This window comes from Eretmochelys imbricata, chromosome 1 (assembly GCF_965152235.1).
Source record: "Eretmochelys imbricata isolate rEreImb1 chromosome 1, rEreImb1.hap1, whole genome shotgun sequence".
Classification (NCBI taxonomy): domain Eukaryota; kingdom Metazoa; phylum Chordata; order Testudines; family Cheloniidae; genus Eretmochelys; species Eretmochelys imbricata.
Window position 1 is genome coordinate 87,394,735 of NC_135572.1, and position 72,089 is coordinate 87,466,823.

Below are 72,089 nucleotides of genomic sequence, written 5' to 3' on the forward strand. Positions count from 1 at the left end.
GTGGTTAGAACACTTATCCAGGATGTAGGAGACCCAGGTTCAAATCCCTTCCTTTGCCTGTTGTGGAGCAAGGAGCATGTCTCCCCCCTCCCAGGTGAGTGTACTTATTAGTGGGCAACAACAATATTTCTCTCTATTTTGCCCAATGAAGGGGAGAGAGGGAAGACGTGTTCAAGTCTCTGCTCCACATGAGGCAGAGGAGGGATTTGAACGTAGGTCTTCCACATTATGGGTGAGTGTGCTAACCACTGGGTTAGGATATAAGGGTGGTAACCTTTTCTGGAGAAAGGGCTGACCTGGCATAAGTGCCTAACACCAGGAGAGGGTTCACAGCTGTGAATCCTAAGTGGAGATATGTGCCTCCTGGCAGCGTGGATGGATGGGGCTTCTCAGAATTTTCTACTGTCTGGCTTAGATGAATCCCACTTTTTCGGCACTTAAGTCTCCCTGTGCATGTATGAGAAGCCGTGTGCCAAATTCAAGTTTGTGAATCTCACTAGGCAGCAGGGTACCTAACAGTTAAAAGTCTAAATGATGAGCATTGCAATGCCTAAGTGCCCCTTGTGAATCAAGCCTCAGTCACTTTTATAAATACTACTAGGTGCCTATCTGCATCTTTAGGCATCTAAATGCCTTTTAAAATCTGGCCTCTAGTGACTTTAACTCTTAATTGGCTACTCTGTTACATGGATATCTGGAGGAAGAGCCAGAAATGAGAAGCTATGAAGTGGGTGGTGAGTCATGCAGTTAACAGGGCAAAGCAAGTGAGTGCATATATGAGGAGGTTAGAATACTTTGGTTAAATGACCCAATTCAGGTGAAGAAAAATAATGAGCTTTCTTCTGAAAGCTCTGTGTTCCTTTGCTATTCTATTGAGTCTTTCCTCCTGCTGTCTTTGGGTCCCACTAGATGGGAAGGCATGGGAAACTTCCTCCATAGCTGATAGCAGTTAAAACATTAGCCATGAGGGTACTTGGTGAACGGAGACAACTGTAATCTAATCAGAAATTAAGAATTTAACCTGTGTAACAAGTAATCTCTAAAATTCAGGGGCTTTCTCATCTTATTGCAAATTTGATTGGACCAAAACATTCTGCTCCTAAAGCCTGGGCACCTCAGGTTGTGTATCTCCTTTTTTTTTCCCCCCTCCTCCAGAACAACACATTAAGCAATTCAGTTCAAATTATGTGTCATTTTAATTGGAGCTGGAGAGCAATTAACTTTCAGTGGCAAAATGTCAAGTACTTCCTTTGCCTCATCAAAGCAAATTTGTCTGGAAAAGGCTATAGTTTCATATACATAACAATTGGTACAATTAATTTGGTCTGTTTCAATTAGCTTGTGACATAATTATCCTATGATTGAAATATAACATTAAAGGAAATCCAAGAGGAGGAAAAATGTATTGCCCTGTCCCTCAAATGCATATTGCTTTTCCTTCTCTATAGATATGGATCCATATTCCTGAATAAATCCTGCATGCTTTTTTTGTAAATGCTACAGCCTTACTTTATATTTAGTCTCCTCTTAGACACAACATGAACAGCAAAACTTAGTGCTACCAAGCTGTCAGTAATTAAAGCTAGTTCAAATGACAGAAGACAGATGTTCCACAAACTCATGCAGATTTTTTAAATTAATCCATAGAGCCCTATTCCCAAAGACCTCCTAGCTCTTTTAGAGAAATAAAGAAAATTATAAAGATATATTCATTAAAAAGTCCCAGAAGACAAAATGAAAACAATATAATGCCTCTTCATAACAAAGCTGAAATGAGGTGGGGGAAGGAAACCCTGCAATCATTCTTGAGCCTTACCAAGGTATATTCTGTTATATAAATAGAAAAAGAACAAACGACCCAATAGAATTATACAGTAGGCATATAATTGTCTATTCAATTCTATAGCTGGCTTCTAAAATACTCATAGAAAAGTACAACTTTTTAAACTTCGATAGGAGATTTTCACATAGAACTTTAAATATAATGTATGTTTGGCTCTGCTTGGTACCACTCATAGCAGAGCTTTTGTTATGATCTTAGAATCATAGGATATCAGGGTTGGAAGGGACCTCAGGAGATCATCTAGTCCAACCCCCTACTCAAAGCAGGACCAATCCCCAACTAAATTATCCCAGCCAGGGCTTTGTCAAGTCTGACCTTAAAAACCTCAAAGGAAGGAGATTCTACCATCTCCCTAGGTCAGTGGTCCCCAAGACCATCCCTGGGGGTGCGCGGCAGGAGGAGCACAGGTCCAGATTAAGTTGAAATCACAATGTTGGCTCTTGGTAGTTCATTCCATGCCAGGTATTCATTATTATAAATATCCCATACCTCAGAGTAATAATCACTGGCATCAGGTTTCTGGTTTCTATCAAGCTGGTCTTAAGAGTTTGTATTTTGTTTTATTATTTCTTACTGATTTTCCTTTCAATTTTAGCCAAATTCTCCCAAGATGCAAAAGTTTGATCTTTTTCATTTAAAGATTTTTCTTCCCAAGTGAGTTTCCTCAAGCTCTTATTGCTCTGTCAGCCATATACAAGCTGATTGCTTCAATGATATTTAAGAAAGGTGTGTATATGATTGAAGAATATGCTGTACCATTCTAAGTAAAAATGTTCTCAATAATCCACCATTTTAAATGACAAAAGATGCATTTTCATGTGTGCTCACACAGAGAGAGAATTACAGATGATCAGAATCAGTAATAAAAACCCTTTCCAAATTCAGCTCAAACGTTTAAATCCCATTGTGCAGCGGTTTGTCATAAAGCTGTGCTAGAGCCTCACAGACCCCAGTGTTAGGTGTCTGAGTAATCTCTAACTGAACTTCTGCTTTTACATTCTCTGAACTTGTAACTACTGAACTTGCAAATTCAGTCTGAGCAGCTGCTGCTTCTTTTTTTAAAAGCTACTGTAGCAAAACTTCACAGTTTTGATCATTGACCTGGCTTCCAAGAAAGGTTTGGATTTCTGCTGTGAGTTAATTCCTATCGGGGAAATGAGCAGAGGATGAGAGAAACAAATAGGTTAAAATTCAAGATAATCTTTTCTGTTCCATTTGTATTTACAGCATGCAACAGGGCATCCACAATTGGGGCCAGATTTAAAACAAAACAAAACAAAAAACAGCATGTTGGGAGCTGAGCTCTTTTAAATATGCACATATACATGACACAATAGGAACTCCTAGAATCTAGATGCTGAGCAGTTTCACAGCTCTCTGGAGCTTACTTTGGTGCTGAACTGGGAACTGAGTTCTCTAGAAAAATCTGGACCTGATTGTGGGAGCTGAGGAATTGAAAATCTGTCCCATATTCCCACCAATGTTTTGAACGAGAATGGACAAAACCAGCAAAGCTTCCAGAGAAATAGTAGTGTTTTTAGAATTCCAGCAAAAGAGATCTCCACTTTTCAAGTTGTAAGTTCCAGCCAGAATGCTGCCAAAACAAACTTCCACTCTGTCTTCAGTAGATGTTTTTTTTTTTTAAATCCTATCATTGCCAACAATAATTCATCTACAATAGTGTTAATAGGGAGCCCTCTTGTAGACACCGTCATTTCTTACACTGCATTAATTAGATATATTCTGAGTAGGTTTACATGGTGTGGTATTAAAAACATCAGCAATGTCTTCCTGCCCATCTACTCTATGGGCTTAAAATCTGTCTAACATTAGTGGAGCTGAACCAGTGATAGCCATGTTTGGAAACGTTTAGAAAAAATCCTGACAGCAGGTACTACATTGTGCCCAACTGTTCTGCACAATGTGTGTCTTAACACTATCTTGAGCACACTAAAAGTTCTTTGTAAGAATAGGTGTTTGGAGGCTTTTTTAAAAAAAAATAAATAAAACCTCCCACCCAGCCCCGTAAGGGTGTCATTCAATACCACAGACAAAACTTAATTGTGGGACAAATTTGTGGCCCTCCATGTTTACAGCTTGAATTCAGTTCCTTTCCCAAAAAAGGGCTTGAGTGTGGCCTCCTTATAGTTCATTATGTTCAAAGGTATCTGTCTTCCTCAACAATTAACCCAACCTGATACGAAATGAGACTAATTTTTCCCATGACAAGCCATTTTTGACTAATATCAATCATTTGATTTTTGTTATAGCTGTACCACTTTGTTACACTGATGTACAGTGTCTTCAGTGGCTTTGTTCATTGGCAGGCTATAAAAAGATAATTTATGATGTACTAATATTTATTCTTCACTGCAAAAGTTTAATAAACAGTAATAGACATTCAGTAAAGTAGAGGAAGGCATTTTAGGGGTCACAAGGATCAAGAAGGCTCTAAAATAGTTAATGTAAAACTTTCATGTTCACAGATTTTCACACGTAATTCCCAGATTTATGTGCACAAATAAGATAACTGAACATTTAACTATGACTTGCTCACGCAACTGCACTGTGGATGTGAACACACATTTTACATGTGAAACTCTAAATGTACATTTTGGGGACATAGCAGAAAGGTGTGGGTATATGGTTTACTTTTAATATTTATATTGTGCATCAGTATAGTAATCTGACTGGGTACTATTGGATCATCATTTCAGAATATAATTTTAAAAAAGGCTATTTTCAAAAATGACTGTTCCTTTGGGTTCACTGGTAAAACAGAGCTCAGAGCAGCTGAATCTTTATAATCTAGTAAAAGGCTCTTGAGAGAGCAGAAAATAAGGAATGTGTCCAGAACAGACGTGTGTACAGAGATAGGGTAATACTTGATGGAAGTTCATGCTTAAGAGGAAGACAGAAATAGCAATGTGCTGCAGCAAAAGCCACAGTGAAAAGGGAAACATGATTCAGTTGAATACATATACTTGAGTGAATATACCTATTTGACCTGAAATGCATATATCCAACTCATTGGTGATTTGGGTGATCAATTTAAAACTCTGAATATCAAATACCAACACCGGGAACTTTAGGTAGAATCCACAGACTGCACGCTTTTCTTGAAGAGGGATGATTCATGAGTTTGAGAAAACAGAGAATATTCATTGGGAGTAAATATAGGATATGCGTACATTTTCTTGTGATCTATGGACATAGGCATTGTTTGGGCTCCTTGTTTAATATTTTATTTATACCTGAGTTTGTGAACACAGCACACCTAATAAATTTGAATAAATAAATGTTAGAATTCTGTAGGTAACATGGAACTATTCTGTTTGAGGTTGGGTAATTTTGCTGCTAATGTTAACATATCTGCCTTATTAAGAGCTGTCTGACCACATTTTATTTCTTAAATTTATTTCTCACATGATATGGGCACCTCAGAGAAAAGAGAGATTAACCTCTCAGTATTTTAAATTGCCTCATGCTGAAATCTGGTGTACAACCCAGCGAGCATTTTTTAACAACAAGTGGAATATATATGAGGGATTTAAATCTCTTGAATTGATTTTTCAGTTACATAGCAACAATACTTACATTTACCATGGCTACAGATTTTGTTTGGCAAGATCTAGCTTTAACAAACCTGAAGGCAGTTATTCTTTACTGGGGACTAAGCATCTTTATACTGTAAAAAGGTAAAGCATGTCAGATATTTAACTCCTTAATACTGTATTTCAGTGCAGATTGTTCACTGCATCAGCTATGTTGCTGTGCCTATTAACATTCCATTTAAATCAGTGAATCATTTGCATATATCTGGTTGATTTGATGGCACAACATTTATTCAATTTGTCTGTCCCTACAATATTTATTTTAGTAGAAGTCAAGTGGTTATATAATAAATGAACTTGCACAATCATTGCTGTCCATGTTTTTCAATGGTAGAAGCTCATACTTCATTATTATTAGGCTACTTAATGTCATAACACTGATAATATATATCAGTGTATATATAGTTATACACACATGGAGAGCCAAGAATGGTAACTCTACAATGCAAGAAAATATCTATTTTTCTAATATCCGAGCAAGAGTGCTCATCTTTTACTCCCAGTTAAAAATATAATTTTTAATATAATTTATTTTTATGCAATGAGTAAATATTACCGTGGGTAGAAATGACTATGTAAAAATAGAAAAAATGACTGTGGGAATGATTATAACTTTCACACCACAGCACTTCACTGTTGTGTGTCTTTCAAGTAAGAACTTGAGAGGCACTCTGTGGAACTGTCCAGTGTGCAGGAGGCTTGCACACATTCCTGTATGCCTTTAGGCATGTGGCTGGCCAGTTCTGTTGACCAATGTGAAGAGGGAGGAAGATATGCAGCCATGACTCTGCAGGGGACTCTTTAATTCCCTTCCTATTGCATGGGCCGGTAAGAAACTATTGCTGTGTTCGTTCAGCCATATATTCTTAATTTGGCAAAAATATGAATGTATCTTTCACTCCTACTATAACTGCAGAGCTAATGGGAGACTGAACTAGGTATTTTTCTAGCTTGCATCTCCACAGCAGAGTGGGCATATGAGTACAGCTGGTCATATTGGTTTTGACAAAGATTTTGTTGGGAAGTTTTATGAGAGAGACAGAAAAATCAGAGATTTGAACCTGCATCTCCAGCCAGTGCTCTAACTATGGGAATGGGGACACACACACTCTGAAAATGGACCTTTTGACACAATTCTGTTTTCAAATAGATGTTTAGTTGAGAATGAAAACAAACTGAGAAGTTTATTGTGAAACAAAATGGTCATCCCATCGGCTCTAACAATAATCTGTTGCTAGCTATTATGTCAGTATAATAACTATTGTGTCAGTATAATAGTCTTTATATTGGCTTCAGTAAGGACTTTGTGTGTGTGTGTGTGTGTGTGTGTGTTGAGGGGGCTTCTTTTGTTTTTAATATGGGGATTGTGTGTTCTTAATTGTATTAGCATATAGGTCAATGCCACAGACATTTAAGTCAACTGGTTTTCTTTTAACTTAGATGCTGTGGGCCTGATCCAAGTCCCTTTTAAGTAATGGGTGAGAGGTTTTTCGCAGGAGTGGGTGGGTGAAATTCTGTGGCCTGCATTGTGCAGGAGGTCAGACGAGATGATCATAATGGTCCCTTCTGACCTTAGTATCTATGAATCTATGAATAATTGGGAGTCTGTCCATTGATTTCAATTGGGCATGCTCTATATGAGGAAGAAACCAACAATGACAGAGAATTGTAGCTTTAATCTTTTTGGAACTAAGAGCTAAGAAGTAAGCCGAGATTTGACTTTATATTTGAAGTGACAATTTGAAGGGGAGGTATTCCCTCTCTGAGATTTCCAACTTCTGTTTTGAGGCCCTTAGTCACTAGGGCTGATCAAAACCTTTTTTGATTAAATGACATTTCATCAAAATATATTCCTTTGTCAAAGTTGAAAAACTTTGCTCTGAATGAGGCAGAGGAGGTATTTAACCCTGGGTTTCCTACCTCACAGGCCAATGCCGTAACCACCAGACTATGCATCTGGCGAGGTGTTGATCTCAAGTTGGACATTTCAGTGCTATTCTGCATCTGTGAAAATGTTCTAAAGGTTTTTGTATCATTCGAATATGGAACAGAAACATATTTTAAAAATTTGAAAGCTGCTGTGAAATGGAATTGTTGTCCTCTGGTCAGCTTTAGTCACTCATTTTTCTTAAGTAATGAGGCAGAATGAGGGAGTAGCACAGATTTAGTGTGACTGATGACTTGCTGTACAGAATTTCCCAGGTGAATATGCTGAATTGTTGAGTCATGAACACTATGTTCCATTGTAGAATATGCTTTTACAAATTTGGGGCCTGATGCATTCCTAATAAAGACAATAGCAAAAGCACAGTGATTTGAATGGGATTAACATTAGGTCCTCTTCTATTTGAGATTTACTTTTATGCCTTTACTGTAGTATATTAAAGCAGGATCTATTAAGAAACATTATTTTAAATTTGAATTATTTTCTCTTTTTAAATTAAAATATTCTACAAACTCCCTGATTGTCTATACTATACTTAATATTGTATTAAGTATTAAATGTTTTCAGCCAGAATTGTAAGTTTTACTTTTCCGCTGAATTTCTTTTTTTAGCAGTACTACTTTGTGACAAATGCAAAACCCCTGGAATCTTTCTTCGCTTATAATGGGAAAATTAATTTTGAACACAATTACTGACACTATTAACATTCCTTTTACTGAACAGAGGGGATTTCCATGGCTTTTGCTGTCACAAATGAGACCACCAGAATCTCTATTAAATCCCACCAACAGCTGTGCAGAGATGAAAGAAACCTTTTCCCCTAAACACACACACCTTCAATGTCTTCTTGAAGATTCAGCAATTATGTTAACAAGTTCCAGATTGATTTAAGCTTTAGTTAAGGAAGCACCATACACTCAACCCTTTATTGCTTGGAACACTTATTCACCTACACAACAAATAACAGATAATCTTCACCACTATAGCTGCATTAGATTTTTCATTGTGCAAAAAATGGTTATGATGAATCCTGGCAGGATTCCTAGCACACAAAGTGGGTGGGGGGTCTTTATTTTATCATGTATTGCTAATGAAGAGTGGGGCTTTCTTGTGGCTACTCTAAAATACAAAAAATACAAAATAACGATGCATTAGCTTTCTATAAACCCACTTTCTCTAACAAAAATTTCTCACTCTTTAGGGCTGTCATTGGAAGGGGGCAACAGAATAATGTTCCTTGAGTTTATTCGATTTGCAAGAAAAATATTACTTTAATTTTAGTCTGAAATGTAAAGTTACATGGAAACAATGGGCTGGATCATGCCCTTGTGCAGTCCTCACTTGTGCCAAACAGCAGAAGCACAAGTAAGGACCACACAAGAACAAACTCCTTCCTCCCCACCACCAAAGCAGCAAAAGGGGACTCATGTAGGGGTCCCCTTAAAAAGATACCTGCCCAGGAGCTCTAAGAAGCATTCACTTCCCTTCTTTATCTATAGGATGCAGACAAGGGGAGCCAATTCCTATATTAGGAAAGCAATATGAATAGGCAGTGACTGGTTTTGCTGTTTCCCCCAGCAATTATATACACTTGAGTGTAATGAAGATAATACAAGTACTGGAATATATCTTAATATGTTAAAGATCCCAGCCATAGCTAAAGATGAGAAGATAGCACTGGTCACTGATGTTGCCCCTAAAGAAATTGAGGAAGCCATACATTATTTGAACTGGGGAGAAACTATTGATTTTATTTGATTTGGTGATAGAATGGTTGGCATTAACAAACCTTTTTTTTTTAAAAACTCAGAATCCCCCTTGTATATTAGGCATCCTGCAAATTAATAGTCCACAGTATTAGTCTGATTTTATTTTATTTAGTGGTAGAATAGTTGGCATTAAAAGCCAAATCCTAAAAGCTACTGAGTACTCAAGCTCCCAGTGAAAATCATTGAAAATTTCAGAGGCTCAGCAGTCCCTCTCAGGATTTATCTTATTCTTAGGGTAACCTTGCATGTCTTATAGTGTAGGGAGACAAGAAATGCCAGAGCTCATCTTTGCATTATAGTTATCGAGAATGGATTCTAGTGTGATGTGACTCTTTCTGTGTTGTACCTTGCAGTAGTTTAGATGTGGGATCAATAATTTGCAGATGTTACATATTGCTGTATTAAGGTCCTAATGCTGAGGCATCCCTATTGACTAATGAGTTTTTTTTAACTATTTCTGAGACAAGAGTAGACTGCTTTCTTTCCCTCTTTTTAGACTTTAATCTGAACTCTTTAATATTATAAGGCATGGCCCACATCTAAAACATATTAAAATCATGCAATTTCCATCCCATTTCTCCCCTCAACTTTTTTCATTGCCTAACAATAGGAAAAAAAAGTATTGTACTAGTCTCCTATTTACACTGAATGATCGATTCCATCACATCTACCACTATTATGTCTATCCATACTGTTCACAATAAAATAAGTACAAATAAGGAAGAAAGGGTGGAAACCCTCATGCAAATGCATAAGATGTTAGGTATGGTCAGAACAATAATATAAGAGGTTCCCTGGTTGGGTAAAAGTGGGAAGTCCCCATGGGACAACACTATGGGAACCATCCCTCTATCAATGATTGTCTGAGAGATCTCTCAGACCCTAGAATATCTTTGAGGATGTGAGTGTAAATACAGTCTTAGTCACTGCATGTGTTTTTTGTAGGTTTTCTATATGCATGGGTAATTTTAAATTGACTTATTGGTTTAATAAAACTTGTAGTACAGCTAAGACTTCGTACCTGTGATTGTATCTGTGGTCACAAACCTTGAACTTCATGTGTTCCTAGCATCTCCAAATTTGAGAAAAGCAGTGTTGGGGACACTGGGGCATGGCCACTAGGTAACTCGAGGGGATGGAAGACCACGAGTGTCGATGAAGCCCCCTTGCACTAGGCCCAGGTGTCCTTGGCCCCCCCTCCCGCCTGGAGGCACTCACAGCAGCTCTGCGTACTAGGCCCAAGTGTCCTTGCCCCCCCCGGCCTGGAGGCACACACAGCAGTTATGCTGAGGATCTGCAACAATATGCTGTGGAGTCAGACTGCCTGAAACTAAGCAAGGCCAAACAGGGCAGATATGGAAGAACAATGCTGAATAAAGCAGCTTTATGTATAGTTTAACAAATGATACAGAGAATCAGGGAACTAGCTGGGAACTGGATTGGCTGGCTATATGGATACTTGGGGCAGCTTGCTATTGGATAAGTATGCTGGGGAAAAGGATGTATAAAAGCCTGTGTAACTTCCTGCTCTGTGTGCAGGATTTGAGATTTTATTCTCCCTGTACCTTTTTGCAGCTGCAAATAAACTTTTCTGCTTCTCCACCCCGTTGTGATTATTGGGTGTAGCACACCGGGTAACGAACCAACTCAAGCTGTTGTTCAGCCTCTCGGCACTGGGTGCCGGCAACAGCAGCACAGGTGATTTTCACTCTGTTCAGCTTGAAATTGTGGCAACAGGAACTGAACCCATGGTAATATAATACAGAATTATTAAATTCAATCTAAATAAAAAGAAGGCTATAACATTTTCGTGACAGACATCACCAAGTGGCACTGTTACACATATCTTTGTCAGATGGAAAGTGAGTGTTTTTGATGGTTGGGGAGGGGGCAGTTGGGGCTTTTAGTACTTAGGGAAGTAGAGGAGGTGTTCCAACAATAAAATCTAGAAAGCATTCCATGAGACAACTGGTAGATACTCACCACTGGAGCTAGTCAATGAGGAATTTGTTGATGAAACATTTTTGTTAGAAAACCAAAAGTTTTTGAACAAACATTCCAGGGGCTATAGAGTCAATGTCCCCCTCTCACCCAGTTAATATTTAATTATTTACACAAGTGAAACATCTCTTATAGGAGAAATTGAACCTGGAATAGTTAGTAAGCTGGTGGGTAGGGAACTGAGCTAGGACACTCAGGTGTAAGTCCCCACTATGAATCAGATGTAGCAGGGATTTGAACCTCAGTCTCCTACATCCCTGATGACTGCCTTAATCAATGGGATATTGATTATTGAAGGTAGTGGTGGGTGGCCTTTGTTTCTCTTCCAAAATTGGAAGCGTCTTTTTTTTTTTTTTATCCTGGTACAAAACAAAAAAAAATGAAAAAGAATTCTAAAATTTTTATGGCACAGGCAACTAGTTTCATACCCAGTTCTACTTGCCTACATGAATAAGCAGCCCACAGTTGGAAACAATGAGTATACTGTCTGTGAAGATACTGATTACATAGAAGTCAAATTGCTTGCTAGACAGACATGGGCACAATTAGCACAGAGGTCGTCTTCCTGCTGTATTATTTTGGGGTTTATTTTTGGAGAAGGGACTAGAGATTTACTGTTTACTCCTTCCAACTTTTGCTGTTTAAGAGGAATCTATTCTGTTTCTGAACCAGATACTGGCACAGATTCTTAATAGATTCTACAACACTTCTGCAACAATAAAAATGCTCTGGAAAATATTGTTATGAGGAAGCTGCAGTTGCATCTGTTCCCTTCATTGTTTTTATGGGTCTAGCAGTTGGTTTCAAGGCCTTTAAGTTAACTCCTGTTCATTTGATGGTCCTATTGGCAGCTCATGTTAGGTAAGATAATGTTTTCAGTTCTTTGATTACCTAGGGTATTAGTAGTTTGCAAGCTTGAGGCCAGAACCAACTCTCATTGAAGTTAATGGGAGTCCTTCGACTGACTTCAGTAGGAATTGAACTGTGTCCTTGCTAATTCATGCTCCTTTTTTTTTCGCCCAAGATATTTCTGTTTCCTTGCCCATCGTTCCTTATGAAGATATCTGAAACTTTTCATGCAGCTTTTAAGTTTATTGAAGTCTCCTTTCTACTTGAATAAAAAAATGCCAATGATTTTTAGAGATGGTACGAAGATGTATTTTAAAAATAAAATGACTTTAATTTTTCTTCATACAATAGCTGATTGTTCAGGCATGTTACCCATGCTTTTAAAATGGCTTTTAAAATGATTTTTAAAATAATTATTATCATAACACTGCCCAGTGTCATTTTAATAGTGCTATGAAGCTCTATTAAAAATACAAACAGCAATTTAAACTTATTCAAAGTTTCCTTAAACAGTAGTTTGAATATTTTAAAGAAAATTAGCTGGGTTGGAAGTATTTTCATAACTGGAATTATTTAAATGAGAGCAAACATTTCTAAAATAAAGTAGCCATTAAACAATTCATTCACATTTTCATTGTACTGCTATACAATTGAATTCATTTTTATACAAAATGAGAAGAGGATGAGGAGAAAGTCATTATATTTTATGCAATATTAACTGACCTATATGGGCATCTTGTACATTGAAATATATTTATCAAATATTATGTATAACACATAATAAAATAAGTATAGTTGCAAAACACAACTGACCCCAGAAAGCCATGTCTCCGGAGATGTGGGGAAAAGGGGTCTTAAAACTGAAGCATGAGTTAAGCCGAGGGAGTCTCAGTGGGTATGTCCTCACTACTACTGGAAGTGGGCCTCCCAACCTGGGTAGACAGACGAGCACTAGTGGGGCTTGAACTAGAGCAGTAAAAGTAGGAGTACAGATGCTGTGAGATGAGTGGAAACTTGGCCTAGCCACTCATATCACAACAGCCATGCTGCTAGCATGCATTTGTCTACCCACACTGGGAGGTTCATGTCTAACTGCTGTGTAGGCATACCTAGTAAGGACTTAGATGAAGAAGCTATTAAACCATGTTCCTGAGTTTTTATATGTATGAAGTTTTGTTGTAGCCATGTCTGTCCCAAGATATTAGAAACACAAAATGGGTGAGATAATATATTTTAGTGGACCAAATTCTGTCAGGGAGAGTCAAGTTTTAGAGTTTTCACAGAGCTTTTCTTCCAGTCTGGGAAAGGGACTCAGAATATTACAGCTAAATACAAGATCAAATTGATAGTTTAGCAAAAGTAGTTGATAGATATTTTAAGGGACCATTAAAGGCGAAGTGGCCCATGAACACATCTGCAGTCATAGGATGAAAAGATTTTTGTAATACACCATACATCCAGTGTCTTTATTAAGACTATGAGTTTCAAAGTCTAGCGAAGTTATGAATTTAAGCTCCCAGTCTTGTCTTTTGAAAGTGTGTTGTGCAGGTTCCCTTTGAGAATAAAGACTGATAGATCAAATATATAGTGATTGTTTTGTGAAATGTGTTTGCCACAGGATGTGCTTGTCTTATCATTTTTCTGTGTCAGTTCATTCAAGAGTGTAGTGATTGTCTGGGTTCACCCACATAGTTGTTGTTGGGGTATTAGTGCACAAAATGAGGTATACCATTGTGACAGGCATGTGTAGGACCCATGGATCTTGAAAGATCATAGAATCATAGAATATCAGGGTTGGAAGGGACCTCAGGAGGTCATCTAGTCCAACCCCCTGCTCAAAGCAGGACCAATCCCCAATTAAATCATCCCAGCCAGGGCTTTGTCAAGCCTGACCTTGAAAACTTCTAAGGAAGGAGATTCTACCACCTCCCTAGATAACGCATTCCAGTGTTTCACCATCCTCCTAGTGAAAATGTTTTTCCTAATATCCAACCTAAACCTCCCCCACTGCAACTTGAGACCATTACTCCTTGTCCTGTCCTCTTCTACCACTGAGAATAGTCTAGAACCATCCTCTCTGGAACCACCTCTCAGGTAGTTGAAAGCAGCTATCAAATCCCCCCTCATTCTTCTCTTCTGCAGACTAAACAATCCCAGTTCCCTCAGCCTCTCCTCATAAGTCATGTGTTCCAGACCCCTAATAATTTTTGTTGCCCTTCACTGGACTCTTTCCAATTTATCCACATCCTTCTTGTAGTGTGGTGCCCAAAACTGGACACAGTACTCCAGATGAGGCCTCACCAATGTCAAATAGAGGGGGACGATCACGTCCCTCGATCTGCTCGCTATGCCCCTACTTATACATCCCAAAATGCCATTGGCCTTCTTGGCAACAAGGGCACACTGCTGACTCATATCCAGCTTCTCGTCCACTGTCACCCCTAGGTCCTTTTCCGCAGAACTGCTGCCTAGCCATTCGGTCCCTAGTCTGTAGCTGTGCATTGGGTTCTTCCATCCTAAGTACAGGACCCTACACTTATCCTTATTGAACCTCATCAGATTTCTTTTGGCCCAATCCTCCAATTTGTCTAGGTCCCTCTGTATCCTATCCCTGTCCTCCAGCGTATCTACCACTCCTCCTAGTTTAGTATCATCCACAAATTTGCTGAGTGCAATCCACACCATCCTCCAGATCATTTATGAAGATATTGAACAAAACCGGCCCCAGGACCAACCCCTGGGGCACTCCACTTGACACCGGCTGCCAACTAGACATGGAGCCATTGATCACTACCCATTGAGCCCGACAATCTAGCCAACTTTCTACACACCTTATAGTGCATTCATCCAGCCCATACTTCTTTAACTTGCTGACAAGAATACAGTGGGAGACCGTGTCAAAAGCTTTGCTAAAGTCAAGAAACAATACATCCACTGCTTTCCCTTCATCCACAGAACCAGTAATCTCATCATAGAAGGCGATTAGATTAGTCAGGCATGACCTTCCCTTGGTGAATCCATGCTGACTGTTCCTAATCACTTTCCTCTCATGTAAGTACTTCAGGATAGATTCTTTGAGGACCTGCTCCATGATTTTTCCGGGGACTGAGGTGAGGCTGACTGGCCTGTAGTTCCCGGGATCCTCCTTCTTCCCTTTTTTAAAGATTGGCACTACATTAGCCTTTTTCCAGTCATCCGGGACTTCCCCCGTTTGCCACGAGTTTTCAAAGATAATGGCCAATGGCTCTGCAATCACAGCTGCCAATTCCTTTAGCACTCTTGGATGCAACTCGTCCGGCCCCATGGACTTGTGCACGTCCAGCTTTTCTAAATAGTCCCTAACCACCTCTTTCTCCACAGAGGGCTGGCCATCTATTCCCCATGTTGTGATGCCCAGTGCAGCAGTCTGTGAGCTGACCTTGTTAGTGAAGACAGAGGCAAAAAAAGCATTGAGTACATTAGCTTTTTCCACATCCTCTGTCACTAGGTTGCCTCCCTCATTCAGTAAGGGGCCCACACTTTCCTTGGCTTTCTTCTTGTTGCCAACATACCTGAAGAAACCCTTCTTGTTACTCTTGACATCTCTCGCTAGCTGCAGCTCCAGGTGCGATTTGGCCCTCCTGATTTCATTCCTACATGCCTGAGCAATATCTTTATACTCTTCCCTGGTCATATGTCCAACCTTCCACTTCTTGTAAGCTTCTTTTTTATGTTTAAGATCCGCTAGGATTTCACTGTTAAGCCAAGCTGGTCACCTGCCATATTTACTATTCTTTCGACACATCGGGATGGTTTGTCCCTGTAACCTTAACAGGGATTCCTTGAAATACAGCCAGCTCTCCTGGACTCCTTTTCCCTTCATGTTAGTCCCCCAGGGGATCCTACCCATCCGTTCCCTGAGGGAGTCGAAGTCTGCTTTCCTGAAGTCCAGGGTCCGTATCCTGCTGCTTACCTTTCTTCCCTGTGTCAGGATCCTGAACTCGACCAACTGATTGTCACTGCCTCCCAGATTCCCATCCACTTTTGCTTCCCCTACTAATTCTTCCCGGTTTGTGAGCAGTAGGTCAAGAAAAGCTCCCCCCCAGTTGGCTCCTCTAGCACTTGCACCAGGAAATTGTCCCCTGTGCTTTCCAAAAACTTCCTGGATTGTCTATTCACCGCTGTATTGCTCTCCCAGCAGATATCAGGAAAATTAAAGTCACCCATGAGAACCAGGTCGTGCGATCTAGTGGCTTCTGCGAGCTGCCAGAAGAAAGCCTCGTCCACTTCATCGCCCCGGTCCGGTGGTCTATAGCAGACTCCCACCACTACATGACTCTTGTTGCTCACACTTCTAAACTTAATCCAGAGATACTCAGGTGTCACAACACTCAAGATGTGTTGTGGTGGTGTTGATCATTGTAGCAAAGGAGATATGCCTGCAGGTTTTTCATCCATTGTTCCGGCAGGGTCTGGTGCCTCTTTCAGTTGGTGTGTCCTGTTCTGTGCAGAGCTTGCTTCTGATAATGAGCTTGGAGAGATTGGAGGTTTGCTATCTTTTAAGGTGTGATCCCATTGAGTAAGGGATGTAGTTGTTTAATGATAACCTCTTTGGGTTCCAGTGTGGGGTGGTAGATAACAACGAGGGGTGTCTGATTAGAAGGTGTTTTGTTTTTCTTCTGTATTGAAGCGGGTTCTCTTTAGGTATTTATGTGGCTATTCCACAATATAATTTATTTATCTGATGTGCCCTTGTTTGCTAAAAGCAGTGTTATGTGTGTTTAAAGGTGTGTACCTCGGGCTTTCTCCTGGGAACATATTCTGTGGTATCTGAGTGCCTGGCTGTAGATAACAAGATTTCTTGTTGAGTTTGGGGTGGCTACAGGTGATCCATGCATTTCTTGTATATAGCTGTTTATAGTGTTCCATTATTGAAGCTATCCTGGTGTCCAGGAAGTTGATGCTAGTGTGAGAATGTTTCAGAGAAGTTTTAATGGACGGGTAGTGGTTATGGAAGTTGTGGTGGAAATCTATAAGGGAGTTTAAGTTGTCTGTCCAGAAGATGTATTACCATTGATGTAACTTGGGTATACAATTGGTTTTGTGGTGCATTTTTCCCACTAACCCTCCTTTTTTGTTTTATGATTGCAAGGGTATTAATGGGCCACTTTACCTTGAATGGTCCCTTGGAATATGTGCTAACTACTTACGCTAAACTATCTATTTGATCTTGTATTTAGCTGTGATGCTCTGAGTACCTTTTCTGGACCTGAAGAAGAGCTCTATGAAAGCTCAAAAACTTGTATCTCTCACCAACAGAATTTGGTCCAATAAAAAATATTACCTCACCCACCTTGTCTTCCTGAGTTTTTAAGCACCTGAAGAGTCTCATCATGTGACTGCTTGTATAATTTAAATTAGGCCCATACCGAAGGGCCTTCCACAGCCATTTAGCTGTCTATTGTTATACTCCAACCTGATCCTGGAATCCTTCTCATTTATTCATTAGACTTAAAATAATTAGTGAAAAGAACATTTGGATCAGAGCATATGCAGTATATTTACTAATTCAGACTGATGCCAATCTGGGACATTATCACAACATCTATTTTACGCAGAAATTATTATTATATTAATGGGAAGTTCTGTTTCAAAAAATGGTGTTGGAATAAGGTTTTTTTTGTATATTGTTCTTCTTTGGGCTTTAGCACCCCTCATTTTGTGATGAACAGCCTCTCCAACTTTTTGGTCTTACTGAAAATATATAGGGCACTTGGGTTTGGGAATAAGTTCCATTGGAAATTACTGGCATAGATAATATAAATCTGTTCATTAGTGTCTCGTGATGTTGTACCAACTGAGATGTTTGAGTGCTTTTTTTCCCCTGCTTCTCCGCAGTGATATTTTCAAGCTATTTCTAATGAACTAGCAAGTCACATACAATTGTTTTTTGTGCTCTTCCTATATTAATTTGAAGTTTATTTAAATAAATGATTTGATTTATCAACATGTTACTTTTTAGGGTCATGCATCATTTCACAAATGTCTGTTTGCAGTAACTGAGACACAGAATTTCTGCCCTGAAATAAAGCTATATGGGGGACAGAAGGGCATTGTATTTGCTCACTGAAAGTAGTTTAAAAATATATGCCTGCATTTCTGTGACAGTTGAGATGACCCAGACTGGAAATGTGATTTTCATATACTATTATGATGACATTAACATCTCAACAGCTATTGAAGTTGGAATACTATAACATGGCTACAAGGACATACTGATGAGAAGTAGAACCGTAATCTGAGGTGTACAGACATTACATTTCTTATTCTGAAGCCAAGAGTGGCTTATTGAATCCAATGGAAATGTCAATTACAGGTAGCATCTTTTTCAACCTCTGTATTTATACTTGGTGGGAGGGGGGGATCAGCATCATAGGACACTTGGCAAGTGTAACTCACAAATGGGGGAGTAACCCCGGGAGAGGTAGTTGGTTTTTATTCATCTGTTCTTCTTATTTATCCATAGATGGAACACTTGAAAGCTCTCTAGGACACAGATACTGTTTTGATCAGTTCGTATATGATTAATGGAGAGACAAAGGGGATAGGATATGGTACAACAAAACTACCTGTACATATCTGTGGAGAGTCCCTATAAGGTCTTATTTACTTATTTTCCCAAATACCTGATGGTATCCATTGCAACACTTCTGTAAGCAATAAAACTACTAATATTGGTAATGTCCATCTTTGTCAGCCCAAGGGCTGAACATGCTATATAAGAAAGGTGAAAGTGCTACAATAAATACTTTTGGACAAAGGAGGCAGCAGCTCTGTTCTGCATCCTTTGTCCTACTCATGCAGTACAAAGGGAGTGGACTTGAAAGCTACCTACAAGCTCCCTGTTGAAGACTGTTCAGTGGATGTAGATTCAGCATAGCCAAATGCTTGCACCTGCCTCACCACAGTCCCTGCCACATGGAGCGGGGTAGTAGATGGAGCACACTGTGCTCAGCTGTCTCTGAGATAGTGTACTGTCCCTTGAGGGCCATAGCGAGATCTGGTAGTTAGAGCAACCCACGTTGTGCCCACCTCCACTAGGGCTGGGAGAAGTTAAGGAGCCTTTGCTGGTTGGTGGTCATTTGTCAGCTTCTCCCTTCCACCCCTGTCTCGGATGTTTCGCTGATTACACTGTGTGGGGAGGAGACCCAACTTTTGCTAGGCACTACTCTAAGCTCAGGCACAGCCAGTTGTGTTCCTGCCCTGCTCTCTGTGAGATTCCCAAATCCCAACACCCTAATCGGATAATGCCTCCACTGTGATGCAGTGAGGATCCAGAGGGGGTGCTGATGAACAGCTGCAGCAGAAGAGGGACTGAAATTGCTCAGAGTGCTCCCAGCTCACATCAAAGATAAGTTGGATCAGAACATATGGGGAAAATGTACATAGACCTCCAATCAAGACCTTTGTGTTTGCTTTGATATTAAAATATCTTTATCTGTTGCCCCCCAGATTTTCAGCTCTTGAAACACTTCAGAATGTATACTGAAAATGCATAACTGCAATTTGTTGTGAGGAAGCCAGAGACTTTGGCAGCTGAGTAGGCAGCAATTGCCACCTGGGAAGATGTTGAAGGAGGGCTAGTTTTTGGCACCCAGGAGATAGCTGACATTTTAGGGAGAGGATACATACCCACTTACTGGTTTTGAGCTGGGTCAGAAGCAACTTTAATTTATTAGGAAGGGAGGGGCTTGAAATCTTAGTTTCCTACCTCAGAACTCCCTTACAGCAACTAGCAGCCCTACTATCACCATTGCATCCAGTCAGGATGGATCACATACTTCTGATTTAAATGATCAGCCATGAAATTATCTAACGGTAAAGTTTCTATTGATTTCATAAATTTCAGAGTAGGGCTGTTAATCCATGTATTTAACTCAACTGATTAACTCAAAACAAATTAACTCGATTAAAAATAATCATGATTAATCAGTTTTAATCACACATTTAACTAGAATAGAATACCAATTTAAATTTACTATAAATATTTTTGATGTTTTTCTACATTTTCAAATAAATTGATTTCAATTACAACACAGAATACAAAGTGTGCAGTGATCACTTTATATTTTTTTATTACAAATTTTTGCACTGTAAAAAGATAAAAGAAATAGTATTTTTCAATTCGCTTCATACAAGTACTATAATGCAATCTCTTTATCATGAAAGTGCAACTTACAAATTTAGATATTTTTGTTACATATGTGCAGTCAAAAACAAAATAATGTAAAATTTTAGAGCTGGCAAGTCTACTCAGTCCTACTTCTTGTTCAGGCCAATCTCTAAGACAAACACATTTGTTTACATTTAAGGGCAATAATGCCGTCTGCGTCTTATTTACAATGTCACCTGAAAGTAAGAATAGGTGTTCATGTGGTGCTGTTGTAGCCAGCGTTGCAAGGTATTTACATGCCAGATATGCTAAACATTTGTATGCTCCTTCATGCTTCAACTGTCATTACAGAGGACATGCTTCCATGCTGATAACAGGTTCTGCTCAATAACATCTAAAACAATGCAGACCGATGCACATTCATTTCCATCATCTCAATCAGATGCCACCAACAGAAGGTTGATTTTTTGGTGGTTTGGGTTCTGTAGTTTCTGTATCAGAGTGTTGCTCTTTTAAAACTTTTGACAACATGTTCCACACCTTGTCTTAAATCGAACAACATATGGTGGGTTGTCATCCAAGATTGCCATAACACAAAATTTATGGCAGAATAAAGGTAAAACCATGCAGCAAGAGACATATAATTTTCCCCAAGTGTCATCAGCATGGAAACATCCTCTGGAATAGTGGACGAAGCATGAAGGGGCATACAAATGTTTAGCCCATCTGGCACGTAAATACTTTGCAATGCTGGCTACACAAGTTTGAAATATTTGAAATTGTAGAAAACAGAAAACATCCAAAATATTTAAATAAAAAATATTCTATTATTGTTTAACAGTGTGATTAAAACTGCGATTAGTCACAAATATTTTTTTTATAATTTTGAGATTAATCACAATTAATTTTTTTGATAATTTCACACCCTTTTTTCAGAGTCAACTGCCATTTATCTCAATGCTGTGTTAAAACCTGTGTCTGATTAATTGTTTCAGGCTACCTGAACATTTCGGTAAGCATCATGACTACATTATTTTATATTCAGTTCATGTTTGGAAGGTTACTGTTACAACCATAAGATCTAGAAAAAATAATTATGAAAACTGAAAGTTCACTGCATGACAGAGCAACAGGGGGCTAAACTTTGCAGCTGTTTATAGGATCATATGATACAAAAGATCCCAGGAACATTTTTCATTGAAACTTGAATATACATACATAAATCAAATCACCTGTAATCTTCTGTTAATAATAAAAATACTTTAGTTCAACTCTTGTTTCATTGAAGGATCTCAAAGCATTCTAAACACATTATTGAATTAAGACCCAAATTTTGAGTATAGTATTATATTCATACCCATTTTACAGATGATCAAATGAGAGAGAGGATGGAATCTAAGGCTCATTGAAGTCCATTAAAGGACTCTCTTTAAAATCAGTGGGCTATGGATCAGGCATATAAAGAGGTGGAATGAGTGACTGTCCAATAAGATCACATAATAGATCATTTAGTAGATCATTAACAGAGTTCTGGATCATAGGCTCTGCTCTAATCACTAGATCAGTGGTGTCCAAACTTTTACTGTCAGCTCCCCTACCCCCATCCCCCTGTAGTAGTAGGATTTTATTTGTATTTTCTATGATTTAGAATGAAGGATAAAGAATAATGAGATAATAATGTAGCATGTATTAAATGTACTGGTGTATGGTTTGATCATATCCTTCCAGCCACCCTTTTTGAATAGAAGAAAGGAATGGCCTAATGGGCCTTTTGGTAAAGATGCATCAGCCAGAATCTGTGTCTGGGCTGATTTCAAGGGAGTACAGACATTTTAAGGTCACTATTTTGTTGTAGGTTTAGCATTTTAAAATAAGTAAAAGAATGCCATGATTGTTTTCTTGTTTATTGCAATTTGATGTTCCTGTTCAAAATGTTCTATGTAAATTAATTCTGTTTTCTGTGTGAATGAGGAATGTATGTGTAAAGAGAGAAGTGTGAAGGCCATCACTGAGCAAGATGTATGAGGGAGGAACTAGAAACAGACCAAGGGTGTCAGGAGGCTGCAACATGCCCTTATTGAAATGTCAGAGGAGGGCAGATTGACAACTCTAAAGCTGAGACAGGCACCTATCAATGGGGACAAGATAGCTGTGATAAAGAATGAGAAGGACGATTTAAGAAAGTAAGCACTCGTCAAACAACAATTGAATACAGCATGACGGTGCAAAACTCATTGGTCCCAATGAAGGAAAATCACTATATAAACAGGGTGTCTTGCCATGAAACTTTGGGTTCGTCCTGCTAAAACTTCCCCAGAGCATTGTGTCGTGACTGACAGAACCCAGCTCCTCCCTACCCATGATCAACCTAGCTGGCCACTAGATTGATCTGGACTCTGGACTGGTAACTATAACACTGACTGGCGGGACAGTGTGTGGTGTGATTGAATGCATATGCTAATTGTTGTATCTTCAATAAATATGGTGTATTGCCTTTTCCCCTGAAAAAGATCCTGTGTGCTTCTTATAAGCATAACACCCTTACCAGTAATGGAATGTGTTTGCACCACCCCAGGACAGGAGTGGAGACGTGGCTGTGGGGCAGGGGCAGAAGGTCAAGCTGCAGCCAGGAGCAGGTCTGTGGCCAGAACCAGGGGCCAGGAGCAGAGCTGGGGCTGTAGAAGGGGCTGGGGCTGTAGAAGGGGCTGGGACCAGGAGTGGGGCCAGAGCAGATCTGGGGCCAGAGCAGAGCTGGGTAGTGCTCCCTCTCCCCCTCTTCCCACCAGGGGGCTTGGCCTGGAGCCTGCTGCACCCCTTGGGCATTCCTCCATGCCCCCTTAAGGGGGCACTCCACAGTTTGGGGACCATTGCCCTAGATTGTCCTGTTTCCTCAAAATATCCTTCTTTTGTTCCGAGGGGAATAATTTCCTTTTCGGCATATGTTAGTCATGATTTTAAAAACATGGTACTTTACTGAAGAGAAAAAAAAAATCTTGCCCTGTTATTATCTACTATTTTAGACTTCAGTGGGAGTCTTGGTGCACAAGAAATCCAGGATCCAACTTTTTGTCCTTATTTGATGTTGTTCACAAGCACCTCTGAAGTTAAATGGTGTTCATTCAAATTGTAAAAATGAACAGAAAGAGAAAACATTATTCTAAGAGAAAACTGTTTTACTTTCAGACTCAAAGGATTAGATGTTTGATTTTTAAATTATGGTCTGTAGATGCAGAATAACCTTTTCGTTACAGTGCTTATCTTTACATTTGTCAAACAATATTGAAATACATGAAACGTCAAAATGGGAGCCAAATATGTCAAAAGAAGTACTATTAAAACAACTTCCATTATGTGCAATTTTTAAAACATTGTTATGGCAAGGCTGCTTTCGTTGTGGCACCAGGTAGGCTGTTTAAAGATTACTGTAAATTAACCCCAATATAACTAAATAAAAATCAAAACACACACACACAGAACAAGGTGGTCAGTACTGTTGCAGCAGTTCTCCTACGCTTACTTCTTTTGTCAAATCCAGTGGCAAAAAATCCAATCATGTCACCCCATAATATGTATCTAAAAGCAAACGAACCCTAGCTAGACCTTATCAGTGAAATTAATGAGGTAAAGCATGAATCATATGAGCTCGAGAAGAACAAAAATTTTCCATCAAAACTGATTTTCAAGGAAACAAAACTCTGCAAAAAGTGTCTGATTTCTGTGAAAAGTCTTTGTTTTTGTCAAAGAAAAAACCAAAAATGGTTTCGACTGAATATTTTCTTTATTTTTTGCCAAAAAGTAGAGGAGCTAGAAGGGAGAGGAAAAATCCTGTTGTCCAACCAACTCTAATATGAACTGGTACATACAGCATGATGTACAAGGAAGTTTTATGGATATTTTTAAATTAATTGTTTTAAAAGGCCAGAAATTTTAGTGCATATAGGTGTAAGTCTTACCTGCAATGGTGTTGAACCTGTAAATAGTTACTCAGATGTGTAACTTTATTTATGTATAAACAAATATATTGACTTTAGTGGGACTAAACATGTGAGAAACATTATGCACTTGTGTGCTTGTATGACTACTGCCCTCTTGGCCGGCACAGCAGAGCTTGGACCATAGATTATAGATTCCAAGACCAGAAGGGACCATTGTGATCATCTTGTCTGACCTTCTGTATAACATAGTCCATAGAATGTACCTAAAATAATTCCTTTTGAATGGAAGCATATTTATTTTAAAAAAATGATTTAAAAAAATGCCAATTTTAAGGAATCCACCACAATCCTCAGTAATTGTTCCAATGTCTAATTATGCCTCATTTCCAGTCTGAATTTATCTGGCTTCAGCCAGGGCCAGGGCCCTCCAGAGATAAAAGCATCAGCTGTTATAGTCAAGTCTCTGTAGTTTTGGGTTATAACAACTCGTACTCTCTGCTGATTGGCACAGAGGGAGACTTGTAACACACAAACACTTGCTAGTGGGTTATATCTTCAGAACTGAGGCCTATGTATTGGGCATGTGCCATTACTATTATCACTCTATTTGGGGCTTTTTGTGGTTTGGCTTTCAATTTCCATGTTGCTGTTTGTAGCTGGCATTTGGGAGAGCTATTTATTTTTCTCTGCTTGAATTCCAAAAGCTCCTGATTGAGTCATTTCCCTTGGGAATGCATGTTGTCCATGCTCCTTACACTACTATATGTATTCCTGCTAGAAAATTGGAATCATACTGAAGGTGCATTTTCCGTGCTCTATATTTTGCAATTGGGCTGTTTTATCTGGCGAATGTCCCAAAAGCTGTTTGGATTCTTTTTCTAGTCCACATATAAATCGGTGTTTTCAAACAGGATTTTCTTCTTCATCAGGAAAAAGCATTGAAACAATTTCCGTTTTTTTCCCTAATCACATAAAGTATATATCCCTAGAACCTTGGAGGTAAGAAAAGATGTAATATTCCCATCTCAAACAGAGCAGGCAGCATTGGATGAATAGACCTATGGAATTGGAAAGATACTCTCATATCCCCAAACCTATGGCCAGGGTGTCCCCTGCTCATGGTAAAACCTGCAGGAGAAGGAAATCTGTATGAAGATCCCCACACATTGTTCCTCCCCTGATTGTTCCCTCGGGCTCTCTGGCAGATTTAACACCTTTTGAATGAGCCATGGGGCCTACCTCAGACTTGGATGATTCCCAGGTGGCCCTGTTCCTCTATTCTTGCTCTTTGCTCTGGTTTTCCTTACTTACCAGCAATACTGCTCCAAAGGAACAGTACTACCAAGAAGTACCCTTGTCTACAGTTGCCCTGAGACCCATTTAAAAGTGGATCATATTACCAAGGTAATGGAATGAGTAAAACAGGTTCTTGGAACAGGTGAAACAGACTCAGGCTCCTAGGCAATCTCCCATGGGGCAAGAAGGGTCTCAATAGTCATCCTTTTGATCTTCAGCCCTCTCAGTGAAAAGCAGCCCACTCCTGCGCTAGCCCTCCATATTTAATCTTCCTTTGGATAGATTTTGAACCTATGGAAAGCTATCTGTGGACATGTGTCCTACGAGAGGGAGTCAATGCCCTTCATGTTGCCATCTTCCTTGTGGGATGGTGATCTTGGGGGGCATAATCTAGGAGCCCCCAGATGACCCTGTGACCCTTGCCCCAACAAGGAGGACAGAGACACAAAAAGCCCAACTCTTGCTGGTGGGAGGAAAGAGAAGAAGCACTATGTTAGCAAATGTCTAAGACAGGACTGTAGCCCATAGCGTTAGCTTCAGGTTTACTGTATCCTGTAATACATTGGCTACAGCAGCTATCATAAGACATGAGGCCTATGAATTTAGGCACACTTAAATGGCCCAAAGTTCACCCCTAAGTTTTGGGGAACTGAGAGTAGTGTCTGTAAAAGAGACATTTGTACATGATAACACCAGATGACCACAGGGCCATGAGCTAACACCAGCTTTTGGATATTTTAGGATAGGAATATATGCAGATATCTGACCACAAGAGCACCATGGCAACAAATTGATGTATATGATAATTAAAATTAAGATTTTGTCATGTTATTTTTAGTAAAAGTCAGGGACCGGTCATGAGTAATTAAAAAAAAAAAAAAAGCACGGAAGCCCGTGACCTGTCCCTGAATGTTACTAAAAATAACTGTGCCAAAATGAGGCTGAGGAGGGGATGAGAGCCCAAGACATGCTGCAGGATGGGAAGAGGGGTACAGCACCGCCTGCGACAGCTTGGAGCTCCAGGGCCAGGGACTGCGAGCTGTGGGGGCCTCTTGCCACCCACGACACCTGGGAGTGTGGAGGCCTCCACTGCCCGTAGTGACTGAAAGCTCCAGGGTTCCTCTGCTGCCCACAGTGGCTCAGAACTCCGGGGTATCCTCGCCATCCATGGTGGCTCCGAACTCCAGGTTCCCCTGCTGCCCACACCAACTGGGAGCTGTGGGGACCCCCTGCTGCCCATGGTGACTGAGAGCTATAGGGGCCCCCGCTGCTGGCGGTGACTGGAGCTGCTGAGTCCCTTCCACCCCCTGCCGCCTGTGGCGGTTCTGAGTTCTAGGTTCCCCTGCAGTGGTTCAGAGCTCCAGGGTCCCTGCTGGCTGACAGTTCCATCCCTGCTACACTGGGACTTAAGGGGAAAATGTCATGGAGGTCTCTGGAAATTATGGAATCTGTGACTTCTGTGACCTCCATGACAGAATCTTAGCCTTAATGGCAATAAATTGGGATCGTTAATATTGTAACCTATAGGGCTCCCCAAGATTAGTAGAGAAGGGTTCCTCAACATTAGTAGGGTGAGGAAATACAAATAAAGAAGACAGGTGAAACCCTGATGAATATATTTTAGGCATAGTGGTGTCATCACAGTGGTGGTGTATTATCAAGTTGTATCCCTTCTTGTGTGCAGGAAGAAAGAGAGATGTAGTCCTTGGGAGTTGCCAGATGATGGCCACTGGTGATGATGAGGAAGATGATGGTGATAAGGAAGATAATGGCTAACATTTAATGTTGTGCTGCAAGGCATGGTGTGAGTATGTGGCTGTTCAGATGTACATTTTATATTATCTCTATGTATTTGCTGGGTTAGAGTGTCTGTGACTTTGCTAAATGTATTAATAAACTATTTACAAATACAGAAGGGTTCCTAAAGTGTGAGTGCTGCAACCATGAACATCAGGGTTCCCAACTAAACAGTAATTCTAATAATATTGGGCATGATCTTGGAACAAAAACCTGTGAAATCTCAAAATGCTATCTGGAAATTCTTAAGTAATCAATATAATTAATACATAATCCATGGATCAGGCTGCAGGACTAGTAATAAGATCACCTATCTCCCCCCGCCCCTCCCCTCACTGCCGCCCCAATCAGTCATACAATCCTGATCCCACCCGCAATGTGAAACTGTCTGTGCCTCCTAATCCTAGCAACTGCTTCACTGCCTTAATGTATTGACTATATTAAATTAAATTGTAATGCAAATTGAAATATGAAGTAGAGCAAAATAAATGGAAAAACATTTTAAACAGAGGGTTTATTGAATTAAGTATTAAATTAAATAACACAATCAACTCAGCAGTGAGTCTGTTATTTTATTAGAAACTTCTTATTTTTGCAGCATAATTCAAAAAAATAGTATGCTACCAAACTCAGTACTGTTGAAATATGGGTGATCTTGCAACAAAGCATAGGTCACTCATGCTATGAAATACGCCGTGTCCTGCATATTGGAGAAATTCTGATCTGCATGAATCATAGTGCACCATTACTGCATAAGGAACTCAAAAAACTACATTGCCTACTTTTGTGTCCGTATCCCACACAGGTTCCTGCTGGATTTGCTGTTCATCGTAATTCCTAGGTCATTTTCAGCATTACCACTTTTCATGTATTCCTTTCCCACTAAATATCTGTTTCAGATTTTTCTCCCAGATGCGTTAATACAATATTTAACCTGCATGGATTTTCAGTGCAATCTGAAATTTTAGCTTCGAGGTTGCTGCCTGTGAACTGACCTTCATGGATTCGCCTAATATGTCTACAGAAAACCACAGCAAGTGCAGGGGCATCCAATGTCTGGTGCTAAACTGTTACTGACTAAAGGCAAAAGACACTGCTCTGTAAATCATTCCTTTCCATTCAGTAACCTTCAAAAGAAATAGCAACCAAGAGCTCTGCTGTGTTACCATGGTGATAGCTAGATGACACCTTGCAAACCAATAGCCAGAGAAAAGAGGAGGAGCATACATGGGAGCAACGGAAGGAATAGGCAGCCATATTGGTGGTGGTGTTAAGTAATCTAGAGTTAGGAGAGAAGAAAAGGTTTAAGGAATTTGGGCATGATTCTAATGCAGTGCTGTGATGTGAACCCAGGTCTCCTGGCTGTTCATTATATATGCTAGCCTCCATATCACACAGGGAGATAAAATAAAACTTAGAATACAATCCATGGTATGTGGCGCCCCACAAGCCCTCACCACAAAGTGATCCAGTGCCACATAATGACAATTTACACTTTGGGATTAATTTTAATTGCAATATTTATCTGTCTTTAGAAAGACTAGATTAGCAGATCTATGAATAAAAACTGGTGGCCACTAAAGCATGGTTGTGCAGAGGTGTGCAGCAACAGGAAATATAACACTGAGTGAACAGCTGGCAGAGTGGAACATATTGTAATTCTCAACAGATACCATATTAATGCTAAAATATTTTATTAATATTATCGTTCAATAATTTATATAAATTTAATTAGACTGTTTTACACTGAAGTACAGAGGCCAGGTAACTGGTATATCTTTAAAGTACCTTGCCTCACAAAAACTTACTTGGAATATTCATTCAGACGGCCCAGATGTGAGGACTGCTACATGGACCGAAATGGTTTTAAAGTAAAATAAACAATGGACTATAGACATGGAAAAATGTTGCAGTAAATAATAATAAACCCTAATAATACTTAACATCTCAGAACTTGCTCAACATTTTCATCTTTAAAGTGCTTCTACAAGCATTAATCCTCACAACACTCCTTCAAAGAAAATATTACCCAATATATAGTGGGAAACTGAAGAAGAGCGAGGTAGTAACTTGAATCTATGATGGAAAATCTTCTGCTCACCCCAAAAGAGGAAACTTTTGCAGCATTTTTTGAAGATACTCAGACTTGCCTAAGGTACTCTGGAAGCTTTATTCCATAGCCGGATGTCCTCAGCTCCAAATTTTCTCTTTGAGAAAAGCTTTTTTCCAAAAGCAAATATGACACTTGCATATTTGATACCCCTGTCTGCTCAAATACCTTCTACTCACACCAAAAATAAATAAAGATAAAACACGACACAAACAAATCAACAAAGAAAAACCAAATAATATATCCACATCAGAGTTTTTTACCTCTCCACCCACAAAATGTCAGAGAAGTCCACCAAAGACTTTGTTATTGCTATTGATTCTTATCACCATATTCTCAGCAGGGGCTCTGATAATATGGTGATTAGGAGCCATATATAAACTCTTAGCTAGATCAAAGCCACACACTGATTTGTTGTCAGAGCCAAAGTTACTGCTCAAGAGTTTCTGCTTCCTTCTCCTCTGCTTGGATCACAGGTCTGAAAAACGATTTCAGATCCTTCAAAAGAAAGGAAAATAAAGGCCATGTATTATTAAATAATACACAAAGGGGCGGGGTGTGAATCACCCTGAATCACAACTCATTCTCTCTGTTCAACCGCCTATCCTATCTGAAAAGAAACTTCCTACTATCCATTTTCTTCTCTTGCAATGCAATCAGTAACCAACATCCTGACAATTGGTTTAAAAACGCAAACTTTCAGTTACTTGCACTGATCTGCATATGTCTATGATACATACAGGTACATGTACACACAACCTGTACTTAATAGCCCAAATTTTGATAACTGTGGAGCTTCCCATTTAGTGGAAGAAGAAACAAATCTTTATATCTGAAACAGCAGACTGAAAAATGTAATGAACCAAAGAAGAGTTGAAATGTCAAGTAAAAATGTTCATTGGAGGAACACTGAAAATGGTGTGTGTGGGGGGGGGGCACACCTATCAATAACATTCAATGAAAAGATGCCCAGAAAAACATGGACTTTGACATACAATTATTATTATTTATTTATATTACTTTAGTGCCTTGGAGTCCCAGTAATGGATCGAAACCTCATTGTGCTAGGTGCTGTAAAACACAGAACAAAAAGACAGTCCAGGACCCTGTAGTCTAGTATCCTGTCTGTAACAGAGGCCAGTACCAGACACTACAGAGGAAAGGGAAAAAAAGTTTTAAAGAGAATGATATATTTGTGGTAACACTTTTGGCATGCTCCAACACGTGCAGAGATCACACTACACATGAACACGGGAGCAAGGGGATGTAACAATCCCTTTATTTCCCTGCATAAGCCATGTGGGTGTGGAGCAGGAAGAGCCTTTCAAAATGCCAGACCAAGAATGGGCTAGTGCCATGGGTGTTATGCCTGCTTAGTTCTGGCACAAATGCCACAAACCTGCCTCAATAGGTGGAGGAACTTGATGGAGCCAGTGGTGAAGCAGGATAGTCCCAGCAGTCAGGGAGGGGGGCACTTGCTGAGGGACACCAGGTGCCTTCTTCCCCCCTGGGAGTCTCTGGCACCCATTGGAGAGCTCCAGGGTGAGCGTGCTGATTGGCCAGTATTCCCCAGATCCCAGGATTTAACCTGCCATGGGTTCTATGTGTAATGTCTTTCAACTCCATTCATCAGCCCCACCCTACCCACTCAGAACTTGGAATGGAAACACAATCTGAAGGAAGCTGTGGGTCTAGATTATTGCCTTTTTGGGATCAGGAAGATTTTTTTTCTCAGATGAACCAATTGGCAGAGAAGCAGGGAATTTTTCTTCTTCTTTGCAGCATCTTGAAGCCACAGTGGGTTAAGTAGGACTTTGAATAGTACTTCACTGAGGTACTGTGGTTGGGTTGTTCAAGTGTCACAACTTGTGACCAGTTTCTGTGGATGAAACCCTGGCCATGTTCAGGTAAATGGGAGTTTTACCATTGATTTCACTGAGATCATGCTTTCATAGAATCATAGAAGATTAGGGTCGAAAGAGACCTCAGGAGGTCATCTAGTCCAACCCCCTTCTGAAAGTAGGAACAACCCCAACTAAATCATTCCAACCACGGCTTTGTCAATCCTGGCCTTAAAAACCTCTAAGGATGGAGATTCCACCACCTCCCTAGATAACCCATTCCCATGATTCACCACCCTCCTACTGAAATAGGGTTTCCTAATATCCAACCTCGACCTCCCCCACTGCAACTTGAGACCATTGCTCCTTGTTCTGCCATCTGCCACCACTGAGAACAGACTAGCTCCATTCTCTTTGGAACCCCCCTTCAGGTAGTTGAAGGCTGCTATCAAATCTCCCCTCACTCTTCTCTTCTGCAATTCTAAATAAGCCCAGTTCCCTCAGCATTCTCCTCATAAGTCATGTGCCCCAGTCCCCTAATCATTTTTGTTGCCCTCGGCTGGACTATCTCCAATTTATCTACATCTTTTCTGTAGTGGGGGGCCCAAAACTGGATGCAGTACTCCAGGTGTGGCCTCACCAGTGTCAAATAGAGGGGAATAATCACTTTCCTCGATCTTCTGGCGACACTCCTACTAATGCAGCCCAATATGCCATTAGGGTTTTTGGCTACAAGGGCACACTGTTCACTCATATCCAGCTTCTCATCCACTGTAATCCCCAGGTCCTTTTCTACAGAACTGCTGCTTAGCCAGACGGTACCCAGCCAATGGCAGCACATGGGATTCTTCCATCCTAAGTTCAGGACTCTGCGCTTGTCCTTGTTGAACCTCATCAGATTTCTTTTAGCCCAATCCTCCAATTTGTCTACGTTACTCTGGACCCTATCCCTACCCTCCATTGTATCTACCTCTCCCCCCTTCCCCAGCATAGTGTTATCTGCAAACTTGTTGAGGGTGCAATCCATTCCATCATCCAGATAATTAATGAAGGTGTTAAACAAAACTGGCCCTAGGACAGACCCCTGGGGCATTCCGCTTGATAACAGCTGACAACTAGACTTCGAGCCATATATCACTACTCATTGACCCCCATGGTCTAGCCAGCTTCATATCCACCTTATAGTCCAATCCATACTTTTTTAACTTGCTGGGAAGAATACTGTGGGAGACCATTTCAAAAGCTTTGCTAAAGTCAAGGTATATCATGTCCACTGCTTTCCCCATATCCACAGAGCCAGTTATCTCATCATAGAAGGCAATCAGGTTGTTCAGGAATGACTTGCCCTTGGTGAATCCATGTTGACTATTCCTGATCACCTTCCTCTCCTCCAAGTGCTTCAAAATGGATTCCTTGAGGACCTCCTCCATGATTATTCCAGGACTGAGGTAAGGTTGACCGGTCTGTAGTTCTCCTTCCCTTTTTTTAGACATAGGCACTATATTTTCCTTTTTCCAATCATCCGGGACCCACCCTGATCACCAGACTTTTCAAATATAATGGCCGATGGCTCTGCAATCACATCAGCCAACTCCCTCAACATCCTCGGATGCATAATTCCGGCCCCATGGACTTGTGCATGTCCAGCTTTTCTAAATAGTGCTTAAGCTGTTCTTTCACTACTGATGGCTGCTCACCTCCTCCCCATACTGTGCTGCCCAGTGCAGCAGTCTGGGAGCTGACCTTGTCTATGTAGACTGAGGCAAAAAAGCATTGAGTACTTCAGGTTTTTGCACATCATCTGTCACTAGTTTGCCTCCCCCATTCAGTAAGGGTACCACACTTTCCCTGACCTTCTACTTGTTGCTAACATATGTATAGAAACCCTTCTTCTTACCCTTCACATCTCTTGCTAACTGCAACTCCAATTGTGCTTTGGCCTTCATATTTAGACCCCATGCATGCTCAAGGAATAATTTTATACTTCTCCCTAGTCATCTGTCCAAGTTTCCACTTCTTGTAAGCTTTCTTTTTGTGTTTAATCTCACCAAAGACTTCTCTGTTAAGCCAAGCTGGTCACATGCCATATTTGCTATTCTTTCTGCACATCAGGATAGTTTGTTCCTGCGCCCTCAATAAGACTTCTTTAAAATACAGTCAGCTCTCCTGGACTCCTTTCCCTCACATATTAGCCTCCTAGGGGATCCTGCCCATCAGTTCCCTAAGGGAGTCAAAGTCAGCTTTTCTGAAGTCCAACGTCCATATTCTGCTGCCCTCTTTTCTTCCTTTTTTCACGATCCTAACTCAAGCATCTCATGGTCACTGCTGCCCAGGTTGCCACACACTTCTACTTTCCCTACCAATTCTACCCTGTTTGTGAGCAGCAGGTCAAGAGGAGCATGGCCCCTAGTTGGTTCCTCCAGCATTTGCACCAGGAAGTTGTCCCCAACACTGTCCAAACACTTCCTGGATTGTCTGTGCATTGCTGTATTGGTCTCCCAGCAGAAGTCAGGGTGACTGAGAACCAGGGCCTGTGATCTGGAAACTTCTGTTAGTTGTCTGAAAAAAACCTTGTCTACTTCATCCTCCTGGTCTGGTAGTCTATAGCAGCTGCCCACCATGACATCACCCTTGTTGCTCTCACCTGTAAACTTAACCCAAAGGCTCTCAACAGGCTTTTCTCCAGTTTCATACTGGAGTTCTGAGTAACCATTCTGCTCCCTTACATACAGTGCAACTCCTCCACCTTTTCTCCCCTGCCTGTCTTTCCTGAACAGTTTATACCCATCCATTACAGTGCTCCATGTGAGTTACCCCACCAAGTCTCTGTTATTTCAATCACATCATAGTTCCTTTACTGCCAGGACTTCCAGTTCTTCCTGCTTGTTTCCCAGGCTTCTTGCGTTCATGTACAGGCACCTAAGATAACTAGCTGATTTCCCTACTTTCTCAGGGTAAATCAGGAGGCCTCCTCTGTTGCACCCTCCTCCTTGTGTTTCCTCCCAGTATCTCATTTCCCCACTTACCTCCAGGCTTAGGTCACTGGCGAACCTAGTTTAAAGCCCTCCTCACTAGGTTAGCAAGCCTGCCTGCAAAGATACTCTTCTTTCTCTTTGTTAGATGAATTCCATCTCTGCCTAGCAATCCTTCTTCCTGGAACAACATCCCATGGGCAAAGAATCCAAAGCCCTTTCTCCCACACAACCTGCACAACCATGCATTTACGTCCACAATTTGATGGTCCCTACCTGGGCCTTTTCCTTCAACATGGAGGATGGACGAGAAAATGACTTGTGCTTCAAACTCTTTTATCCTTCTTCCCAGAGCCATGTAGTCTGAAGTGACCCAATCGAGGTCATTCTTGGCAGTATCATTGGTGCCCACGTGGAGAAGTAGGAATGGGTAGCAGCCCAAGGTCTTGATCAGTCTCGGCAGACATTCTATCACATCCTGAATTCTAGCTTCAGGCAAGCAGAATGCTTCTCGAGTTTCCTGGTCTGGATGGCAGATAGATGACTCCATACCCCTTAGGAGGGAGTCCCCAACCACCACCATCTGTCTCCTCCTCTTGGGAGGGGTGATCATGGAACCCCCATCCCTAGGACAATGAATCCCATGCCTTCTGGTCGATGGGGTCCCCCTCTGATCCCTTCCCTCTGATGACTCTTCCAAACCATTCTCCGATGTAGTACGTGTGCAGACAGCCTGAAAATGGTTTCGTACCTCTATCTGCATTGGGGGGTACATGGGTTCTCCTCTTTCTTCTTCTGGAGGTCACATGTTGCCAATTTTCTCCCCTGTTCTGCACTCCCCTCTCTGATTGTTCAGCATGTAATGCCTGCAGCTCCAAACACTGACTTCTATCCAGAAAAAAACTTCATTTTCTCTGATGCAATGCAGGGTTGATACTTGGGTCTCTAGTCCTTTAACCTTCTCTTCCAATATGGAGACCAGCTTGCACTTTGTACAGATGAAGTTGCTTCTATCCTCTGGGAGAAAGACAAACAGGGCACATCGTGTGCAGGTCACAGCAGCTGGTTGCTCACTATCCATAATATCTTCCTTCTAAGAGCCTCTTCAGATGTTGTATTTACTGCTCACAGAAGCCTGAAAGGCAAAAAAACAAACGAACAAACAAAAACCCTCTGTGGGAACTCCCCCCCAAGCAAACTCCAAAGCAAACTCCTCCTTGCCTGCCCTCTGTTCGCCGCTCACTTGGTTTGCAACTGGCTGCTTTTTTATAAGGCTGCTGGCTTGAAGCACCCTGTGAATATCCATTGAGGGCTTGTCTTCCCTGCAGAGTTAACTTGGATTCTTACTCAGGTGTTGCCCCTAGCCTGGTTGCCAGCCACAAATGAAGCTCTCTGGTCAAAGTGAGGTGGTGCTTTCAACCTGGGTGAGCTGGCCCATCCTGAGATATAGGGTACAGTGAAGGAATAGAAATGGACACCCTGTAGAGTCAAGCACGAGGGTTTATTACGCACAGCGCTGGCAGTGTGTTACTTTGCTTATTAGGCTCAGTGAGACACTGCTAAAAAATAGATTACAATAGATTATATAGGGTGCTCATGGGCGGAGAGAAACAACGGGGTGGGAGTTCCCGAGCCCCTGGATAGGTTCTAGCAGCAAGACAAGATTAGCACAATAAGCCAATATTCTAAAAGGTTACATAATGGCTCCGCCCATAGCTCAGGATAACATGTTGCTAATACACAGGTGTTTTCCCTCAAACATTTCCTATTGCAATGTGTAGGTTAAATCCTGATTTTGGGGTTCACAAGAATGAGGTAGCTCTTCCAGTTGTCCAACAGGTACATTCCTAGGTGTTTAAAACAAAAGACAGTGAAAAGTACACAGCAAATAGCAATTGTTTTAGGTTGTTTCAGAGAACTAGAGTTGGCATCTGTGAAGGAGGATACATCTGTGGAAGGGAGGATGTCATATCTCATACTGAATGTTAGGCCTCTCCCTGAACTCTGGTTGGCATTTGGGGAGGGTGTTCATGATCTCCTTCCTGCTCGAGGGAGTAGACTTTGAGGCTCTTCTCGGTGCTTTGTGTGTCTATAACTCATGATAAGAACACTCAATTACTGCTTCCCATCTGGAGTTCTGCTGACTCCACTTATCTAGTTGAAACAAAGCAAGATTGTCTCCTGTTTACCCAGTTTTTCTTTAGCCATATATTGTCCATTGTTAGCTAGGCCCCAGGCCTCAGACCAAGCTGTGGAATTTGGGCCTATGTGAAAAGTTCTTAACAGAAACTGTGGTTAGGATCTTACATACACATTAATGGATTTTGGCCTTTCATAAAGTCTGAGTGCTGCTTACACAAAACAATAGTTGCTTATGTCTGTAGCTCTGTGTGTATCAAAACAATTAAATTTTAGTGTTGTTCCTATTTTTTTTTGTAAATCAAAGTTTCTCATTTGCTGAATAATTAGAAAATAATAATCTGGCTTGTCAGTCTATAAATTAATCATTTTAGTCTGACAGAGTGGCATTATTTAATTAAGTTTAGACAAATGTCTATGTGATTTATGCTGTGTACTTGACTCTTCCTGTAGTATATCATTACAGCATTGCAATGTTTCATCTTCTTCAGGCAAGAGCTTAATCTTACAAAAATAGCATTTTTGTACTTACAGGAAATTCTCCTTAAAATCAATATCCCCAAACAATTACATCTTTCAAAATAGTGAGTTCTTGAGAGAAAGTTCTATGAATTATAATCGAGACAAGTTTTTCTAACTTGCGTTGTAATGAACTTCTAATAAATTAGCTGTCCAAAATGGCTTTCAAGTTTAAATACTGTGTGCCTGTTTCCGAGGTAACTTTTTAAGAGTTTCTGGTTTTGATTATTTTGTTATTTTCTTTGTCCTTTAACTCTGGTTCTGTTCTTCCTTGGTTTTCCTGGAGATCTTGTTGTAGATCTCAGCAGATGTATACTGTTAATTGTCACAGTACTGAATCTTTAACAAAGATTTCCATTCTCAAAAATGTTCATTTAATAGGTGTTAACCAGAGCTAACAAAAAACAGTTTTAAACAGCCCCTGTCTAAATATCTCTGCTCCCCTCTATTGCTCAGCTTTCACTCGCTTGGCTTATTTAATGTCATCATTACACTGGTTCTCAAGTTGTGATAGTCTTCCAGATCTGAAGCTCAATGATCTGGTGAAGTATAGTGATGGTGTTTGCAGTAATACATGAATGTCTTGAGTTATAATTTAAAAATCAAGCAGGGAAAACTGTTTTTGTTTTTTGGAAGGAGTGACTATTTCAGACCTTATTTATACCTCAAAAAGTAGAAGAACAAGAGACACAAGCTCAAGTTATTTTTTGCTTTCTTGAGAGGTTACACCAAAAGAGATTATTTATATTTTAGTTGACTCATATTTTACTTTAAAGAAATGTTGAATTGGTTTAATTATAAGTCAGGATAGCACTGACTGAATATTGTATAGCACTGCACTGGTAACTAGCAAACTGTAATATTCTACTCATATATATCTGATTGAAGTACACGGTTGCATTAGTCACTGCACCAAAGATTTTGGTCTAATTCTAATGATATAATAGTAGCTCAGATACAGTATTTATTTGCACAGTTGTCCAATATGAAGGAAATTCTCTTATTCTGAAAGAAAATATTAATATGGTAGTTTAATTTATGTAACTTTGAATTACAAAGATCCATATGAATACTGTCTGATCTAATGAATTCTCTTTCCAACTTTTGCTTAACTACTGGGTATGAAACTATTACAATGCTAGGAGGTACATTATCCTTTTTTGTGTGATCTAGGCACAATATTAGGATTTTATTTGTTTCCTTATTGTGAATCAGACATATTGCAACCCACTAATAAGCAAAGATTAAAGACTTCAATTGTCCTAAAGGTACTAAAAGCCTTTTTCTATTTACTTTTTCAGGTTAGTCACAGTTGATTTACTAGGCATTTCTAAACTCTTCATTTTGCGGCAACTATGCTGTTACATTTTGTCCATACCCTAATTTGGATGAGCCAATCAGGAATTTACTCTGAAGCTTCCGTAGTTCAATGACAGGTCATGAGATGGTGCTAGAGTAGCAAGTGAATCCCTTTCTCCTTTTCTTGTCTCCACCATGCACTTAGAACATGCGATCCAGAAAAGTTAGATTTCTGCTCTGCACTATGGTCATGATGGTCCAATATAATGTTCTTGGATTGAAATGAATGCATTTTTATAATGTATTCCTGCAGGAAATATTTCATTAAAGATAAAATTCTACACTCCAAATTCTTTTAGCAATATCAAGCTTTAGATGTAAAATTTGTTTAATGCATCATACAACTCAGAGTGGGGGATGAAGTTGTGGATAGCGATTAGCATATTGCTAGCCAAGGTGGTGACTCTAGGATCCTGAGAAATCGGAAGCCTTGCCAACAGAAAAGGAATGAATTATATCTCTGATAAAGGCTTTGCCTGTGAATATATATATATATATATATATATATATATATAGGCTTTTAAAATAAGTATAATAAGCTGAGAGAATTTGGGCTCTCTTACTGTTTAATAGTTAATTCTCTCCCCGCCCCCCCCCCCCAGCTGTTCCTGGTCATCCCTTTCTACTCTGTCAATTCTGTTCAGTTCTTTCCCTTTAAAAAAAACAAAATAAAACAAAACAAAAACCTAAGAGCTAAATTCAACTGAATTTATGGAGTAAGTGAGTACAATTTTCATTTAGGTCTGGGCAAACTAGTCACAACAAACAATTCATTCAAAGAGCTTAAATCTTTTTTTCATTTAGTTATTCACAAAATATCCTTGATTATCTCATTTTGGTGTATTATAAATAAGGATAAGATTTTGTCATTGTTACTTTTAGTAAAAGTCATGGACAGGTTAAGGGCAATAAACAAAAATTCACAGAAGCCGTGACCTGTCTGCGACTTTTGCTGCCGTGGCTCCATAGTTTCCCCCACCAACATGGTGGCTGGGAACTGTGGGGTTCCCCCTCCGCCTACGGCGGCTGGGAGCTGCAGGGTGACCATATATCCCAAAGAGAAAATGGGACACCCCAGCTGCTTGCCCAAGGCATCCCCCCCCCCCACGCAAGGCTGTCGCTGGAAGTCTGAGGAAGACCCCCTCAGGAGTCTGTCATCTGTTGCTGGAACTTTGTAGGGGGCGCCTTGTCACTGCTGTTGTGTGTCGCTGGAATCCTGCCAGGACCCCACCGGCTGTCAGCTTGAGTCCTGCAACCTCTGGGGCTGAAGCAGAGAATGTCATGGAGGTCTCTCATGACCTCTGTGACATAAACTAGCCTTAATTATAAATAATTGTATTCTGTTCAGGTTCTTATATTGTATTGTTATCAGAGCACTTTCCTATAGTGTATAAAGCAACATAGCTAACATCTCTCATGTATGGTTCCTTCTTTCATTGTTCACCCCACTAGAAAAAGGAAGTGTACAGTGCCTGGCTTTTGTGTGTGTTTGTACTGGCAATGGCAAGTTAAAGGATGTGTTGTTTCCACTTGGAGCAAAAAGTGGTAAGGTTAGTGGTGGTTTTAAGTTTCTATAGGAGTTTCTTCCATTGTCTTGAAATCGTTCATTACAACCTACTGATTACCTATACATTGAGTACTATGGTTATTTGTTATTCATTTGTGTGATTGGTCACTTAAACCATATTATGTGTGTTTATTTCTGGATTTTGTCACCTCTGGTTTATAAAGAGGAAGCATGACTCAATTTGTCAAAGTGAACCATTTTAGAAAGAGAGGAAGGACAGCAGAGTTTTTGAGAACATATGTAGTTTTCTAATGTTGCACACAGAGAAAATAAAAGTTTGCTTTATCATCCCAAACAATTACAAAGGTCTGATAAAGCTCCGGTGTAAGCAAAACACTTCCCATAGAATCATGACTAAATTTGGTCCCCAGGCAATGCCAGATTGCTGCAAGTCACATTACTTGGTCCCATCCTCTGAACAGCCTACACCCAACCCTGTAAATCAGGGATCGGCAAGCTTTGGCACTCAGCCCATCAGGAAAATCCACTGGCAGGCCAGGACAGTTTATTTACCTGCAGAGTCTGCAGGTTCAGCTGATCGCAGCTCCCACTAGCCGCAGTTTGCTGTTCCAGGCCAATGGTGGCTGCAGGAAGTGGCGTGGGATGACTGAGGGATCTGCTGGCCACCACTTCTGATGGTCAGTCTGCCAAAGCTTGCCGATCCCTGCTGTAAATTATACCACTATTTATGTCATTCATGAATTTGGCTCAAACAGCTTAATGGGACTAAACTGGGGAGGAGTGAGTCCTGATAATCTCCATCCAAGAATATTAAAGGAACTGGCACATGAAATTGCAAGCCCAATAGCAAAGATTTTTATTGCTCTGAAAACTCAGGTGTCATACCATATGACTGAAGAATTGCTAATATAATACTAATTTTTAAGAAATGGGGTGTGGGAAAGTGATCCAGGAAACTATAGTCCTGGTAGTTTGACCTCAACTGCATGCTAGGTCGTGGAATAAATTTTGCAAGAGAAAGTAGTTAAAGATATAGTAGTAAATGGTAGTTGGGATAAAATACTACATGGTGTTACAAAAGGTAGATCGTGCCAGACCAACCTGACCTCCTTCTTTGAGAAGATAACTGATTTTTGAAATGACAAAGGAAATGCAGTATAGGGCATTTGATACAGTTCCACATGAGAAATTCTTAGCTAAATTGGAGAAGATGGAGACTAATCTGAGAATTGAAAGGTGGATAAGGAACTGGTTAAAGGGGAGACTGCAATGGCTCATACTGAAAGTTGAACTGTCAGGCTGGAGGAAGGTTACTTATGGAGTTACTCCGGGACTGGTCTTGGAGCCAGTCTTGTTTAAAATTTTTAATTACTGAACTTGAGACAAAAAATGTGAGTGTGCTGATAAAATTTGCAGATGACACAAAGTTGGGAGGTATTTCCAATATGGAGGAGGACCAGAATATCACAGAAGAAGATCTAGATGATCTTGAAAACTGGAGTAATAGAAATGGGATGAAATTTAATAGTGCAAAGTATAAGGTCATACACTTAGGGACAATAAGGATTTTTGCTATAAACTGGGGATTTATCATCTGAAAATGACAGAGGAGGCAACAGACCTGACTGTATTGGTTGATCACAGAATGACTATGTGCCGCCAATGTGATACAGCCATGAAAAAGGTTATGCGGTTCTACGATGTATCAGGCATGGTATTTGCAGTAGGGACAGGGACGTGTTAGTATCATTCTACCAGGCACTGGTGAGACCTCATCTGGAATACTGTGTGCAATTCTGGTCTCCCATGTTTAACAAAGATGAATTCAAACTGGAACAGGTGCAAAGAAGAGCTACTAGAAATAGAAAACCTTCCTTATGAGATGAGACTCAAAGAGCTTGGCTTTTTAGCCTGACCAAAAGAAGGCTGTGTGATTATGATTTTTCTCTATAAATAGGTTAGAGGGATAAATACCAGGGAAGGAAAGTAGTTATTTAAGTTAAGCACCAATGTGGAACTCAGAACAAATAAATATAAACTGGCCATCAACAAGTTTAGGCTTGAAATTAGGCAAAGGTTTCTAACCATCAGAGAAGTGAAGTTCTGCAGCAGCCTCCCAAGAGGACCAGTGGGGGCAAAAAAACTAACTGGTTTTAAGACTGAGCTTGATACATTTATGGAGGATGTGGTCCACAAAGTCATGTAGCCGATCTGCAGTTGCTAGCAGCAAATATCTCCAATGGTCGGTAATGAGACACTAGCATCAGGTGAAGACTCTGGGTTTCTACAGAGAGTTCTTTCCCAGATGTCTGGCTGGTGGTTCCTGCCCACATGCTCAGGGTCTAACTGATCACAATATTTTGGGTCAGGAAGGAATTTTTCTCTGGGACAGATTGCTTGGGGGCAGGAGGGGTTGCCTTCCTCTACAGCATGGGACATTGATCACTTGCAGGTTTAAATCAGTGTATATGGTGGATTCTTTGTAACTTGAAGTCTTTAAATCCACTGTCGCAAAACTCTTTCCCATGTGCCCCTCCCCCCTCACAAACCGCCAACACACTCTTATCAACCTCCTGGCTCCAATCTCTACCAGCAGCATTCTGCTCCTCCCTCCTCACAGTCCAGCAGTGTGGACTCCCAATACCCACTTGCACTCAACACCCATCCCTCTGCAGTTTGGCCTTGCTGAAGTACAGCACCCATACTCCAAAGGAGAAGGTTGGGTATGATCCCTAGACATACATAAATCTGTAGGCATCATGGGACTCCTTCTCCTCTTGAGACCTTCCATTCCCCCATCCACCTCCCTGCTGATGATTTTTTTTCGTTTGACTTTCTCCTCTGGTTGTTATCTTTCAATAAAATAATTTTGTTTGGTTGAAAAAATCTTTATTCTATTAAGTGACAACAAAAAGAGCACTGCAAAGCAACACACAATTATGTTAAGGCTCTTTCTTGCATTATGTGCACCAATCACCTCCTAGCATTACAAGCACTGCAATCCCGAGCATAGCAACAAATATTAGTGGCTTTCAGTTTCAAATTGCTGCCTCAAAGCATCCTGATCCTTATGGCCCTGTGTTGTGCCCCTCTAATAGCCCTGGTCTCTGGCTGTTCAAACTCAGCCTCCAGGCACTGAGCATCTGCAGTCCAGCCCTGAGTGAGGCTTTCACCCTTCCCTTCACAACTATTATGGAGGGTACTGCACATGGCTATACGCACAGGAATATTGTCATTGGCCATGTCCAGATTCCCATACAGGCATCACCAGCAGACTTTTAAACGGCCAAATGCACACTCCACAGTCATTCTGCACTTTCTCAACCTATTGTTGAACCGCTCCTTGCTGCTGTCAAGTTGCCCCATGTATGGCTTCATAAGCCACGGCATTAAGGGGTAGGCGGGGTCTCCCAGGATCACAATGGGCATTTCAACTTCCCCTACAGTGATCTTCTGGTCTGGGAAGAAAGTCCCTGTTTGCAGCTTCTTGAATAGGCCAGTGTTCTGAAAGATTTGTGTGTCACGCACCCTTCTGGACCAGTCTGCATTAATGTCTTGGTCATCCACATGTGCCTGGAGAACCATTGAGAAATACCACTTGCAATTAATGTACTCAGTGACTAGGTGGTCTGGTGCCAGAAGTGGAATGTGCATGCCATCAATCGCCCCTCCGCAGTTAGGGAAGCCCATTTGTGCAAATCCATCCACAGTGTCATGCACGTTGCCCAGAGTCACAGTCTTTTGGAGCAGGATGCGATTAATGGTCCTGCAAACTTCCATCAACACGACTCCAACGGTCGACTTTCCCACTCCGAACTGGTTAACGACCGATTGGTAGCAGTCTGGAGTAGCCAGCTTCCACAGTGCAATCACCACACACTTCTTCAGTGACAGAGCAGCTCTCATTCTCATGTACTTGAACTGCAGGGGTGGGGCAAGCTCATCACACAGTCCCATGAATGTGGTTTTCCTCATGCGAAAGTTCTGCAGCAACTGCTCGTCATCCCAGACATGCATCACGATGTGATCCCACCACTCAGTGCTTGTTTCCTGAGCCCAAAAGCGGTGTTCCACTGTGGTCAGCACCTCCATGAATGCCACAAGCAATCTTGTGTCATAGCTACTACACATGGTGAGATCAATATCACAATCCTCTTGCTTTTGTAGTTTAAGGAATAACTCCACTGCCACTCTTGACATGTTGGTTAGTGCGAGCAGCATTCTGGTCAACAGCTCAGGATCCATTCTTGCAGCCAGAAAGAGGCAGGGCAGGGCGCGCAGTACACAAACCATTGAAAGATGGCAGCAAATGTGGACAGAAGCACAGGGATTGCTGGGATGTGAAGCAATGTATCATGGGGCATTGGGACAGAACCCAGGATGCCCCATGACCCCTTCCGCCTTCCCACAAGTTTTAGCAGCAAAAGAAAAAGAGGAGCCCTGTGGGATAGCTGCCCAGAGTGCACCACTCCGAATAGCGCCGCAAGTGGGAACACGCTATTGCACACGAAGCTGTCAGTGTGAACACACAACCGTGTATTTCCTTCGGAGCTCTCTGTAACTGCCCGCACTGTCACTTTGCAAGTGTAGACATGCCTGGACAGATATCTGAATTACCTATTACAGCACTAACAACTTATCTTGAAAGAACATTACTAACCAGTATTACAGAGAGGCAAAAAACACTGAGGCAAAAGCACCTTATTGAGATGAATAGAGATGAACAAAATATGGTTACAACTTTGGTTACTGTTCAGGATTAGAGCCGGGAGACAAATAGTAAACTTGCTGAAAAATTCACTGTTCAGGGCATCAGACTATGTGTGAATTCGGTAAATAGTTTTGGATGGAGGAAAAATGGCAAATGTTGAAACATTTTGCTTTGAAGTTTCTGAAATAACATTTTGTTTCGATAATTTTGAAATGAATCATTTTGACTTTTCATTTCAAAATTGTGTTTTGTTTTGAAATTTAGCTAATTCAAATAAAGGTTGTAAAACACTCACAATTGAATGGAAAAAAAATAAAAAATCAGGTTGAACTAAATGTTTAATTTAATGTAAAGAGATGTTTTTGTTTGTTTTGGTAAGAAAAAACAAAATTTAATTTCAGTTTGAAAGGAGCCTCACATTTTGTTTGTTTTCAACTTAGGGGTGGAATGGAAGAATCTATTAGTGTCTCAGCTCTGTTAGGGATGTGTGAATTCATATGCCCAAATTCTTCCTTTGCAGTCAGGCAGATTTGCTCTGCTTAGCTTCCACAAAGTACCCTTAATGCCAGCATATAGATAGCTGTTGATGGAAGCATCACCTTATCACCTCAAATGGTATAGATCAAATTAATGATCCCTCTCCCTCTATGTAGTTAATGTTTAAGGATTGTGGCCAGAAAAGAGGCATGAGTGGGGCTTTGCAGCACACTGTACTACCTCACTTCAATGTTTGTGCATTTCTCTCCTTCCCAGTTGTGCTGTGTTCTCTGAAGCTACAGCTGAAGATCTGGGCAATTATACCTAATTTCAATATTGTGAGGTCAGAAGGTCAATTTGAATGTTTTTATATTTGTGCTTCACTCATCAGAGACTTGTGGGGGTGAAGTGGATTGAAGGATCAGAGTTGGTAAAATGAGCGATAGGTAGGTAAAAATCTCAGGGAAAAAAAGACATGGCATAGATGAAACAAGTATACTGAGACTTAAAAATAAGCATAGAAGAAAATTCCCTAAAGGAATTTCTAGATCTTATATTTTAGGGGGGAAATATAATCTTAATTTAAAAATTGTCAGTGATGGAGAATCCAACATGACCCTTGGTAAGTTTTTCCAGTGGTTAATTACTCTCACTTTTAAAAATTTACACCTTATTTCCAGTCAGAATTTATCTAGCTTCCACTTCCAGCCATTGAATCATTTTATACCTTTCTCTGCTAGATTGAAGAGACTATTATTAAATATTTGTTCCCCATGAAGGTGCTTCTAGACTAATTAATTTACTCTTTAACCTTTTCTTTGTTAGAATCAGGAGAATAATCTATTTATTTTACCACCATAAGGCATGTTTTGTAATCCCTCATTCATTCTTGTGGCTCTTCTCTGAACCCTCTCCAATTTATCAACAGCTTTCTTGAATTGTGGACACCAGAACTGGAGACAGTATTCCAGCAGCAATCACATCAATGCCAAATACAGGGGTAAAATAACCTCTCTACTCCTACTTGAAATTCCCCTGCTTATGCATCCAATGATTGCATTAGCCCTGTTGGCAACAGCATTATATTGGGAGCTCATGGTCAGCTGATTATCCACTGTGACCCCCTAATGTCACTGCTTCCCAAGATAGAGTCCCCCATCCTGAAAGAATGGCCTATATTCTTTGTTTCTAGATTACATATTACCTTTAGCCATATTAAAATGCATATTGTGTGCGTACACCCAGTTTACCAAGAGATCCAGATTGTTGTGTATCAATGACTGGCCCTCTTCATTATCACTCCCCCATTTATTGTGCCATCTGCAAACTTTATCAGTGATGATTTTATGTTTTCTTACAGGTCACTAATAAAAATATTAAATGGCACAGGGTTAAGAACCAGTCCCTGATGGACCTGCACTAGAAACATATCCATTTGATAATGATTCCCCATTTACAGTTACAATCTGAGACCTCTCAGTGAGCCAGTTTTAATCTATTTAATGTGCGTCTTGTTATTTTTATATTTTTCCAGTTTGTAATCAAAATGTTAATCAATTATCCCTTTAATCTCTCTTCACCCTACCCCCCAAAAAGGTTTGTGTCATAAATATAGTCTGTATACAGTGCTATAAAATCCCTCCTGGCTAGAGGCAAAATCCTTTCACCTGTAAAGGGTTAAGAAGCTAAGGTAAGCTCACTGGCAAATCTGGAGGGAGGGAAAAAGGCTTTTGTCTGTACCTTTGCTGGGAACAGATCAAGGATGCAAGCCCTCCAACTCCTCCAAAGTTAGTAAGTAATCTAGCTAGAAAATGTGTTAGGTTTTCTTTGTTTTGACTTATAAATTCACTATGCTGCAGGGAATGTGTATTCCTGATTTTTGTGTCTTTTTGTAACTTAAGGTTCTGCCTAGAGGGATTCTCTATGTTTTGAATCTGACTGCCTGTGAGATTATCTTCCATTCTAATCTTACAGAGTGTTTCTTTTATCTTTATTTTGTTCTTCTAATAAAGTTCTGTTTTTTTAAGAATCTGATTGGTTTTTTGAGTCTAAAAAATCCAAGGCTGGTTTGTGCTCATCTTGTTTATTCTCAAGCCTCCCCAGGAAAGGGGGTGTAAGGGCTTGGGGGGATATTTTGGGGAAATAGGGATTCCAGGTGGTCCTTTCCCTGTTCTTTGTCTAAATCACTTGGTGGTGGCAGCATACTATTCAAGAACAAGGCAAAGTTTGTGCCTTGGAAAAGATTTTAACCTAAGCTGGTAAAAATAAGCTTAGGGGGTCTTTCATGTGGGTCCCCACATCTGTACCCCAGAGTTCAGAGTGGGGAAGGAACCTTGACAGTATGTAATAAAAACCCAGGTCTAAGAATGAGAACAGTGGGAGTTACTGTACAGTTAATTTAGGGACAACAGATTTTACGTCTGAATCTCTGTTCCACTTTGGTTTATTGCAAAGCGAACCTGTTAATTTTATACAATTTTACTTGTCAGAAAGCCACTGCACTTACTGCATTTTTGTCATGAATGTCTACATAGTTGGTGCTAGCTAACATTTGTAAAACATTTAGCCTTATTCAAATCTGGAGTCTCAGCCTCAACAGCCTCTTTGTTGTTTTCACTTATTTCCAGAAACCTTTTAATAAAAGAAAATCATAAATCAAATGTCTTTCCTACATGTTGGGCCTGATCCAAAAGCCCATTGAAGTCAATGGATGCTTTCCACTGACTTCAGTGGGTGTTGGATGTGGTCCATAGTGCTGAACAGACTTGTAGCATGTCTTTTAATAAAAGTGGATTCAATCCAAAAGAAGGTCTTTTCTCTTCTTCCATCAGATTTTCTTGTACTCTAAATAAAATTTACTACATTTCATTGAAAATACAGCACACAGTACATAAAGCAAAGCCTAAGGTATATACCCCTTAGGCCAGGCACAAGAGTTTCAGAACTAGTGGAAGCAATCAATCAATAAATAAAAATAAAATTAAAAAAAATCAAGCTAGAACTCCTCTGGTATTCAAACACAGCATGAGCTTCTCTCATTGTTCCCTTTTCTTTCAGTAGGAAACAAATGTACAGAAAGTTAAAAAACCTCTTCATTTAAAAAATAGTGTTAAGAACTTCTGATTTATACTTCAAATTAATCATCTGATTTCATACATATGTTTATACTTGACAATGCAGCTTTGCATTAATGAAATATTATCTTGTCCAGCGACAATAAAGCTGAAAAGAATGTCATTAATTCCTTTCTCCCCATTGACACTGGTATGCCAACAGAAACAAAAATTAGAATTCCAAGTTACTATACATTATTGATACAAGATGGAAATGTCCTATGGAGAAGCTGTGGAAGCTTTCATATGCAGAACCTTTCATCTCTGAATTATAAATACTGGTTCATGCTGCAGTGCTCCAGAATATTCTCTATCACTCTTTATCAGCATTGTCACATAATATAAAATTAGTGGGAAACAGAGACTGTTCCAGTGGCTTGCTAACTCATTATGCAAAAAAGCATTATACAATTAAAAAGCCTTTTTCACATATGTATGTATTTAGTCAGACAATTTTTTTTTTATTTTTGCTCATATTGTTGCCAGAGATGGGAGAAAAACTGGGAAAGTTCTGGTTTAAATAAATCTTGATTCTGATTTTAGATGTAAAGCTGACACAGAGGCCGTCTACACATTTTGTATTTAGCTTGTGTGGTGGAAGAAAAGAGAGTGATACTGAAAGTTAACAAACTATCAATTTAGTTACAAAAAGCAACAACAGCTCAGGGGTAGGAGAACATGGTTTTAGGATCATGAAACAGGCTTTTATTTCCCCCCCCTTTTTTTTTGTAATTAGCCTGGATTAAAAATCAGACCTTTTATTGTTTTTTTTTAAATGCAACTTGCATTTTTCTTGACATGAATTCCAAATTCAATAAGAATACCTAGCCTGTCTCTATTTATTCCCAACCTTTGAAAAAACAATGGGAGCAGAGAGTCAAAGCAGTCATTCTTGTGGAATTCTCTCTCCAAGCCTCTCTCTCGGTTTCCTTCTCTTTTTAACCAGATTCTTTCGTCCCTGACCTACCTGTGCCAACTACTTGCACTGGAGGTCATTGTGCAGGAAGATGCCTCGCCTCTGCAGTGTGACTACTCCACATGCCTTGACTTTGTCCCCACAATGAGCTGGAAAGCAGAACTGAGCCAGTGTGGAAGAGGAAATATTGAGCTACTGGTACATATCAGCTGAGTTTGATCATGAGTCTGTCTCTCTAAAGTCCCATATGCTCCACTGGTATGTGCAGCCCAAAATATGCACTAAAGCAGGTGAAAGCCACAGATAAAAGAGGTGCATATTATTATCATTACTATTTTTATTTGTATTGCAGTAGTACCTAGGAGCTCCAGTCTTGGACCCCATAGTGGTAGGTGCTGTACAAACACACAACAAAAAGATGATCCCTACCCCATAGAGCTTACAATCTATGTTTTATTACTGCTAGTGAGACTAGAACAACACTATTCCATGACCTGTTGAGGGGACAGTGTTATACCTTAGGTCAAGACACAGAGTTGTGACTCCTGGAATCTTTTGATTTGTTTATCTGATTATTAAGTAGTTATTGAGTAGTCCTTTTATTCACAAAACTATTTTTCAAAATCATACAAACACCTTTTTAAGAGATCTTGACCACGGAGTGTCCTCTGTCTTCTTTAAAAGCCAATTTTATCATTCATACAACAGTAAAATAACAATGTTTCTGGATAATCCCTTAGGCAAATGGACTTATATCAATAAAGCTTAAGGGATCTAGTTACAGAACACAAACAATATTAGTAGCAAATAGTGCAACTGCAGATTACACATTTGTACAAGTTGTGACCTTCTCATGGGCAATTGGAACATGAAAAAATAGCTAAATCTATATTATGTCATGTATTTGTTTTATGGTAATATCTACATGCCCCAATCCCCACTGTACTAGGTACTATAAAAACACATAGTATGAGGTAGTCCCTGCCCCAAAGAGTTTACAATCTAAATAGACAAGATAGACAAATGGTTACAGAAAGGAAGTACTGTTATATATATTGTGATACAGCATGGCCAGAGGGCAGCAAGAGAGTGTTGTTTTTCTTTTTTTTTCTTTTTTTCAGCAAGAGAGTGTTTTTATTTGCATAACACACTTACAAAACAAAAACAACAGCATATGCAATGTGTAACACAGCAACCAATCACAATTGTTTTCTCATTAGCTTCAGGGGAGGGAAGTATTCAAGCTTGCCTGGGCCCAGAGCGGGGGGCTTCCTCACCTCTCATGGTCTTCCACCCTTCCAAGTTACCTGGTGGCCCAGAGCGGGGGGGGCTTCATCGACTTTCTAGGTCTGCCACCCCCGCGAGTTACCTGGCGCCACGCCCAGTGTCACCAACAATTCCCTCCTTTGAAAGCACCCAACAAGAGGGGCAGGCTGTGGGGTTGACAATCCCGGGGGGGGGCATGTGCACCCACGTGTGAAAAGACCCCTCTAATGTGGTGGTATCTGCAGCAGCAATGGCTGGGGCTGGGGTCCCTTACTCTCTCCCCCAATCAAAGGGTCAAACAAAGGGAGCTGGATGGGGACACTGAGCAGAGAACCTTGGACAGCGCCCACCGCTCCTCAAAAGCATCAAGGGAGTCAGTGGACGCCGCCCAGAGGAACTCCGCCCAGATACGTAAATGGACCGAGGATCGGAAAACGGCCCCACAGTCACAGGAAACTCCATTGGCCAACCTCCTCTCTCTGGTTTTATAGATGGCCATTTTAGCCAGGGCCAGAAGGAGGTTAACTAGAAGATCCCATGACTTTGTGAGGCCATGAATGGGGAGTGCATAAATAAAAAGGTGAGGGGAAAAATGCTACCAAAAACGTAATAGAAGATTTGTGAACAGGGCTGCAGCCTGGCACACTCCAAATATATGTGCACCAGGGTTTCCCTCACACCGCAAAAGGGATAAGTATCTGAGATGGGGTTGAACTGTGCTAAGTACATGCCTGTGCTCCCAGCTCCGTGAAGGAGCCGCCAACTGATGTCCCCGACGGACCTCACAACCAAGGTGGAATATAGGCTGGCCCACCAGGGCTGCTCACCCTCTAAAGGTGGCAAAAGGTCTCGCCACTTTGTGTCGGGGTGGGACACCAGGGTGAGGGCATGAAGGGTGTGGAGCACGAGCGTGTATAGATGTTTCCTTGGTGCGGTTTGGAAGTGTACCGGCTGCAGTTCATGCAGCCGGCTCGCAGTAAAGGGGTGAGGGGGTCAATTGGATCTACGGGGTAAGGGTCCAATTAAAAGGTCCGGAGGGCCTGGGGTAGAGGGTGGGCGGGGCGTGACCTCGAGCAAGACCCGGTCGAGGTAAGCTCAAGCAGTAGGCGGCAAAGCGGCCTTCACCTCCTGAAGTACACGCCGGGGGGTACAAGGTCTGGAGAGCCCCATGTGCCGGGCGAGTGTCAGGGGATCCAGCCAGTCTTCCCGGTCGTAGTCCAGAAGGTCTCCGACTCTCGTGACTTCTGCCAGGATCAAGATAAAAGATAAAAAGAGATAAAAGAGCTGCAGGAGTTGGGGTCAGGTAAAAAGGGACAGGCTGTGGGATGGGCAGTTCGGGGGGGGCACATTAACCACCATACGCTTGTCCAGAGAGTCCTGTTTTGTTGGCTGGTGCTTCTGGCCCACACAGTGGAATCAGGGCGAGCAGCTAAGTCCAAAGGCAGATGTTAAACAGCCAGCAATGATGGTGGAGGAGGCAATTGTGAAGATGGTAATGTGGGGGTTGGGAGGACACAGATGGATCGGGGGGCAGCTCCGTGCCACACCCCCTGTGTCCCTACAAACACAGTCACGACACAGTCAAGGCCTCCCCCCACACGAGAGCACAGTTCGAAAGTTACTCAGTCTTGGGCCCCCTCCACGGCGATTTGTAAGTTCCCCGGGCGGTGTTCCTCTGGTAGATGGCTGTTTCTCTGTCTGTTCTGGGTTTTCTTTTTTGCATTCCAGAAATGCCGGAGCAAGTGATAAGATTCCTCTCAACCGGAGATGGGTCCGCAGACAAACAGCAAGTGGCTGGGTCTGGGGACTGGGTCCTTCCACTCCCCCGCTATGGGGAAGCGGGCTGGCAGGCCCCCCCTCCCTCAAGGTTTCAGCTGGAGTGGCAGCAAGCATCCGAGGGCGGGCGGGGGGGGGAGGGGCTAACAGCCGGCCGGCAGCCGGCCAGCACTCTAGCAACAGCGGAGAAAGAAAAAAAACCAACAAAAGGAAAAGAAAGGGGGGAGAGCGTCTGGCCCGGTTGGGGGGAAGCCGAAAGCAGGGGCGAAAAGCAAGGAAAGCCCAGGCCAGGGGGCAGCAGCAGGAGAGCGCTAGAAGGGAGCCTTCTTCCCTGTAGAGGGAAGGAAGTTTGCTATAAATTAGTTAAAGCACCTGAAGCTAGTCAGGTAGTAAATGGATTAAGGGCCAGATTTATTAAGGTATATAGTTGTCTTAAGATGCAGATAAGCATGTAGGGCTAGATTCACAAAAGGACTTAGGTGACTAAATCCCAGAATTAGGCCTGCTGCCACCAAACTCTGTAGGTGCCCAACATGACTTGGTGTCTAATTTTTTTCAGTAAATATTCTCTAGTTACCTATGTTTTTGTATGTTAGCATGTGTACTGCTGCCTCACTGTAGGTGACCAGACACCTAAGCCCCAGTGTGATGAAGAACCAGGGGATTATAGGCATTCCTATGCCTACCTCACCTGTGGGGGCCCAATCCAGCAAGTAGGCTCAGAGCCAGCTTAACAGCTCAGGTCCCTTTAGTTGAGCTTGGGTGGGAGGGAGAGATCTTTAGCTTAGTGATTAGGGTACTTACCTGAGATGTGGGAGCCCTCCATTTCAACTTCCTCCTCCAGCTGAGGAGGAGATAAAGGGATCTGAACAGGTTCCACCACCTCTCGAGAGCATGCACTTACCACTGGGCTATGGGTTACCCTCAATCTCTCCTACTGAAGTTGTTCCATGCTGGGGCAGTGGGCCAGAGAGATAATAAAGAGAGTAACTCTCTAACCTGGTGGTTATAGCACTCACTTAGGATGTGGGAATTCCCTCATCCAGTAACTTTGATTATTTGTCCAAAGTGGAATAGCTTCAGCAGGAGAGATTGGGGGATTAGATGGACTTGAACTGAGATTGTCTCACATCCCAACTGAGTACCCTAACCATTGGGCTAAAAGTTATGTCTCTGCCTCCAAAATGACAATGTTGTCTAACTCTAAGAAAAGGTTTGTTGCTGAGAATCCCAAGGAGAGATAGGCACTGAAGGCCCAGAGTAAGGTGGGGCTTAGGACATATCTCCCATTGCTAGCTTAGGTGGGGACCTGCGTAGCAGGCTGGATTTTGTGAATCTCATTCTGAGGTATCTATCTTCCCCCATTCACTGTATAGGATGTCTGAGTGAAAACTCTAAGAATCCCACTGTGTTCCGACTAGTATTTTAAGGTTCCTAAATGTCTTTGTAAACCTGTCCCTACATGGCCTACCAATGGTCACATGTCAAATCTTAGATTGTTAGTAACTGAACCCAGATTTCTTTACTTACAGTCCTGTGCATTTAACCACATGACCATTCCCTTTCTAAAAAAATAAGTTATCTAACACATTTTATCTAACCTTGACCAGCTAACATATATTAAAGTATAACGTGCCCTGTCCATACTACAGTTTTGGAATATTTTAGTAAAAACATTTTAGCTAACATCTTTTAAAACATACGTTAATCCTACATTAGATGACTCTTAAAAGGGAATAAATGTGAGTTAATTCCCCCATCAGTAGCTTTTCTATTAAATCTAAATTTACAAGATCCCATAAATACTGTACGCAAATGAAAAGACAACTAAGGCAATTATGTATGATCAACAAAACTGCTTTCAGCTGGATATCATTTTAACAAAACTAGCATCCAAAATATACTAAGAGTAAGAGAGGTCAGGATCCTGTAAACCAATCAAGTCCTTACTGCTTAAATGTATCCAGTGCAGGATAAGATAGCAGCCATGAACTGATGTTCATATAAATTATTCAGTATTAATAGCAAAAAAATCATAAAAGATCCCAGACATTTCATCACAGTATCTGATGAAGTAGTTTCCTGCCTAAGAGAACCCTGGTAAATAAGACATCATATACAAAGTATCTAGCCAATATTACACCATCAATTTAAGTGCTGTGTTCAGTATCTTTATACCAAAAATGATAATAAAGCCTGCAAAAATCATAAATGATGGTAAATTGCAGAATCATGAGGAATCTGGATATTTTTTACCTATCTTCCTCTTTCCTAGAGGAAGTCATCCCTACCGTCCTTGCTGTGCTTCATCTTTCTTCTTGCCTTAGACACCTTTCAGCTTCCAAATTCCAGCTTTGAGCCTCCTGTCCTATGGCCTTGCCATACACCTCTCTGCAGACTCCTTCCCAAGATAATTTTCACTTGAACATATATCCAGGAGAAGAGGGAAAATAGCAAGATCCCATTTCAAATTCCTGAGAGAACCAATCCCCTTTAACCTAGTTTTTGAACCTAACTATTTGAGTTTGAGTCATTGCAGAGTCTTGGGAGGAGGTTTATCCCTTATCTACTTTGTACACAATACCTCTTTATTATACTCTATTTTTCAGCATGTAATGATAGAGCATAAATCACAAGATAACACAATTCACTGCTATAACATGCCAGCTTATACACACAAGCCTCCATATATTTGAAATAATGAAATTAAATTTTGTCATTTTTCTTTGTATTTATTATTTTTTTTCTCTAACTCCATAATTGTCCACATTATTCAGTGCTTTTCAGAACTAATGCACCTTCCACGAAGTGAGATGGAGGCAGGAGGATAATGCAGGGGAATGTTGACAAAGGGGTTGCAAATAGCTACACTGAATATGTGGCCTGTGTCATTTCCAAATTGATGGGAGCCCTTTAGATTAAACAATAAAAGTTTGCAGAACTCAATGTTTCACTGTGATGCCTGATGATTACTTAGTAAACTCAAGCTAAGAGTCACATTGTTGCTAAATGCCAACCGAGGGCCTAATCCTGAACATCCTTAGCAATAGGCGTAGTTACACTGTAACTGATGGGACTAGTCACAGAATTAAGAATCACTCACATACATTTTCACAGGATTCAGTCCAAATACTATCTCTCCATTGATGAGAGCCATATAATTATGCCTATGGTCATTGAATTTAAGATCCTTGAAATGTATGTAGGACACCCTCTGTATTGCTATACATTGCTATTTGCATGAGTTTGTAATAGTCACATAAGGGCTGTCACTCCGACAGGGACTGCTGGAAACCTGTGCACTCGGGGCACACCGATGGCACATACCCTGATATGCTCCCTATACCAAGGTGACTAGGAGGGAGTGGTACAAAGTTGATTTAGCTGGCTCCAGTTGTGCATGTCAATTTTATTGGATACCTGCCACCCCGGCAGGTGGCCAGTAGACAGACAATGAGTATTTGTTTATATCTTTAATAAAAAAGAGAGATTAAAAACTTGTGCACATAGCCACACTATGTAATGGAACATTCCTACTGCTATTGCTCTTGTCCTGCATCTTCCACACTCACAAATGATTTGTTACTCCTGTTTGGTAAATCGATTATTAATTTAAATTGTACTTTCTCAGAGGCAGGGACTGTCTCTTACTATGCTCTTCTATGACACCCAGCCCAATGGATCCCAATCTGATTAGGCCTCTGCATACTACTGGAATACAAAGAATAATTGAATATGACGTGTTGCTGGACCACTTGCAGACCCAAATATGAGTAGCCTGACTTGCTCTCACATTGTTTGAGACTTTTCTCTTTATGTGACCCCAAAGCCAGTTGTTTCTCTACATTCTGGAATCTTTTCTCCTGGATTCCTCAAGGTTCCATCTTGTCAGCCATGTTGCTGGCTGATGCTTATGGAGTAATGAGAGGTTAAACATAACTTCAGTGTTATGATTAGACTCAGCTCCATGTTTCAGTCTCATTTGACCAAGATAGTGCAACTGAATGCCATATTCAATGTCTGAGAGAGTTTCATGGAGGAGACCTACTGGCTAAGACGCAATCAAAATAAAACTAAGGTGATGCTCTAATTTGGGATAAGCATTTTGAAGAAATGGCAGAGACTGTATCAGCCTTATGGGATGAAGGGTGCACTTGCTACTTTGTACGTGGCTTCAGAATTAGGGGAGCTTGTTAGGTTTTCCATTGCTTTTAGATCAGTGGTGGGCAACCTGCGGCACGCAGGCCACATGCAGCCCATCAAGGTAATCCACTGGTGGGCTGCAAGACAGTGTTTACATTAACCGTCCACAAGCATGGCTGCCCACAGCTCCCAGTGGCTGCGGTTCGCCGTTCGCGGCCAATGGGAGCTCCGGGAAGCGGCAGCTAGCATGTCCTGGTGGCGTTCAAGGTGCTGTTTTTGACCTAGTAATCATCAATAACTGGGACCTGCTTTCTTGGGAGACCACCTCCCAGAAAAGAGATGCTGCAGAGTCACTTTATCTATCATCCCCTGGTTTAAAAAGTGTGCATGGGGCAGGGAAGAGAGGAGGCTGGGGGCTGAGCTACACTTTAGAAAACAACTGCCTCCTCAGGTGACTCCATGTCACCATTGGTCTGAAGTATCTCAGAGTTGATGAGTTTCACAGAAAGCTTGCAAGACCATCTACTTCCCCAAGTTTTGGGACAGTAGTGCATAGTAGTACATAAATGCAGCCATTCATGGGGTCTTCAAAAGAAATTGTGGCTTTTAATCTCGGTTCCTTTCCTGCTCCCTGTTTTCACTCAGCAGGAAGTAATTTACTGAAGCCCGTTATGGAGGAAAGCCTACTCCCCCTTTGTACTGACTCAGTTCTGCTGGTTTGTGTGTTAGATGGGAAAAGCCAAGGTTCTTCCCCCTTCCTGACCACCTGCTTTGGGATGCTAAGAGCTGAACTCTAGAAGCCACTTATGGAGCCACGATGAGGTCAGCACTATTGTGGTCATGCAGAGACTAAGAGGTTCTTACACTTGTAAATTGAGCTGCGGCACAATCCAGTCATTAATCTAACTTTTTTTTTTTTAAGTATATAAAATCTTGTCTTATGTGAATGGCTGACTGTAGAGAGAATCAAATATTCAAAGTGGATGCTCAAATGAAGTTCCTAATCATTTCACATCAAATGACACAGCCTTGCGCTTAAATCTCTGCCCCATATCTTTTTGAGACATTGTATTGTCCCACTTTTCAAGTGTCTTACTAAAGAGAAATACAGACTGTGATTTGTTCTTGTTGCTGACATTTGAAACTGGGATAGGAGAAAAGTGTCAATGACACAGATAGAAAATCAATAGAAAGCTTAAGCACCTCGATCTTCCCTCATTCCATTCTGCCAAAGCCAATGGGTGTAATTCGATACCTAAAGAAATATAATTTGATCTACAAATCCAGATATGAAAAGTGGACATTCTCAACCAATCAGATAAGTATGAGTACGCCATCAGCAGGGGGCTTAATGAGTCAATTCCAGGATGAGGCAATGTTCTTATTTCAAGTGGAAGGAATTCAACATATGCCTGTGCCATACAACAGAACTATGTTACAGTGGTGTTATGTATCTAAATAGAGAATATTTTTATTCTGGCAGCAACCTCATCCCAGAATGCAGACAAAATCATGTAAGCATTCATCTTTAAAACTTATGCCAAAAGAAATATTAGGCGGCAGAGGGGCTTTAACTGTAGGAGACAGATATTTTTTCCTCCACGCTCTTTATGGAGGCGGATCAAATCAGTGATTTAGATTTTTTTTCTCTTTGTTGTTACCTATTGATTACCAGAAAGCAGAGAAAAACTTTGGCCAGAGGGTTACAGAATATAATTAAAGCTTCCTCTTTAATTCTCTGTAAAGCTTGTGGGCTAGTATACCTCTTCTGGATGATTTAACAGCTCTGCATGAGCATCATGTGAGAACCAATGCTATGTTTCTTTTGTGCTCTAGACAGAGCTCCAAGAAAGAAGGATGGTTTCAAATGACAGAACATTGCAGGTTAGAACCATATGATAATTAAAAGATTGAATGGATTCTAGAAGGGGATTAGTGTGGCAGGGCAGGGCTTGCATTTTATATCATTCATGTTTCTCTGACTTTAAGCAAATCAGTGCATGTAACTGTGTAAAATATTTTTAATGATAGTATAATAGAATAATTGAATTTTAAAATTCAAGATTTCGATGAGATGTAAAATCAAGGTCCTGACTACTTGTCCAAGAGCTGTTGGCACATTTGGCAAGAGTAGTGGTGTTAACACTAGTGTCTTGTCCACATTGCATTTATCCTACCTTGCAACTGCAAAAGAATAGGATATTCTTCCTCAGCTCCTATATTAGACTCTAAAACTGTACAGCAATCAACCTATTTGAATCCTTATCCTAGCAAGGACTCTCACTGACATTGAAGTTCAACCCAGGAAGATCCCTTTCTGGGATACGGGCCTTATGTTAATGGACCTCCTTACAAAAAGTTGGGCATATATGTGTATGTCTTCGCAAGATCAGGGCCTAAATTGTTATGCAGTTGATCTTTATACTGACAAGCATCTTCTGTGTTTTACCTTAAGGGCAAGATAGATGAAGTGATTGTTAAATCCCTTACCTGCTTAACCATAGTACTGAGACTTAAAACACTGTGAGATTCTCTGATGAAAGCTGTTGTATGCTTTAATGCAAAATAACAGTTGGAATATTATTTAATAATAAAAACAGTAAAAAATACCATCTTGACAGGCTGACAAATGCAACATTGGAGACTTTCACAATTAATTTAAGATAAGGCAAATTCTGTTGTTTCTTTAGACATTTTTATGTGAACACAAAACTGGTATTATATGAAAAGTAGTTATAGTTTTCTATGCAAAATTGTTCAGTAAGTAGCTAACTTACCACCGAAGTGAGCCCCCTGAAAAGCCCTATTTTTTTCATGCATTCGTCTTCTGATTAGCACTTCCTTTTATCATAACTGTGGTTCCAGTCATGGTACAAGGCACAATAGTAAATGGAAAGGCAAAACAACTGGTAAAGAGATGCACATAGTGTGTTCAAAAAGAACAGGAGTACTTGTCGCACCTTAGAGACTAACAAATTTATTTGAGCATAAGCTTTCATGGGTTACAGTCCACTTCATCGGATGCATACAGTGAAAAATACAGTAGGACGATTTTATATACACAGAGAACATGAAACAATGGGTGTTATCATGCACACTATAATGAGAGTGATCAGTTAAGGTGAGCTATTACCAGCGGGAGAGAAAAAAAAAACTTTTTGTAGTGATAATCAAGATAGGCCATTTCCAGCAGTTGACAAGAATGTGTGAGGAACAGTATGGGGGGAGGGGGGAATAAACATGAGGAAATAGTTTTACTTTGTGTAATGACACTTCCACTCCCAATCTTTATTCAAGCCTAATTTAATGGTGTCCAGTTTGCAAATTAATTACAATTCAGCAGTCTCTCATTGGAGTCTGTTTTTGAAGTGTTTTTGTTGTAATATTGCGACTTTTAGGTCTGTAATGGAGTGACCAAAGTGATTGAAGTGTTCTCCGACTGGTTTTTGAATGTTATAATTCTTGACGTCTGATTTATGTCCATTTATTCTTTTACGTAGAGACTGTCCAGTTTAGCCAATGTACATGGCAGAGGGGCATTGCTGGCACATGATGGCATATATCACATTGGTAGATGTGCAGGTGAACGAGCCTCTGATAGTGTGTCTGATGTGATTAGGCCCTATGATGGTGTTCCCTGAATAGATATGTGGACACAGTTGGCAACGGGCTTTGTTGCAAGGATAGGTTCCTGGGTTAGTGTTTTTGTTGTGTGGTGTGTGGTTGCTGGTGCGTATTTGCTTCAGGTTGGGGGGCTGTCTGTAAGCAAGGACTGACCTGTCTCCCAATATCTGTGAGAGTGATGGGTTGTCCTTCAGGATAGGTTGTAGATCCTTAATGATGCACTGGAGAGGTTTTAGTTGGGGGCTGAAGGTGACGGCATCCTCTGAGCTCCACTGCAAACGAATGCATGTCCAATACTCACCTGCTCACCTACTGCTATGTGCTGTCATATGTGGTGAATGTCTGTACATTAAGGTTTTGTATGGTTTATGATTTATACTGGGCATATATTTCCTGTTTAGGTACTTTGGTGTGTTCCTTGTGAACCACTTTCTTGTGACAGCTAGGTGGTATGATGGGGTGCATGGCTTTAATTTAAGGAGTGCCATACATTTGCACTGTGATTGGCAGAGGCTGCCCAATATTCTGACATGGCCATTGCAGCATTAAGTTTTCTACTAGCTTTCTTACATGTTTCCAGTAATGGTTTTCACTAGGCTTCTTCGTATTTACTACTGAGTCAATTCTGTGGTTAGTCTTGTTCATGGAACATTTTCTTACCTGGAGTAATTTCTTCAACTTGTTAATAATATAAGGCTACATGTCTGAAATGAGTATTTAAACATGTTGACGTCTTCTTGAGACCAAAGGTTTTTGGTGGCCTGTGATATGTCATCTACAAGTGAAGGATCAGTTGGAGAATGTGAAGGAATGAGAGAAGGGTCTAAATAGTCTTGCAGAAGGGCAAAAGATCAGAAAAGTAGGTAAAAAAGGAAGGAAGAAAAAAGAACTCAAATGCTTCAGGTAAGCATCTGAAATTCAGGTGTTAGCTGTCCTGCAACCTTAAAATGTTGAGATTTGCCTAGTGCTAATTCTTGGCACAAGAATTTGACAAAGTGGTGAGTGCCAAATTAAAGACTATTTATGCATTTGTCAATGTTTTCATATTTAAAACAAACAGAAAAACACCCCTGATAATGAAGTATGAATATTCAGCTAATATAGATATTCTGATCTTGCTTGTATCCATTTTGCATCGGTTTAATGTCTTTGATTTAATCCTGTTTACTTTGGTGTAGGTGAGATCAAAATCAAACTCTCTTTCTCTCTTTTTAAAGGAAAGAAGTAGGGCTGTCAAGTGATTAAAAAATCAAGCGATTAAATGCACGATTAAAAAAATAATAGAATACCATTTATTTAAATATTTTAGATGTGTTCTACATTTTCAAATATATTAATTTTAGAACACAAAGTGTACAGTGCTCACTTTATGTTTTTATTACAAATATTTGTACTGTAAAATCAAAAGAAATATTTTTCAATTCACCTAATATAAGTACTGTAGTGCAATCTCTTTATAATGAAAGTTGAACTTACAAATGTAGAATAATGTACAAAATATAAGTGCATTCAAAAATAGAACAATGTAAAACTTTAGAACCTACAAGTCCACTCAGTTCTACATCAGCCAATCGCTCAGACAAACAAGTTTGGTTACAATTTGCATTTAGATGTGCTAAAGATTCATATGTCCCTTCATGCTTCAACCACCATTCCAGAAGACAGGTTCTGCTCGATAACGATACAAAGCAGAGCGGACTGATACATGTTCATTTTCATCATCTGAGTCAGATGCCACCAGCAGAAGGTTGATTTTCTTTTTTGGTGATTCGGGTTCTGTAGTTTCCGCATTGGAGTGTTGCTCTTTTAAGACATCAGAAAGCATCCTCTACACCTCGTCCCTCTCAGATTTTGGAAGGCACTTCAGATTCTTTAACCTTGGGTTGAGTGCTGTATCTACCCTTTGAAATCTCAGATTGGTACCTTCTTTGCATTTTGTCAAATCTGCTGTGAAAGTGTTCTGAAAACAAACGTGCTGGTTCATCATCCAAGATTGCTATAACATGAAATATATGGAAGAAATTGGGTAAAACAGAAGAGGAGAAATACAGTTCTCCCCCAAGGAGTTCAGTCACAAATTTAATTAGCACATTATTTTTTTAACGAGCATCATCAGCATGGAAGCATGTCCTCTAGAATGGCAGCCAAATCATGAAGGGATATATGAATGTTTAACATATCTGGCATGTAAATACCTTGCAATGCCAACTACAAAAGTGCCATGCAAATGCCTGTTCTCACTTTCAGGTGACATTCTAAATAAAAAGCAGTCAGCAGTATCTCCCGTAAATGTAAACAAAGTTGTTTGTCTTAGTAATTGGCTGAACAAGAAGTAGGACTGAGTGGACTTGTAGGCTCTAAAGTTGTACATTGTTCTGTTTTTGAGTGCAGTTATGTAACAAAAATAAATCTACATTTGTAAACTACACCTTCATAATAAAGAGATTGCACTACAGTACTTGTCTAAGGTGACTTGAAAAGTATTATTTATTTTGTTTATCATTTTTACAGTGCAAATATTTGTAATTAAAATAATAATATAAACTAAGCACTGTACACTTTGTATTCTGTTTTGTAATAGAAATCAGTATATTTTAAAATGTAGAAAGACATTCAAAATATTTAATAAATTTCAATTGTTATTCCATTTAACAGTGCAATTAATCATGATTAATTTTTAATTGCAGTTAATTTCTTTGAGTTAATGACATGAGTTAACTGTGATTAATCAATAGCCCTAGAAAGAAGTATTTCTAATTATAAATAAATACATATTAAAATAAAAGAAATAAAAAATGTAATGGTAAGTGACATATCCATTTTTTTCTCCACTCTTTATACCTGTATACTACAAGGAGAAGCTCTCTACTAATTACAAGGATCTCTTCATATCAAGAAAGATAAAAAATGTTTTTTGTTGTTGGCTTTTTTTCTTTTTTGGTAGCATAACTCTTTTTAATAGTTAAAAACAAATGAAAGAAGCTGTTGGGAATTCATTTTTCTTCTCATAGCCTATAATAGAAGTATCTTGAATTGTTTTGGAACTAACTTGTAATGTTTGACTACAGATGACTAATAGCTTGACCGATTCCAGCATTCATTAACCAATACTTCATTCATTTAGGCACTGTTTTATAGCAGTTACAGTGGTGGGCAAATTTCATGCTGTATTACAGTTGCATTCTGGAAACATTCCTATGTGCAAAATATTGCTAAAGGGCCACTGATATTAACATGTCCACCCTCATTTTATAAGGCTTAATGTATGATACATCACGATGCTTTCATTAGCACTTCAGCAGATTGATATTTTAAGAAGATCCTATAGATGTATGATCCATCTTTAAAGTAATACATTCTGTAAATTAGCAAATAATTGTCTAGCCAGTCAAGGAAAAATGGCTGAGAAGCATTTCTTGAAATGTTTACTATCCTGTCTTAACAATATGCAGACATTAAAACATCCATTTTTTAATATCAGTTAAAGTTATGTTGTAGCTGTGTATGTGTCCCTGTACATATTCTTCAGAGAATGCAACTTTAATTATGTAAACAGGTACCAGTTGATCCTCTGAGTACAGTTTGTTTGGTTATTGTAAATACCATTAAAAAGAAAGAGTGGTCACTTTATCACAGGTTCTTAATGAATATCATTAACTAATTGAGCCACTCAGTGAGATTTTAAATCTACACTTCCCTCTCAAAGAATTTTAAACAAAAACCAGTGTGGAGTGAATAATTTGACCTTTTTGCTTCCACCATTTAGTCGAATTCAGTCTGTTTCAATTTGACCAAACTTCCACCTCTTTTTTTATTTGATTATTCACATGCATATTCATGTGAGCAACTATTGTTCATATAACTGTTTGCAAGAGAATCTGAAGATGGTATTTGTGTGAATATGCTTGTTTGCACGACAATATGCATATTAATAATTCATACCAGAGTCACTTGTATGGTTATTCTATATTGTTTTTATAGGTATTGGAGTTAGTGACAGAGTAAAAGCAGTAAAACCAATTAATTCAAATATACAGAGTGGGATTTTTCACAAGCTTTCAGCACTGGCATAACTCTACTATTGAAGTCAATTGTGAAACTCCCATTGATTTCATGGGAGGAGAGCTATGCAAACACTGGGCACTTTTGTGATGCACAATCATATCAATTTGTTTATAATTGATCACTGCAGTGGAAAGAAAGAGCCTGAAGTAAGGGCCTGGTGCAAGGCCTGAGGCCTGAACCAAAGTCAGCAAAAGTTATGCTATGAGCAACAGTCAGGCACTGTCAAAAACAGATGCTTGCCTGCAAGCCAGTGTCCAGTACATGAACCCGGCAGCAGTATTACTAGCATTGCTAAAACACACTGAATATGTCAACACATTCCAGCAGGGCAGCACAAGAACACCCCAACCTAACACAAAATAAAATGGTTTGTACACAAGTGATGAATAGGGATATTTTGTCTGAAACCGCAGGAGTGAAAGTACAAGGGGAGGTAACAAACATGTCATGAAACACATAAGGTGATACATAGGCTGTTTATCCTACCTAGATTGTTTGTTTCAGTCTATATATGCCGGTATACCTCTCCTTAACCCTTCGTCCAGCCTCGGGGGCAGTGGAAAGTCCCACCACTGACTGAGCTGTGTCCATTATCATGGGCATATATGTCTTAGTATCCTCATAGACTCGGCCAGGTGCTATTACCATGCTTCATTGACAATAACCTGGCCAGGCACCTTCACTACTAAACCCAGTCTCATGGTCATTGGACAGTTTGACTGAGGTCCTCTGTGCCAACTATCTGCGCAGAGCTGGGACAGCACACAAAGAACACACCCGCACAGCCAAACATCTGATGACAATCATGACTTGGCAATCATCGAGTGTAGGAGAGTGAGTGCTTCAGCTGCACCACCAGAATGGAGAAAGTTTGCTTCCCAAGAGACACTTTGTCCATGTTCCAGTCCCAGAGTATGGAGAAAGGTTTCTGAATGTGACCAGACAGTGAGGAAAGATGGAAAGTAATGCTGAGGAACAGGGACATATATGGTTCAGAGGCCAAAATGTCACCCAGAGGTGCTATGTGTAAGGGGCTGACAGGAAGAATCCAGAAGGTGGACCACAGCATTGGCAGGGCAGGTTGAGGGATAGACGGTTGGGTAGAAATTAGGCTCACCATTGGGTAGATTCTCTTGTGGAGCAAGAGTGGATGCTGACAAGGATGCTGTGGTGGATGAGCAGTGGATAAAGAAGGACCAGGAAGTTTTGTAGGAACAGTAACAGGTGAACTGAGGGAAGAGGGCTTTAAGGCAATTGGAGAAGGGCCAGCAGTAGTGGCAGGCCATCTTGAGTACTACATGGCAGAGGGGCAAATTATCAGTGTGCTGAGATGGATCCTGAGCTCCTGTTGAGACTCTTGCAGAATAATCTTCAGCTCCTGTTACTGAGCAAGGTCTTGTAGCTAATAGGATGGATGTACCTCATTACTGGCTAGACCAGACAGAGTTCATTTTTATATGTTTTCTATGTGTATAAATTACATACAGTGTAAAAGAAAAAACATTATTTAAAACAATGGTCCTCAAACTTTAGCAACCTGAGGACCGCCATTTTGATTTAAAAATGTTCAGGGACACCCAAGCCTTCTCACTCAGCCCCAGGCCCTGCCCCCACTCCACCCCTTCCACCAAGGCCCACCTCTGCCCCACCTCTTCCTGCCCCCTGCTCACTCCATCACCCCTCTCTCCGTTGCTCGATCTCCCTCACCCTCACTCACTTTCACCAGGCTGGGGAAGGGGGTTGAGGTACAGGAGTGGGTGCGGGCTTTGGGAGGGAGTTTGGGTGAGGGGTTTGGGCTCTGGGGTGGGACCAGGGTTGGGGGTGTGGGAAGTGGAGTGGGGTGTGGGCTCTGGGAGGGAGTTTGGGTGCAGGATGAGGTGCGGGCTCTGGGAAGGATTTTGGGTGCAGGAGGGGGTGTGGGCTCTGGGAAGGTGTTCGGGTGCAGGAAGGTGTTCGGGGTGCTGGCTCTGGGAGAGGGCTCAGGACTAGTGCAGGGGGTTGGGGTGTGGGAGGTGTGAGGGGTGTAGGCTCCGGCTGGTCAGTGCTTACCTTGGGCGGCTCCCGAAAGCAATTGGCACATCTCTTTGGCAGTGGCTCCTAGGCAAGGGGCCAGCGGGTCTCCGCTGGCTGCCCTTGCCCTCAGGCACTGCCCCTGTAGCTCACATTGGCTGCAGTGCCCATCCTTGGCTGAAGACAGAGCTCTGGTGCAGTGTTAGCACTCCCTAAAATCGTTAACAAAAGAGTTTAATTAGATAGTTAGATAGAAAGTTATAGTTAGCGTTAGGGTTAGTTATATGTTAAAAAACAACTTTTATTTCATTAGCTACCTTCAGTCAGGGGACAGTTATCTGATAAGATGCCTGGCTCCCCAGGCTTCAAATGCTATGGATTCTGCTGCAAAGCTATGCCCATTTCAGACGGGTATTCATTGTGTGTATGCTGCCTGGGTGAGGGGCATATCCCCCCAAAATGCCCCTACTGCAGCAATTTGAAAGCCTGATGTGATGTGGGATTTCCGGCTAAAAATGATGTTAATGGAGAAATCCCTCCAACCCAATTCAGACAAGCAGACTGCTTCGCCAGGAAGTCCTCCAACTCGAAAGGGAGATGAACCCTCTGAAAGACCAAAAAAGAGGGCTAAGAGAGCACCATGGAAACAAAGTTGGTCTCCTGACAGGCTGCTCCCCCCAATGCTGACATATGCTCGGTGAGCAACTATGATGCTCTGAGCACTTCTGGCACTTCCAAGGTCTGAGCGAAGGAGACGGAGTCAGGCATAGACAAAGACATGCCTCCTCCATGGTACTGAGTTCACCCACAAGGGAATCAGCACTGAGTGTCTCATCAGGCACCATGCCTCTGCCCCCAGCACTGACAACGCAATCAGCACCAGTGGAGAAAAATAAGTCGTCACCTACCACACCGACTAAACAGTCACAGCATCAATCAGCACCGATGCTGGCACCAGCGAGAGCGGACCCCATGGCACCGACAGTCCAGACATTTGCATCGGAACAGACTCTGTTACACCAAAAAGACTTGGTGATACCATTGGCACCGTACTCCCCGATACTCAGTACCAAGGGCTCCCCGACAAGCTTCAGAGGACATCCAAACAGGTCTCACAAAGAATAGTTTTTCAGAGAAGACGCCAAGGAGATGCAGGATCAAAACACCTTCTCACCACACCATTTCTCACCAAAACCACACCAATCATCTTGGAGCCACATGGGACCACGATAGCACCAGACAACTCAGTCATGGTGTGGACCACCATGGATATACCCCGCTGTGGCCTTCCCAATACAATGGACACATTGGGAACCCTGGGCTTCTTACAGGTGTCCACGTTCCAGGCCTCCCACAGCGCATAGATCATAGAATCATAGAATCATAGAATATCAGGGTTGGAAGGGACCTCAGGAGGTCATCTAGTCCAACCCCCTGCTCAAAGCAGGACCAATCCCCAATTAAATCATCCCAGCCAGGGCTTTGTCAAGCCTGACCTTAAAAACCTCTAAGGAAGGAGATTCTACCACCTCCCTAGGTAATGCATTCTAGTGTTTCACCACCCTCTTAGTGAAAAAGTTTTTCCTAATATCCAATCTAAACCTCCCCCACTGCAACTTGAGATCATTACTCCTTGTCCTGTCCTCTTCTACCACTGAGAATAGTCTAGAACCATCCTCTCTGGAACCACCTCTCAGGTAGTTGAAAGCAGCTATCAAATCCCCCCTCATTCTTCTCTTCTGCAGACTAAACAACCCAAGTTCCCTCAGCCTCTCCTCATAAGTCATGTGTTCCAGACCCCTAATCATTTTTGTCGCCCTTCGCTGGACTCTCTCCAATTTATCCACATCCTTCTTGTAGTGTGGGGCCCAAAACTGGACACAGTACTCCAGATGAGGCCTCACCAATGTCGAATAGAGGGGGACGATCACGTCCCTCGATCTGCTCGCTATGACCCTACTTATACATCCCAAAATGCCATTGGCCTTCTTGGCAACAAGGGCACACTGCTGACTCATATCCAGCTTCTCGTCCACTGTCACCCCTAGGTCCTTTTCTGCAGAACTGCTGCCTAGCCATTCGGTCCCTAGTCTGTAGCTGTGCATTGGGTTCTTCCATCCTAAATGCAGGACCCTGCACTTATCCTTATTGAACCTCATCAGATTTCTTTTGGCCCAATCCTCCAATTTGTCTAGGTCCCTCTTATCCTATCCCTGCCCTCCAGCGTATCTACCACTCCTCCCAGTTTAGCATCATCCGCAAAATTGCTGAGAGTGCAATCCACACCATCCTCCAGATCATTTATGAAGATATTGAACAAAACCGGCCTCAGGACCGAACCCTGGGGCACTCCACTTGACACCGGCTGCCAACTAGACATGGAGCCATTGATCACTACCCATTGAGCCCGACAATCTAGCCAACTTTCTACCCACCTTATAGTGCATTCATCCAGCCCATACTTCTTTAACTTGCTGACAAGAATACTGTGGGATGCAAATTGTGCTCTAACCCTGCATCTCCCACACTGTTCCTACGCCTCCTGCTCACAATTCTTCCTCCTCCCGAGATGAGGCTATTATGTCCCCACCACCAACTTTGGCGGATGATTGCAATCAGTTTCAAGAACTGTTTAATCAGGTCACTCATAGTCAGGACATCCCACTAGCGGAGGTGCAGACAAACCAGCACAAGCTAGTACAAATACTACAACCATCATCTACCTCCAAGATGAACCAGCAGAGAATGTTTGGTAGACCTCGGCCTCAATTCTGCTAACATGCAAAAGGGCAGATAGAAAGTATTATGTCCCCGCAAAAGGAGCAGACTTTCTCTTTGCACATCCACCCCCCCAATTTGTTTGTTGTCAATGCAGCGAATCAACACGGCAAGCAACCACAGTTGAAATCTGCACCACAGGAGAAAGAATATGACCTGTTTGGGTGTCAGGCTTATTTGTCAGGCACACTATAATTCAGAGTGGCCAATTACTCTGCATTGTTAGCAAAATATGTCTACGATAACTATGGGAAACTTAGCTCATTCACAGCAGAGCTCCCAGAGGAGAAACAAGCCGAATTTCAAGGCATCATCAATGAGGATCAACTGATAGCCAAAACAGCCCTACAAGCATCACTAGACACCACGGACACAGCAGCCAGAATGACAGCCACAGCTGTCATGATAAACCGAACATCCTGGTTACAGGCCTTGGGTATACCCAAGGAACTGCAAACAAAGTTAGAAGACCTACCTTTCGAACAAGAAAAACTCTTCTCAAATAAGACTGATTAAGGACTCTTCATTCATTCTATGAAGGACTTTTGGGCCACCCTCCTCACTTTGGGGATGTATAACCCACCTGCAAAGAGAAAAAGGTACCAGCCATATCACAGAACCAGAGACTCCCTTAACAGCAGGCAACAACATAGACCTTACGATAATCAACATCAATGCTCACAGTGTTGAAGAACGCCTCAATCACAGCACCAACTTCCCAATCGGCATCTCCAAAACAACAATTTTGAAAATTTGTTCAAGGGTTCAAACGACCTCCCGCACCAAACAATGCCTACGCCTGACCCAATCCCAATATTTGGTCATCAACTTCACCCTTTTTATCACATCTGGGCCATAGTAACATTGGACCAATGGGTTTTAGAAATAATCCATTCTCGATAAGCCATTCCCTTCACCTCCCAACCACCTACCCTACCTCCCTCCCTGTCCCTCTTCAGGGACCCTTCTGATGAGCACCTGTTATGACAAGAAGTTGATCATCTTATATGACTAGGTGCCATAGAACAAGTGTCTTCACAATATAGGGGAAGGAATTTTACTCCCATTATTTCTTGATCCAGAAAAAGAATGGGGGATGGAAACCTGTCTTGCACCTCAGGAAGCTAAACAAATTTGTACACTCCCAAAAGTTCAGAATCATCACACTGGGCACGATACTTCCAGTGCTGCACCAAGGGGACTGTTTTTCAGCACTTGACCTCCAAGGTGGTTATTTCCATATCACCATTCATCCCGCTCACAGAAAATACCTGAAATTCACAGTAGGACATGAACACTTTCAGTACAGAGTACTAATAATGGGTGGGCCTGGGCCCCTCCTATCAGGGACACCGCCCTCCTGGTGGCACCACCCTGGGTACTGGCCATTAGGCCACACTGTCCTGTGTCTGAAGGCTGTTATATTGACCCTGGCTGCTAGGCCATTCTGCCCTATTCCTGAGGGCCATTATATTGACCCTGGCCGCTAGGTTGCACTGCTCTGAATGGAAGAGCCGCTGTAATTAACTCTGGCCACTAGGCCATACTGCCCTGTGTTGGTGGGCTGTTATATTGACTCTGGCTGCTAGGATTCACTGCCTTGGATACTAGGGCAGCTTTAATTGACTCTGGCCACTAGGCAACACTGCCCAGTGTCTGAAGCCTGTTATATTGACCCTGGCCACTAGGCCATACTGCTCTGTGTCTGTGGACTATTATATTGACTCTGGCCATTTGGCTGCTCTGCCCTGACCCCAAGGGCCGCCATATTGTCTCCAGCCTCTGGGCTGTGCCACTTTCAGCCTAAAGACTATCAGGAAGACTGTAACTGCGGTCGTATCACAACCTCGCCATGCCCCAAAGGAAGACGGGGTGTGCATACTACTTGATAGTTTGGATCAATGGCTCTCAGCACCCCCACTACACAAATTCTTCCAGCACCCCTGAGTGACACTGTATGTGAAAAAAAGTGTAGAGTCAAATAGTATAAAAACCTTAAATGAATCAAACAGTACCATCAAATCTCAAAGGATAGAAATTCCATGCTTGAATACTAAGAGTATAGCAGTACTGTACTACCAACCACCACACCAAGATGATTATGATGACTGTGAAATGCTCAGGGATATTAGAGAGGCTAAAAAACAGAAACCCCAACAATAATGGGGGATTTCAACTATCCCCATATTGACTAGAAACATGTCTCTTCAGGATGGTATGCAAAGATAAAATTTCTAGACACCATTAATGTCTGGTGCTTGGAGTAGCTACTCTTAGAACCTATAAGGGGAGAGACAATTCTTAATTTACTTCTAAGTGGCAAATAGCATCTGATCCAGGAGGTGAATATTGCTGAACTGCTCAGTAATAGTGACCATAATGTAATTAAATTTAGCATCTTTTGAGGGTAAGATGGAGGGGGGGATATCCTAAAAAAACTACCACAATAGCACTTTAACTTTAAAAGGGGGAACTACATAAAAATGAGGAAGCAAGTTAAACAGAAATTAAAAGGGAGAGTCGCAAGGATAAAATTGCATGGACACTTTTTCAAAACACCAAAATAGAGGCACAAATCACCTCCCCACCCAAAAAAACCCCAAAACAATAACAAAATAGTAAGAAGAGCACAAAAAATGCCACCATGGTTAAACACAAAATAAAAGAGGCAGTTAGAGACAAAAAAAGACATCTGTTAAAAATTAGAAGTCAACTCCTACTGAGGAAAATGGAAAGGAGCATAGTCTTTGGCAAGTCAAGTGTAAAGTATATTTAGGCAGGTCAAAAAAGAATTTGAAGAGCAACTAGCAAAAGACACAATAACAGCAACTCTTTAAAAATATACCGGAAGCAGGAGCCTACCAAACATCAACGGGGCCATCAAGGTGCTAAAGGAGCACTTAGAGGGAAAAAAGGCCATTACGGAAAAGCTAAATGAAGTGAGAGAGAGAGCCACACCCAAGCCATTCTTTTTAGGTGACAAATACAAATAACTCCCAATTGAGGTGTCAGTAGAGGAGGTTTTGGAACAAACTCACCCAAGAGTTCTCAAGGAACTCAAATATGAAATTGCAGAACTACTAACTGTGATGTAAAAAGAAAAGGAGTCCTTGTGGCACCTTAGAGACTAACCAATTTATTTGATCATGAGCTTTCGTGAGCTACAGCTCACAGTGAGCTGTAGCTCACGAAAGCTCATGCTCAAATAAATTGGTTAGTCTCTAAGGTGCCACAAGGACTCCTTTTCTTTTTGCGAATACAGACTAACACGGCTGTTACTCTGATAACTGTGATGTGTAACCTCTGGCTTAAATCAGCTTCTGTGCCACATCACTAGCTACTACCTAATATAACTCTGATTTTTTTTTTAAAAAAAAGGTTCCAGATGTGATCCTGGCAACTACAGGCCAGTAAGCCTAACTTCAGTACCAGGGAAATTGATTGAATCTATAATAAAGAGTAGAATTATTAGACACATATTTTGGGCATGAGTCAACACGGCTTTTGTACATGATTCACCCATCTACTTGAATTCTTTGAT